At 51.6% G+C, this 65,338-nt stretch overlaps 1 protein-coding gene across 3 annotated transcripts; it reads left to right on the top strand.

Moving 5' to 3' along the window:
• The first annotated feature begins 5,824 nt into the window (after positions 1-5,824).
• On the top strand, positions 5,825-61,601 carry MAP2K6 (mitogen-activated protein kinase kinase 6). Of its 3 annotated transcripts, none has more exons than XM_080561290.1 (13): positions 5,825-6,232; positions 27,795-27,861; positions 29,196-29,244; positions 31,637-31,750; positions 33,273-33,392; positions 34,136-34,252; positions 34,700-34,751; positions 36,794-36,921; positions 37,598-37,675; positions 38,534-38,673; positions 41,417-41,462; positions 44,819-44,934; positions 60,740-61,601. In XM_080561290.1, exons 1-12 carry the CDS (start codon positions 6,217-6,219, stop codon positions 44,894-44,896), a joined length of 1,005 nt encoding a protein of 334 aa, XP_080417416.1. In that variant the 5' UTR covers positions 5,825-6,216; the 3' UTR covers positions 44,897-44,934; positions 60,740-61,601. The 3 variants fall into 3 exon arrangements, with proteins under 3 accessions (XP_080417416.1, XP_080417415.1, XP_080417414.1); XM_080561289.1 differs by lacking the exon at positions 60,740-61,601 and adding an exon at positions 55,891-56,248 and having other exon boundaries at positions 5,826-6,232; XM_080561288.1 differs by lacking the exon at positions 60,740-61,601 and having other exon boundaries at positions 5,826-6,232; positions 44,819-45,365.
• Positions 61,602-65,338: the final 3,737 nt, after the last annotated feature.

The raw sequence follows: 65,338 nt of genomic DNA, 5'->3' as shown, positions 1-65,338 counted from the left end.
ACTTCTGTTTGGAGCCAGCACGTCCCGTGTGCCCGGTGTTGCTGGGGAGGACAAAGCCTCTGTGCTCCACGCATGGTTTTTGGGGACTGCAGGACAGCATGCAGAAGCTGCGGCTGCCTCCCAGCTCTGCTCACTGCTGTAGCTTCATCCGGATAGAAACAAAGCAAAGCTGTTAAAAAAGCAGGCTGGCTGGAATTTTGGGGGTTTAATTAATCAGACAAGTTGCTGTAAACGGCTAAACTCAGAGCGCATCCTCAGCTACAGGGTAGTTTTGTCTATAAACTCTTGTTCCATCCCCCAGAGCAGAAGCAATGGCTTGTAAGACAGAAAATACACTCCGTATTTACTGGAAATGATGTGCTTGCATCAATAAGCCTGCATATAAGCATAAAGATGATGCAAATGCATCATCTAGTGCTAGAGCCCAGATTGCCTGCCTGGGAAGCCCTTCAGCAGTAAATCAGAGCACCTAATTTAGTGGCCTGCCTCGTTCTGTGAGCTATAAGGAGACTAAAATTGAACTGTGCAAACACCGACCTCCGTCAGCGGTGCTGGCCTAAACCTTACCAAAAGGCTTGGATATTCATGCCGGGGCAGAATTTAGGAAAGTCTGGATTTGCTTCTTGCTCCTGTCCCACCCGCACTGCCGGGTCTCCGAATGATGCCTGCAAAATCTTACCACCACCGAGCCTGAAGGTGCTGTGCATGACCCCAAAAGACATTTAAACGCCCCTGGCACAGCTGGCAGTGCCCAGCATGTCCACAGGAGCAACGCCAGCCCTGTAAATCCAGCAAGGCACGGGCTGCAGGCTGCCCTGAGTGCTCCTGAGGTGCCCAAAGGATGTGTTTTGGTCAACTGCTTCACCAAAGTAATCAGAGAAGCTATTTTACATACGTATATATGTATATTTTACATAGATATAAATTGTACACATGTAAAATATGCATACAAATGGAGTGCAGATAGGAGGGAGTCCAAACAGGAAACAAACAAGCAATATTCGCAGCATCCAAACCCACACCAGCATGCAAAGGAAACGCGGCTCCCAGGTGAGTGATTTCCAGCGGTATGAGGCTGCTTAATTTGTCATCAGCCGCATGTTTTTCAAAAATAATGGTACAACATCCTACCTGGCTTACATGGCATGGCTCTTAGCAGTCTGAGATAGAGCACCTTCATCTCTACCCCTCTTCTTTAGCCTAAAAGAGACCAGCACCGCCCTCGTTTTGCCTGGAAAAGCGTGCTAGCCCATGCTCTTATCCAGCTGGGGTTGTAGCTCTAACACTTTATTATTTCTTCAGTTCCTAAGCTGTAAGCAGGTTTTGTATATCGGCCTCCACCACGTTTAAGAGCTGTGAAGCCCTCAGCCCCTGGTCAATGCCCCTCTGGTCAGTGTCCCCCCGAGCTCCCCACCTGCCCGGGGGCAGCGCGCTGCTGGCTGCGGTGTCCCCCGGCACTTCTACCCATCCGAGGTGGGACAACACGTGGCATGCAAGCGGCTGCAAGGGAAAATGCCGGGGAAAAAAGTGGCAGAGGCAAGGCAGAACAAAAGCCACGGCGGAGCTGAACCCTCAGGAACTCTGCTGGGCTTTCACAGCGCTCCCAGCCTGCAATCCCCTTTAAATCGGGGAACAAAAGAAGGGGGGCGATCGCCCGGCACCATTCAGGACGAGGAGCAGATGGTCTCTGCTCCCAGAAGCGGCCGTGCTTAGGAGGGCTCATTGTTTCTCACCTCCTCACTCATAAAGCATTTTTCTCCTCCTCAGCATCTGCACCCGCTCTTCGCCTTGGCCCTTCCTCAAGCTCCGTCCCCAGCCATCCCCGCGGAGCCCCCCTCTGCCCAGCTGGTCCCTCTCGTCCTGGAGAAACTCCTGGGGCAAATTCACCTGCTGGAGCTGAGCCCAGCCCCATCTGCCTGCCCCACGGCCAGCAGAGCACTCATCCTGCTCAGCACCGACACTTTTCATGCTCTGGAGGAGAGGTGAGGTGTGCGCACTGCGCCCCAGCAGCAGGAGGGAACCAGCTGGTGTCCACCCGTCCTCGTGCAATCACCTCCGCTGGGGCCGACCTCAGCTAAAAAATGATGGCAAATTCCCCAAGATCCTGCCCAGGGGATAGGATCGCCTTGGATAGGATAGCTCGACGTCTCCCTGCCGTGGATGCTGCCCTGCCACGCTCCTTCTGCCTGAATCCTTCATGCACGAAGTGTATTGGTTTTGGAAGGTCCCACTTCCCAGGCACCGTGACTGCTGTCCTGCCATGCACAGGGTCATCACCCAAAATACACACCGGTTTTAGGGTAATAGTGGCAGTGCCTCTGCACCCCGGGGTGCTGGGCAGAGCGTGATTTGGAGCCCAAAAGCCCCGGCACAAGGAGCTCAGCGGGGCTGCAGGCACCCCGTCGCTCCTCTCCATTCTGCACTGTCTGCGCCTCGGTGGTTACAAAGCACGCACAGCGCCGGGGGCTGCACCTGCTAAACTCAGTGCAGCAGCCTGCAGTGAAGGATTGTGGCACAGGGAGGAACATATCCCGAACACCCAGGTGGCTGAGATGGAAACACAGCGGTAAAGAAATCCCGGTGATGGTCATGGAGGAGCAAAGCAGGAGGGCTCCAAGAAGCGGCGCTCCTCGAGCCGGCATTGTTTGTGGACGCAGCACCGGGATTAATTTTTGGCCTGTAGATTATTTACAAGCAATCATTGATGCAAACACCGAAAGCGAAGCCTCTAATTGTATTTTTACTGGACAAAACCGCCCCATGGCACAGCGTGCCTTCCAAGCGCCCTGATCAAAGTGCGGGCCGGGAAGTGCCGAGCCTAAAACAAATCCGTACCTCAGTGCAAAGCAGCTCTTTACAAATGCACAGATGAGATTTTTTCAGTTGTGTCCTGAAACCATGGCATGTTTATCTTTTTTTTTTTCTTTTTCTGCAGCAAATTCATCTCTTAGCAATGAGGGAGCAAGCTGAGGGGAGGAATAAACAAACCATAAACATGCATAAAATTGAAAGGACGACATAGAGACAGTCGGTGCTAGAGGAAAAGTTATGGCCAGGCTTGGAAATCAGATCTCTTCGTGCAGCCTCGTGGATCCATCATCCAACGAACTTTCTTCCCTGCGAGCTGATCTGTCTCCGGGAGCTTTGATTTCGTGCCTTTTTGTTACCACTGCTTTGATGCGTGAGCATCCCAGGGAGGATCCGGACCGACTCCTGCAAGCGCTGGAGCTGCACAGGCACACGAGGCATCGCAGGGAGCACGGTGGGGTGCTGCAGGGGCTCCGTCACCCTGCTAAATGCAACTACCCACCTCCTGTACGCGTCCTGCAGCCCAGCTCGCGAGCTGCTCTCCAAAAAGTCACTGCCCAGGTATGCAGGCGGCAGGACACCGCTTATTGCCACAACAGGATGATTAAAGCGATGCTCCTGGGGAAGGTAATTAGGTGCATTGGGAGGCACAGCCTTGCACAAGGCTTCTCCGGCCGCCTCCCCGCAGCTCCCAGGTCTGCAGCCGCTGGAGAACAGATCGCTCCGCTCTGCTTCGGCGTCTGCTCCGGCGAACTAATTGCTACGCGGCAAATCGAGGCGTCTTGCTGGAAACAAAACCTGCAGCCAGCAGCTCCCGCGGTGTTTAAAAAATGACTTAACAAGTCCTCAGAAGGCAAAAGGCCTTCGTTCCTTCCCCCAGCTCGGAAGCGCCGCACGCCGGAGGAGGAGACAGTGTGAACAGAAGGGCTGGGGGCCTGAGCCTGCTGCTGGGGAGGAGCAGGGTGAATCCTGCCTGGAACAAAGCGAAGTCGGGCACAGCCTCCAGGATCTAGAGCTTGAAAAGCTCTACAGAGCTCTACGACCATTCCCATTGCCCAGCCCAAGGGAAACCCACCGGAGAAGGGGCAGCGCTGCTTCCCACCTCGGGTGCCCCTCCGGCAGCCTCTGCGCAGGATTTCGCACCTCTGGCACCTGCATTTCGCCGGGTATAAACGAGCATCTTTGCCACTAATTCAGCTGGAAATATTTTTAATGCGCACGTTTCTTATCACTTAGGTGTTGTTTATTGTTGTTGTTGTTGTTCCAGCGTTCCCCTAATGAAATATTTATTGTAAAGGGCTGCTTTAGGAAGGCCAAGAGCTTTTATTTCCCTAGCGACTCTCCAAGCGGCCCACGTGGCTCAGGGCCCTGCAGAAAACCCGCCGCAGGCTTGGGACACGCTCGCTGCATCTGCTCTGCCCGCAAGGGGAGAAGACAAAAAGGCTGCAAATCCTTAATGCTGCCTGATGTGCCTAAGAGCAGCCGCGAGGCCGCTGCCGTGCTGCGCACAACGGTGCGGTGCCCCCGGCACCGTACGAACACAAGGACGAGAGGGTTGTCTCCGGTGGTGCCTTAAAATCTAAAAGCAATGGGGACAAAACGGCATGCATTTTTTTTTGCTCTTTCCAGCATGTTTTTACACCCCCATTTCTCATGTTCACTGCAGAGAGCAGGACACCCCGTCCTGCAGGGGGTCAGCAGCACCTGCCTGACCCCACCACGTTGAGGGGGCAATGGGGCTGCCTGCAAGGGCCCTGCTGGTGCCACCTCCTCACCCCCCCGTTGCCTGCATCCTGGCCATGCCATCCCACTGCGTTCACCTCCGCCCGCAGCCAACCCCCTGATCATTTCCCCAGTCCCACAGCAGCCCCGGAATCCACCCGGGAAGTGCCCACGCTAAGCAGCCACCGCCTTTCTCCCCGCACCCGGTAACTTCCAGAGCAGGATTGTGCCAGCAGCAACCGCGTCCTGCCGCCAGCACCGGGCTGGGAGCACCGAATAATGGCAGGGCATGAAGGCAGGGTGCAGGCCGGGATCCAGGCAGGGGTGCAGGCAGGGAGACAAGCAGGGTGCAGACAGGGATGAAAGCAGGGATGCATGCAATGGGTGAAGTCAGGGAAGCATGCAAGGGGCAAGCAGGGATGCAAGCAGGAATGCAATCAGGGATGCACGCCGGGGGGAGGCAAGCGTGCACACATGGATACGGGCAGGGATAAAAGCAGGGACGCACGCAGGGGTGCACGCAGGGATGAAAGCAGAGATTTAGGCAGGGATGCAGAAAGGTGCAGAGAGATGCAAGCAGGGATGCAAGCAGGGATGCATGCAGGGATGCAGACAGGTGCAGCTAGGGATGCACGCAGGGGTGCAGGCGGGGATGCACACAGGGATGAGAGCAGGGATGCAGGCAGGCGCAGGCAGGGTTGCACGCAAGGGGGGCATGCAGGGATGTATGCAGGGATCCATGCAGGGATGCAGACAGGTGCAGACGGACGCAGGAAGGGATGCAAGCAGGGATGCACCCAGGGGTGCAGGCAGGGGTGCGTGCAGGGATGCATGCAGGGATGCACGCGGGGATGCAGACAGGGGTGCAGGGAAGGCTGCATAGAGGTGCACGCAGGTACGCCCGCAGGGCTGCATGCAGGCAAGCGCACACAACCCCCTCCCCGCTCCCACCGCAATTTGGGTAAAACCCACCCCCGGCACAGCCCTGCCAGCACACGCACCGCACCGCCCTACCCCCGTGCACCTCCCCCAACCCCCCTCCCCCCCCCCCCCCAGCAGCACACCCCCCCTCCCCTTTCCCCTTTCCCCCTTCCCCCCCCCCCCCCCCCCCCCTCCCCGCGCAGCCTCCGCGGGCGCGCAGCAGCGCAGCGCCGCCCCCTGCAGGCAGCGCGGCGCCGCGAGGCGGGGGGGGGGGGAGTCCCAAGAACTACAACTCCCATCAGGCCGCGCGGCGGCCGCCGGCGGCGCGCGTGCGCAGTGCGGCCCCCACTTCCCCCCCCCCCCCAGCTCCCAAGTTTGGAGCTGCGAGCTGCCAGCCCTGGCCCATCATGTAGGTGCAGCGCAGCCTGCCCTCGGCGTGCAAGCAGCGGGGGGAGGCCGCCCCCCCCGCCCCCAAAGCTGCCCTGCAAAGCGTGCAATTGCACGGCCCCCCCCCCGAGCTGCAAGGAGAGCTGCTGCTGCTGCTGCTGCTGCTGCAGCAGGCGGGCGGGAGAAGTCCCCCCCCCCCACCTCCCACCGTTGCACGAAGATTTTTTTTATTATTATTTTTATTTTTTATTTTATTTTATTTTATTTTATTTTTTTGGGCGCTTGCAGTCCGCATCTTTGTTGCAAAACTAGCTCCAGAGGAGAGGCAAGGCAAAGTCTTTTGTGCTTCCCCTCCCCCCCAGCAAAGCAAAGGGGAAAATGTCTCAGGCGAGAGGTAAGGCTCCTGCTTCCGTTTCGTTGCAAAACGTGCAAGAAGGCGTGCATGCATTTCGCAGTGCATGCATGCATTTTGTCGGGATGCAATTGCATTTTGAAGTTTGAGGCTTTTTCAGTGGCTCTCAGTTGCATTTCCTGTTTAGCGTGTGCCTTTTTGCAGCCACACACGCACTCACACACACAGTTCCTGTAAGGCAGGGCTCGCAGTTCAGCTGTGCATTGACGTTATTTGAATTCTTCTGCGGGGATTGCTGAGCCCTTTTTTTTTTTGCCTTTTGCACAGTCAGGACAGATAAAGGGTGTTGAAGAGCAGCTGCGTTTGCTGCTGGATGTGTGCATGCAAAATGGGCACGGTGCATGAGAATTAGAGCTAATTGCAAGTGCAAAATTAAATGAAACTTTTAAAGGAGTCCGTGGACGAGATGAAAGGTGAAACTTGAGTGGAGTTACCAGGAATTAAATATATACCTATGTTTCCATGGGAAAGTATTGTTCTTGTGCCAGGACTGAGATCATTTTCCAGCGATCTCCCCCCCCCCTCCTCACCCCCCCGTTAATATTTTGTAACTTTTGGTCGGAGGCAGCAGTGTGCTTTGCAGCACCGGGTCGCTGAGAGCGTGCAGGGGGGGCTTTATTCGGCATTTCGGAGCAGGGGCTCGGTGCTTGGGATGCAGCGGGAGGGGCAGGGCTGGGTAGGGGACAGCAGTGATTTTTGCCAGCAGCGTGGGAAAGGCTTGAGCTTGCTTTTTAACTCGGTGGCTATTCCGGACTCGCTCTGCCTTGTGTCCTGCAAGGGCTTGCGTGTCGGGGGGGGGGTGGGAGCTGGGGAATTGAATATTGCAAAAAATGCTGTGGGAATGCAACAGTCCCTGCAGGAGCAGGCGGAGATGTTTCAGGAGTTGCTGCTCCGGCCATTCATTGTGAAAATAGCTGCACATATGTCAGCGCCCGGCCACACAGATGCAGCTTTCCGAGCTCCTCTGAACACGGGGATTTGCTCTTGCAGCTGCCTGCTCGTGCATTTTGCAGCCGTCACGCGGAGTGGGGAGCAGGGGGGCGAGGGAATGCACGCCCCGGGGGGGACAGCAGCCCCCAGCCTGGGACTGGGGCTGGCTTTGGGCTTGTTTTGCGTTGTTTTCCCGAGACGTCTGCGAAGTCGGTGGCCATCCACTGCGAGCCTTGCTGGGAGGACATAGGAAGGAGGTGCTTTCGCAGCTCTTGCCACACAGTTTTCCTTTGTAAGAAAAATGTAAAGTTGTTGTATAATTTATTCCTAATTTGGGTTTGCTGCAGTCATCTTTTCCAGCCAAGCAGAGAATTGTAAAAGTTTCCGATAGGAAGAGCCAAGGAAGTTTGATAATGCAAAATTTGAACAAAATGATACCCGGAGCTCGCTGCTGCTCGCAGTAGGGTCCCTGCAGGACCCACGGGGGCAGGAGCTGCGTGGGGAGCAGCCGCTTGCTGGGGGTCCCTGCAAAGCCTGGGGTGGGAGAGCGTGGCCTCGGGGAGCCGGGGACGGGCAGGGACCCGTGGGTGTCCCCGCAGCCCACCCCCGGAGCACCACGCAGCCCCCACGCACGCCGGCGCCGGCCTTGTCCATCCTCAGTACCAGGAAAATGGGAAAACGCGAGTAGCCAACCCACAAAACATGATCCCAATGAATGGCATCATTCTTGAATCCGTTTTCCGTCCATCTCCTGCTCTGCAACGCGAGCGCCGAAGCCGGAATTCCTGGCGCAGATAACTCACCGAGCTCAGCTGTCCGGGCTCAGGTCCTGCTTGGGAAGGGGCTGCAGCTCAGGGGCTCGCACCCGAGGTATCGCTCTCTGGGATGAATTAGATGAGCCACAATCTGCATTTCGGGATCAGCTTTCACGCGTGTTGCAGGGGAGGTTGCTCGGCAGCTTTCTAAAATACAGCGCAGGGCTCCAGCCAGCTGCCGAGCTGCGGAGCCCTCTCCCTGCTTTGAACTGGTTCCAAAGTTGTTCTGAGAATTTGGCAGAGGTTAATTTTTTTAGTGCTGCCTGTCAGGGGGGACGGTAATCGAGAGGGCCGCTCTCTGATAAGACTTCTTCCCCGCAAAGAGCCTCGCCGGGCTGAGCGCAGCCCCGCTCCGCAGCCGCTACCTGTGCCGCGCGGAGATCGGCTTCTGCACGGCCACGGCGCTGCTGGAGGAGGCAAAACTCTGCCTGGAGCGTGGAAACTGCACTTCCCTTCGGCCCTGGCCGCAGCAGAAAGCAGAAGATGCTTGCAGCATCGTGCTTGCAATATTCAGCCGTGCCACCTGCGCTCTGATGGACTTCGAGGCTTCGCGGGCAACAAAACATGGATCAGATCCGCAGGATGCAACCGGGCGCAGGCGCCTGCGTTTTGCTGCCTGCTCTTTTCCGCTTCCAGTCCTCTTCTCAGTTGCAAAATGGTGCTTTTAGTTGGATGGAACAGCCCACGGAAAACAAGGCTTCCCCGAGCACCGAGGGTCCCTCAGCCCGCTCCGGAGCATGGGGCTGGGCTGTGGCGGTGGCTCGGGGGCTGAATCCTCACCCAAACGTGGAGCATTTGGCTGTCATGACTAATAGCATATTATTCTGGAAGAAAAGAAAAAAAAAGCGGAAGTCCATATTAATTACAAGCTAAACGCAGTTTGAGGCTATAAATCTGAACTCTCGTGACAGCAGATACGTTCGGGAGCCTCCCAAATTTGTCGTAACGGGGGAATTATTCACCTGCGAAGCCCACATCAGAGGAGCAACCTGCAAATATGCAAACTTCTCCGCTAAAGTAAGAGAAAGGAAGGGGAAACAGTGGCCATTAGAGCAGTAATTCATAAATAGTTCATGGAAATGAGGTACGTCTAACTACTGAGTGTTGCTGCTCATTGATCTCATTCCGAATTCTCACAATTTGTTGCTCCAAACGCAATTTTTTGTGCTCTGGCTGCAAAGGGATCCTGCACTCATGAGAACCACATCCCACGTGATGCTGGCTGAGCGTGTACCCTATGGACTTTGACCAAAGGCCCTGCACCTATGCAGAATAACACATTTCGTGCAAAATGCTCTTTTTTTTTCTTTTTTCTTTTTTTTTTTTCCAGCTAGAAATTGCCACGGAACAAAACGCAAATCCGAAATGGTAGCTTTTTAAAAAAAACAACCACCACCATTGCTGCCATCCCGGGTAGGTGGCAGGTCTTTGCTGGTATAAAATTAACCCGTGAGCACTGGGAGGCTGCTGGAGGTTGTGCAACGTGCCTCGTCAGCACCAGCTCAGCGCCTCGCCATTACCGCGCTGAGCGGCGCTTGGCAAGGGGAGGCTCCGCCGCGGCACGGCCAGGGAGGTGCCAGCTTAGCAAGGCTTGGCCTAGCAGCAAACGCAACCCATTTCAGTGCAAATTGTATGCTTTTTTTATTTTTATTGTTTTTGAAAAGAGACCCCGCTGAGTCGCTCTCTCACCCTGTTGCACGTCCTGTCTGCTTCGGTGGTGGAGTCTGCCCGTGTTCAGAGCGGGCAGATGCACACAAAGGAGTTTAAAAGTCTCGTGCAATGCAGTGCTGGAGGAATTGAGTAGCACGGGGTGAAAGCAAAGCAGATGGCCGGGGTGGAAATTGCTAGGCTAGAAACGATGTCTGACACGAGCCAAATTGCTGCACGGTGCAGCTGAGCGAGGGGGAGCCGAGGCACCCAGCTGAGCGCCTCCGGCCGCTGGCTTGCTTCTTGCTCCCTGCATTGCACCGGGGAAGGATTTGATTGCAGTGCTGCTGGAGGTGCTGCCAACCCTCTGCTGCAGGCAGCAGTGCTGGGGTGCCGAAACCAAATGTATTTTGGGGTGCCCTGTCCCGCGTCCTGGCACCGAGGTGGCCCAAGAGCCAGCAGCGTGGTCAGGGCAGCAGCTCCCCGGAGCTGAGCACGCTGCTCAGCAGGGGCAGGAAAATATACGCCTTTAAAAGCTCAAGCTACAGAAGTAATTATAGCAATAAAAGTGATAAGTCGCAGAGGAAAAGGAGTAAAGAAGTGCTTTCTCCTCCCAGCTGAAAAAAGTTTGGGTTTCTCACCGCCACACTACGCGGTGCTCGTTCGTTTCGTTTAGTCGCCAAAAAAAAAAAAGGATCTTCCTCTGGGGTGAATTCCCTCCCGTGACACATACGCAAGCTGCTAAGGTGAAGCAAATGATACTCAATTAAAACCACAGGCGTAATTTAGAGGGATGAGACACTTCATTCTTCCAGGAGCATTGGCATTAATGGAACACAATTACCTTGCAAGTCACAAGGCAGACTTGTCAGTTGTGTGCTGTGGTTGCAAATACATAAGATGACTACAGAGTTGTTTTCGTTTGCTTGTTTAGCTTCTTTTTTTTTTATTATTATTTTTTAAACACGTGCATTTGGGGTCACTCGTCTATTTTCTCTTGCTGAAAAGAACTGTAACATCATCTGTAGAAGGCTCTCGGAGAGGGATCACATCTAAAACGAGCTCCTGTTGCTTTTTAAAGGTGGAAAATGAGGAAAGGCGTAGAGTTAAACAGCGCAGGAGCATGCCTGCAGACCTCTGTGGGTGCACTTGGAGGACAGGACCCATTACCCCAAAGGCTGGGCACCGTGCTCCCAAACCCTTTCCAGGGCTGCCTGCTGTCACCCCACGAGCCTGCAGCCCGGTGCTCGTCCTGGTGCGGGCTGTGGGCTGCTCCGTGTCCTTGCTCCCAGCCTGGGGAGCCGCAGGGGACACGGCAGCACCGGCGGGTGCCGTGGGACATGGTGCGACCGCGTGGGGTCACTGGTGGCTGGAGAACCCCCAGCGCCGCTCTTTTCATTTTAGCCACAGCCGGAGCTATAAATAATAGAGGTTTAATTACCTGTAGGGTTGCTTAGCTCCCTTCCTTAGGGCCCGACTGGGACTAGTGTAAGAAATTACCATTATCAGCTGGAGCAATGCTAGCACTAAAGCAGGTCGAGGACCCGGAGCTGCGCCGCGCCAGGTATTATGGTCTGTGGGGGCAGAGCGGTGAAGGCCATTCGGTAGGATTTCCAGACCTGCTCATTGTGCAAAAAGGTTTTTTTGTTTGTTTGTTTGTTTTTGTCTTCCAAATCCGCGTTATTTTGCATGTTGACAAGTACAAATGGAAAAGCGTCCTTGCACAGTAACCCTGGCTCAGTAAAAAGCCATTTGGAGGGGGGAAGCCCGACACTCTTGTTTGTAGGGCTTTTTTTTTTTTTTTTTTTTTTGCCTCAAAGCCAAAATTAAAGCTATCCTTCCCTTCAAGCAGGAAATCCCAAACACTTGGTTGACGTTTCAGAGAGTTCATCCCATCATTAAAGTCTCTGGGGTGCTAAAGCACTTCTGAGTCATCTTGACTTTGGAGATGTTGCAAACAGATGCTCAACATCCTTCGTCAAAGCTCCAGGCAGCCGCTCGCGCATCTCGGTCTGCTGGTGCTGGCAAAGCCTTGGCTCGGCGCCGCTCAGGATCTGCACCCTGTAGCCACGCAGAGGCTGAGCACGGCGAGAGCAGCATCCGACCGCATCGGGAGAGCAGCTTGGGGTGGGAGCTGCTCGGGCTGCTCTTGCTCCCCATTAATCACCCCAGGAGCGATGGCCGTTGCTTATTAGGCTGCTGCAAAAAGCCGAGTGCAGCGAAGCCCAAGGAGCATTGTGCAAGCAGCCGGAGGGAGCAGCCTCTACGGCTGAGGCGGTTTCATATTTGTAAGAAAGATTTCAGAGAAAAAGCATTTTTTTTTTTCTTCCCCCTGTTCAAGCAGGAAAACTCCACTGAGCAGAGCTGATCCAGTTTCTTGCTGTTGCTGTTTTGTTAGCCTACTTAGCTTGCAATTTTATAATCACGGCTAGATTTTCCTAGCCTGCACCGAGCAGATCAAAAATCATTAGCAGAATTGAAGCCCAAAAAACATCCACTTTTACTGCACTCTGATGAAACCAGTGGAAAAAAACAGTAAAAGTTGCAGATGAGATGCCAAAGATAAGGCAGCAATAGAAAATAAGTACAGGAGTCAACACTTGACTGTGTCTGCAGCGAGAGGCTTTTTATGAAGGCTGAATAAGCAAAGGCTTCGTAGCTGCTTTTGAAGGAGAATCTTTTTCTAAACAAAAATATGTAATTGCACTCAATAAAACAACGCTCGCCGGTGCCAAATGGCCTCAGAGCATCGTGTGCCGGCTCTGCCACGGACGTCTCAAGCAACATGTTTTTGTGCTCATTTTCCTCCTGCGGTGGGGTCCGAGCCTGACACTTCTCATTCGCGCGATGTCACCGGGGCTCGTCTGACACTCGAGCAGCAAGTTGCTTTATGAAAATCACAGCTTCGCTCCGCGTTATTATCCTTCCTCTTACGGACGTTTATTGCTTCTCCAGGAGTTCAAGGTCAGATGGAGAATGACTCAAAAAAAAAAAAATAATAAAAATAAAGTCATTACTTTGGAGCTATCGGAGCAACAAAAAGTCCCCATCCGGCCCTGCCCCGAGCACCAGCACCGAGCAGAAAGGGTGAGAAGGGTTCGATCGGCGTCGATGGCTGCCTCTCCCCAGCCTCGATCCCTCGCAGGCTCCCAGCAGATCCCATCCCGTTTCTTCCCCAGGAGCACGGGAGCCCCACGAGCAGCCCTGCGTGCCCACGCAGGTACCTGCGTGCAGGAGACGAAGCCTTCCCTGCAGAAGGGTGCACGGGACGAGAAGGTCCTGCTGGCAGCGGCTCCGGGCAGGGTCTGTGCAGCACCTAGCGCTGCCCTTGGCACCGGCCCCTTGCTCCCCAGGCACTTTTCCAGTGCCCGCAACTGGAAGCCATTTCGAGGCACGCTTTCCAGCTTTGATTTCAACACAGCCCTTTCTTTCTAGTGCTGCTTTAATTGCCTACAATTAGGGTCTCCGGCGCTGCAGAAACACCGAGAAATGAAGCCAAGTTTGGCTTCGCGAGGACTGGGATTGATTTCTCCTTTCAGGCAGCCGAGGCTGTGGCCTCTTGTAAAGGAGGTGCCAGGCTGTGATCGTAGCACTCCTGCACGCTGCTGCCCGCGGATTGAAGCAGATGCCCGACATTTATTGCGGCTTTATTCAAGGAGCTGAACACCTGTAGGACCCGAGAGCAGCTGTCCCCCTTCTTCCAGCTGGGTGCACCGTGAAGGAAAAAAGCAGGGACTTGACGTGCTGTCATCGGGATGCCAAAACCCCTTTGGGCAAAACCACGTCTTGAGTCGATTTGTTTGAGCAGGGAGCCCCAGCACTTGGCAGGAACGGCTCTGAAGGAGCACAGGGCTTCGGGCAGCCCCGGTGGGTCCCTGGAGGAGCGACGGGGGCACCCAGCTCCTGCACAGGCAGGATCTGAGCTGGATTTCCAAACCGCATGCGGATTTTGGAGCTAGAAGCAGGACAGAGACACCGTGACAGCTTTCATTGCAAGCTGGGCCACCACTGAGGTTTTGGGGATGGACGCAGACCTGACCTGCGGCCCCTCCTGCAGGTTTGTGCCTCTGCTCAGCGACGTGCTGGTGGTTAACGCAGAAGCTCGCTCCCAGGAGGACCTCGGTACTTAGCCGTACTAATTAAATGTTTTCAAAAACCACAAGATTGACCTTCACTGCATGCCCGCAGATTTTTCTCTTATTTAACAAGCACGGGGTTGACAGAGTAACCTATTAAAGGAGAAGAAAGGCAGTGCTCTAGATACTGTTGTTTTCCAACCCCTTCTGAAGTGTTTTTTTGCTTTTTCGGCTCTGGCTTGGAAGCCATAATCCCCTAATAACCTACCAGGAGAAACCAGGCTGGAGATGACGAGTGCTTAGCTCAGAGCACAAAGCCTGATAAAGCAGTTAGCACACCTAAACCCGAAGTTTCCTCACGTACCTGTGCAAGAAGCCCCAGCAGCCAGTACCTGTATGGGCACTTGTGTAACCAGAGAGCTCCTCTGGGTGGCGTGGAGCCGTCCTTTGGGAGATACCCTCTAGAAAAAAAACAATAAAGGCAATTAACAGACTGACTTCCTTACCTTTCCCAAGGACGCCAGTAATTTGCTCAATGCTAATAAAACCTGGAACGTCTCTACGGAGGACTTGAGCTCCTGCCAAGGAATCGGTTTTACAAATTAACTCAACGAGCAGCTCGGGGCCGTGCCCGGCATGGGGGGACGTCGCACAGCAGCCCCTGGCACCAGCATCTGAGCTGCAGGAAGAGCCCAAAATAACCCCCTGGCAGCTGGGGAGGACGACACAGATGCTGCGTTCAAAGATTGTCGGTAGTAAATCGCTCGCTGAAGATAAGAGCACCTAAATTCACAGCGGGTCCCTTCTCGGCAGCCAGCGGGACCCGTGGGCTCGCAGGATGCGGTGGCACGGGCACCTGGGCAAGCACTTCCACCTAGCCCGGCTTCAGCTTCATTCATGCCATCAGGCAGCTTCCTTTAGAGCTAACCACGTGATTTTTTTTTTTTTTGATTTTTTTTTTTTCCCCCTCAAAAAACATTTGGTACTTCCCCCGCATGAAATCAGAAGCTTTCTGTCAGATAAGAGGCTGGAACAGCTTCCTGCAATCGGCGAGCATTCCTCCTCTCACTCTTCCTGTGCGTCCCTCAGAACAATGCCAGCGCTCCCAGCACCAGCGAGCGCTCACTTCGCCTCCCGGCGCGGCGTTTCGGGCCCATCCTGTGCGAGCATCTCCCCAGGCAGCACCTCCTTTTGCTTTCAAAAGGCCTCGCTGCAGCTGAACGCAGGCAGCGGTCTGGGAGGTTGGATGGGAGACGGGTCTGGAGATTTTTTTTTTTTCCCCTTACGATAGAAGCTGGTATTTTTTTTAATTTATTTATTTTTTCTCATGTTCTGATCTTGAAACTCCTTATGCATGCGTTAAACTCGGAGCGGATGAGCCTATTTTTTTGCAGGAGTCAGCGGGACTGGGTGTGCTCGCAGTTGAGCACACGCGTAAGGATTTACGAGGCTGGGGGTGTATTCTGACCTGGTGCCAAGTGGGGTGGACATCAGGGATCTGCCTGGATGATTTACACCACCCTCCTCTCCCTTGGCTCCTTTTTTTCCCTTTCTGCTTGTCCGTTCTCGCAAGTTAGAAAGCGGTATCGGATTCGAGAGCGTTTATGTGTATAAGTGAAACTGCAGCCTGGAACCTCGCACAGGGACTTGTGTAGAGGCTTTGACAGAAGGGCTTATAAAGGGAGGTTTGTACTTACAGCTCCTGATTTAGAAGGCTGGGTGGAGAGATGTAGCCTAACAGGGTTTGATCCACGTGGACGTATGTGGGTAGAGAAAAATCTGCCCGGTTGTGTCAGGGACACTTGACTGGAAAAAAAAAAAAAAAAACCAGGGCAAGAAGTGCCGTCTTCTGCCACGGTGCTGCTCCATCAGGAGGTTCGTAATGCTTTCCGAACTGAAATAAAACTGCACGACCAGAGCTGAGGAAAGGCTTTTGTTCTTCGCATACCCCTCGCTTTGCTTTATTACGTGAGGTGCGAGCACGTGTGTGCTCTCAGCAGGTTGCTGGAGGACGAGCTACATGTTCGTGCCCTCTGACTGCTGGCACAAACCCCTCCGAGGCTCCGAGCTCCCCTGGGAGCTGCTCCGCGCCCTGCACACCTCCGCCAGCACTGCTCGGGGCTTCCTGAGGCTTTTTGCACACTCAGGCACATCGCTGAAGGACAGCGAGGCCGAGACTTCGTGGTCGTGGTTGCACGGAGCTGCTCCGGTGCTGGGCAGCACCCAAAGGTGCTGCAGGGTTTGCCCGCGGTCGCCCCGAGCCCCCCGCGTGTTTGCAGGCAGTCGGGGGAAGCATTGGGTGCCTGGAGGCATTGCCAGCAGAGGGAGCATGAGTGAGGTCCTGCCAGCTGCGCTGTCCAGAGCTGTCGAGTCTCACCGTCGGTTATTTTGGTACAAAATAAGCAAACAAGCTCGTAAGTGGAAAAAAAGAAAAGAATAGCAAAAGAGGGCTGCCTAGCGGGGGAGCACAAAGGCAGGTTGGTGGCAATCCCGACTGCGTCGACAACTGCATTTGTCTGAACCCTCACAAAATCTCCCTCCGCTAAAGGTTGCTCGGGGAGGGGAGACCCTGGGCACGGGGCACAGTGGGTGCCCCCTGTCCCCGCAGGACAGCCCCTGAGCCACGCTGCCACCCAGGCTGCGGGCAGCTCACCTGCTCAGTAATTCAGATTACCGAATTATTAAGCACACCTGAAAAAGACCTCGCAGCACCCAGTGCTGTGCCAGTGTGTTAAAAAGCCTGAAATCTAAAACTGGAACTGGAGTGAGACCTGAGGCAAAGTGGTGTTCATGGGCTGATGGGGAGCGGACCCGTGCCGGACTTAAGAAAACTGTTTTTTTTGGGGGCTGTGCAGAGTAATGGGGAAAGTTTTGTTCCTCTGCTGAGTTTTCCAGGGTTAGGAAGAGCAGAGGTGTTTGTGGCTGGGCTGGGGCAGGTGGTTTAATGCATCCTGCTCCCGCCCTGGCCGTGAGGACACCTGCTTTTATGCTGCGTGTAAGAGGATTGCTGCTAAATGATGGGGAGGGGGTCAGAGCCCGGGGCTGCGCGTGGTCACACGTAGTGGGGTTTTGGGGCGAAACCTCAGTAAATTAGGGGAAATGCAGGAGTGCAGCCAAGGGTTTGCAGGCGTGGGTGAGGCCACCCAGCTCCCGTATGCGATTGCACGCCACGATGCATTTTTGGAGAGCGCTTTGCCGCACGCAGCGCTCTGCCCTGCTGCTGGCCGCAGCGGGAGGCGTCTGTCTGCGTGTCCGTGTGTCCCCGGCGTGCGCTGCAGCCCGTGCCCCCTGCTCCGCCGGCAGGTGCTCCCCGGCAGGGAGAAAAGAGAAGCGAAGGTAGCAGCACTGAAAGCCGCCCTGTCCTCCAGACCCTCCTGCACAAAAGGCCTTTTGTTCCGCGGGCGGATTCCAAGAGCTTTTCTCCAGTTCTGATTCCAGCAAACTCCCACTGGAAGCAGGCAGCCGAGGTTTTGAAAACAAAGCAGCAACTAAACCAAAAGTCCCTCGGCAAAATCCCAGCGAGGGCTGGAGGCTCTTGACAAACGGCCTCCCCGGCCGGCAGTTCCTGTGGATTTCCTAGCTGGAGATAAGCAGCAGAGCACGCGGGCTCTGCGATGGGAAGGCAGCGAAGCCAGCGGCCCTTGGCAGGGGGAAGATACCGGTGTGATTTACGGCGTATCGGTGACTCGAGGGAGTGACTCCCTCTGCTGCTCGGCTCCCTGGAGCTCCACGCTGTGATTTCTCGTGATAACCGGGTGAGAGGAGAGGCCCCGAGGCTCCCAGGCGGGCTCCCGATGGCCTCTGCCGCTCCCTGGGCTCTCCACCACCACCGCATCCTTCCCAGGGCAATACAAGGATGCAGCGGGGACGTGGGAAGCAAAATCCCCTTGGCCACCGCTTGGACACTAATAAGGTTTCCACAAGCTGTTACCGCTTGTGCAGCACGGGGGGCTTGATGCCCACCCAGGGCCAAGCTGGTGCTGGGGCAGCCGCAAGTGATTTGTGGGGTTTGAGGCCATTTGGGGCGGGAGCAGGCTGGTGGTAGAGGATTTCTGCTGCGCGGGGGCTGCGTGCGGAGCCGGAGCACTGCATCAGCACCTGCGCAGCCACCAAAGCAAATCAAATCGGTGGGTAAAAAAATAGTTAGGCGGAACAAGGTGAGAAGAAGAGGCTTTGGCCCCTGTGGGATTTCCATCAGACTGCTGGAGATGGGGTGTGTGCAGGCACGCCGTCAAATTTTGCATTTTGGGCTTTTTACGCAGCGATTTTCTGCAGGCGCCTCCCCAGCCCTTGCAGGGAGGCTCAGGCTGGTGCTCACCGGCACCAGGGGGAACGGGCCTGCCGCGTGCGCCCCTGCTGCCTCGTGCCCCTCTGCCACGCGGGCAGCCTCCTCCGCCGGCTGCCAGCCTCCTGGTCCCGGAGGTGACTCAGAGCCCCGAGCACCCGGCGTTTTTTTTGCCTCCGTTCGTTATTGCGGCACAGCCGAGCGCCAGGCGGGGAGGCACACGCGCACAAACAAGGCTTGTGCAACCTGCCCACGGCCACGGACGGGGTCATCGGGGACGCAACCGGAGCGTGCACATCGCGGTGCCGGGTGCCTGCCGCCCACCACCTCCTCTCCTCTTTCCGTGGTGGGTCAGGAGGCTGCGGGAGGGCATCGTTGGAGCACCTCGTGCTTCCTCCTTGCACCCCCCTGGGCCATCTCTGCTCCGAGCAGAGCTGGGCAGGGGCAAGGCTCGTGCTGGGGGCAGCTCGGGGCAGTCAGGGTGCAATTGCCCACCAGGGGATGTGCCCAGCTGTGCTCCCGGCGTGTCTCTCTCCTGCTCGGTGACGTTGCCACCGCCTGCACAGAGGTTGCAAGGAGCCGTGCCCTTTCCCCCAGGCCACTGAAGTTCATGCAGCTGGATGCACACGTGGGATAGGTTCAGCCAAAGTGTTGTAACCGCTTTGTTTTTTTGTTTGGTTTTTTTTTTTTTTTTATATATATATTAAAGCCTCTTGTGCCCTACGCTGAAAGCCGCAGGCAAGCAAAACTCTCCTATCTCCCATCTCCTACTTGCACTAGCACCTAAAGTATGATGAATTTCAGTCTGGTTTGCGTCGCATCTGTTTTCTAAAGAAAAGCAGGACGTCAGGGGAGGACTCTGTCTTGCCTCATCATGCCTGCAGGTCCCAGCCCAGCCCTGGCAGCAGCTTGGCAGGAAGGTCGGGGTGGCCCCGCGCTGCGCCCGGCGCTGCCTGCAGCTCCCTGGCTGCGGCTGGTACAGCTGGCAGAGCTGTCTGCTGTCACCACCCGATTTCCTCTGAATTGTCAGCCTCAGCAAAGAGCACGTGGCTGCTCTCTGACGGTCTGCGAGCCTGACAGCGGGTGCTGCAGCTCTCCTTTCCTCCCACGGGGGTATTCCTGCAAGCAGACGCTGCAGCGAGGTGCAAGGAACGCGTCGAGGCAGAGACAGGTTGGGAAGGGAAGTCCAAGGTCCCGGCAATGGAGAGTCCAGGATGGTGCCGAAGCCCATAAAACAGCTCAGCGAGGTTGCAGCACCTGCGATGGGGCAGGAAAGACCGTCCTAAAGCATCGCAGCCTCTCCCGTGCGGCCTGGTCCCGATCAAAGCGTCTCTTCCCCGCCGCACTCAGAAGGTCTGAACGCCTCTAAAATGCAGAGGTGCTCTTATCGGAGGGACCAACAGCCTCTCGTAACCAGAATAAGCTGGCAGATAAGGAGAAATTGCATCCCTCTGGTTTCTACATCGGCCCAGATAAAGGCAGCAGACTGCAGCCCGTTTGCAGGGTGCATTAAGAGAAAAATGGGCAGAGTGGGGGAGATCAGCCTGAGTCAGGAAATTACCCTCAAAATTGAATTACCGAAACGCAGAGCTTATTGAATGGCAAGCAAATGGGTTCTGCTATTGGCACAGCTGGGCGACGTTTCTGTATGTTTCGGCGCTGCGGGACACGCAGATTACCCTGCTGGAGCCCTCGTTGCCGGCCTTTCTGCTTCGCCTTCTTCCAGCGCTTTGCTCCCGTGCTGCTCACCGCAAACCGTCCCCTGCTGGAGGCAGGCTCAGAGGGCTGACCTGGCGGTGAATTCACCTCGCAGCAGAACCGAAGATCTTTGTCTCCATTGCTCGGCAGAGCTGACGTCCGTCGGCGGCTGCGAATCGGGAACGCAGCTCTTTTGCAGCGGGGACGGGCCCCGAGCCGCAGCTAACCCCGGCGCGAGCAGGGCACAGCCTTGCGCAACCTCCGCCGCCCGGTTCACGCGGTGCACCTCCTCGCAACAGCCCTGCTATTTTGGTTTGGGGCCTCTCCTGCGCTGGGTTCATTGCAGGTTGCGGGGCTGAGTCACGGGAGCGAGCGGAGCCTTGCGACAAGGCGGCCCCGGGGCTGGGCGCAGCAAGACGGGATGGGACGGGACGGGACGGGACGGGGCGGCTGCTGCGCTCCGGTCCCAGCGGCGCCGTGCAGTGCTAACAGTGTCCTGGCACGGGGCTGGGGGGACGGCTGTGCCCGGCCCATGGCATGGTGTGTCCTTCTGGGCTTTGGAAGCCTCAGGAATTAACCCAGGAGGTGACTGCACCATCCTCTGCTCGCTTCCAGGTTTTCAGCTGTTGCTTTTCCCCATGGGGACGCAGGGTGCAGGGCTCCCTGTCTCCGTATTTTTACTGCTCGGGCTGACCTTGGGAAGAGGGAATTAACCACTTCTAGGCTGCGGTTCTGAGGTTATCTCCTCGCCAAGGGGAATTTGGGTGATGGGCTGGCTGCGGCTGGGTGCCCGGGGTGTCTGTAGGAGCCGGACACCCCGCTCAGTCAGAGCCAGAAAGGAGAGGAAAAGAGCAAGGGAAAAGGACTCAAGCACTCCCTTCAGCCTGCTGGCATTTCCAGCTTCGTTATTAGACAGGACTAATTGATTGATTGGTTTTGTTTTGGAGGAAAGCACAAGAGGAAAAGCAGAGGGCTGGGAGGTCAGAGGAAGCCGGGGCTGTCCCGTGGTATCTCTGCGCCGTGTTTCGGGCATATCCTGGTGCCGGATCTTGCCATATCCATGACAGCTGTAAAAGCGCCCCTGCTTTTCCTGCTTCCTGTCCCAAAATGCAGTTTGTGGGGAAAAAAACAAAACAAAAAAAAAAAAAAGGAAAAGAAGAATGCTTCAGTGGTGGGGCTGGCCGTGGTGATGGTGTGTCCAGTCCTGGATGTGCTGATGGCCACCAAAGGAGCTGGAAGCTCCACGGCACCAAATGCAAGGAAGAGGACGGAGCTGGGACCTGGGATCTGGCACCTGGGATCTGGGATCTGTGAGCCAGGAGCTGCTGCAGCCCCATGAGCTCGGCCCCTTCCCCCAGCAGCCCCGTGCCGAGTTGTTAAGGAAACGGATCCCAAGTTTGCCGTTTCCAAGGCGTCACTGCAAGCGGCCGTGAGGGAAGGTGCAGATGGGAGAGGTGCAGGAGCCGTCCCCGCCGGGCACGGAGCGGCACCACGCTCCACATCGCGCCGTCTGGCTGCCTCCAGCCCGTCCAGGTGCTGATGGAGCGATGGGGGAGCAGCCAGTGGCACTTGGCCGAGCCTGTTTATTGCCAGGGCTAAGGAGAGAGAAGCTGAATTATGTTTTGAGGAGGCAAAGAAAGCACAGCATCCGCTTCAGCCCTTCCCTTGGCTTTTGATTGAAACTTTAACAGCCTTTAAGAGCCTCTTGCATGCTAAATTCCTTTTTTGTGGCTCAGTGAGGGGTTGGAAAACATTTCCAGGCCCGCTTCCATGTCACCAGTGCTTACATGAACACCTAGCTTTTGTTTTTCTCCAGAAACCGGGGCTTGGCTAAAGCCGTGCACTTACAAACCGGGGGTGGGTGCCCCTCAGCCGCTTGCCCACCCTGCCCCTGGCTCCCTGCTCCCAGCGTCTCGCCGTGGCTTTGTGCGGCTCCCCAGGGGTGAGCAGGGGTGTGCAGCCCACCAGCAGCCTCCCTGCCACCTGCGGAGCTGTGCCAAAACCCCTGAACCCAAAAGGCACGCCAGGATCCCTATCTCCCCTGTTTTGGTATCCCGCGTGCCGTAGTTTCGAGGCACTCCTGCAGCCCACGGAGGGCCGTGGCGATGCAGGAGCCCGTGGCTGGGGCTGTGGATGTGCTCCCATGGCCGGTGGGAAGGCTGCTGGGGGGCTGCTGGCAGGTGCCCCCCCTGGGAAGAACCGTTCCTGCCAATAACCCCCCGGTGCGCTCCTGTGCGTGAAGCTCGTGTCGGCTCTGACCACTGAATAATTGACCTTGAGTAATTTGCAAGCATAAATAATCAACCTGCGAGATGGTCTTTAATCATTGTTAAAAAAAATAATAAATCAGACTTGGTTCCCTTCTCTGGTCATCTCGTGGGAGACTGGTGTTAAACACGAGGTTGGGACATCAGCTGCAGCAGGAGCTGCATCGCTCCCGGTGCCGTCAGCAGCTCTGGGACACCTTCGTGTTTATGTGCCCATGCTGATGGGTGAAGTCCTCAGAATTTGGGTGTTTTCACTCCTGGCCTGCAAGGCTGGAAATTCTCCTTCACAGCGCTGACCCTGTCATTTTTTGGCTGGCACTGGGGTACGAATAAGAGATGCCCGTTGCAGCTGAACACCAGGTCTCTGCACGAGGCGCATTTGCAGCACATCTGGGACAAAAAACAGTAAAAATCTTCACTTCTGGGTTGTTGCAAGACCCGTCTCAGTTTGAGGTTTTGCACCAAGCCATGGCCAGGGGTCCTCGCCCACTGAGTGCAGTGTCAGGCGAGCCGGGGGCGTGCAGCCATGGGGTACCGGGTGCTCCTTTTTGGCTTGTTTGGCTTTCAAAAACTTTCGGGAACGTCAGACCCCAAATCCTTAAGAAAGTCAGGAATAGTAATGAGCCACTTTTATCTCTCAGAAAAGGGGCAGAAAGAGGCATTTCCCTCCTGTGAAATTTCACCAGCAGACTGCATGCTAAGGAGTGTTATTTGAAAGAAAGTGTTGCTGCATGGCTGTTAAACACGGCTTTAATAATAAATTGTGGTGAAGACAGAACTGGTTAATATCCTTTCAAGGAAATAGGAGCTTTTTGTGGCAAGGAACCATTTACTTTGGATTATATCATAAAAAGTTTTTGACTGCCATGAGAAGTCCGGAGACTGGGGAAAGGGATTTTCCTTCAGAAGAGAAGGTTTATTTTCTGTTACAGTGTATGCGGGCAGTGAATTCCTCTGTCTTCCCTTTCTTTGTTATTTTCTGTTATGTTTCCTACCCTTCTGCCGTGAAACTTTGAGGTCTCACTTTCCGGTATTGCTATTTAACATCGCTCTAATTGGAAGGGGGCAGCGACACTAATTCCGCGCGCTCGGGCGGCGGCGGTGGGAAGAGGTTAACAGGCCTCCTGGAAGCTGTATTTTCCTCCCCTCCCTCAGGAACTGGGTTTAAGACCTTCACAGGGAAGTATTTAATGTGGTTTCATTAAGTCACTTCTTCTTTTTCCTGCTGCAGGTTTGTTCTCGGACCTCGCTCCCGTGGGTGCTGGGGCAGGGGGCTCGCTCTGCGCCCTCCGGGGCAGCACCGAGGGCTCCCAAAGGGGGCGAGGGCAGCATTTAGCAAGTGCTTTGCTAAAGAAGGTGGATGTAAGTTTGCGCTTAGCATCGCTGAGACCCCGGATGTTTCACTGAATCAGAACTCGGGGCTGGGAGATCTCCGTGCCCTGCTCAAAACCAGTCTATTTATTTTTTTTTTTCGCGTTTATTCTTAAAACCTGGCTTTTGAGTCAAGTGTTTGTGAAAGTCTCCGCGTGGAAAATTGCAGGGAAGAGCTTTCAAATGAGCTTTAGCATGCAGGCTCCGAGACCAGCAAGCTACCTGGGGCTGTTTACACGGCACGCGACTCCCGATTTCTGGGTGCCGGGGGGCAGACGCGTGATCCCATCTGCCCGCCAGCTGAGACCGCGAACCTTCTGCACAAGGAGCCACGTTTAGGCTTCGTGCTTTGTACGATGCGTCGCTGGGGCTTTCTACACTGCAGATCCCGGGGAGAGGCAGCAAACCGCCCGCACCCACGCTCAGGAACAGCTGGTTTGTGCCCGGGGCTGAGCCTTGTGCCAATATTTTGGGGCCTGAGGCATCTGGGCTGCAGCTGGGTGGCTGGTGTCCCCACGGGCTTTGGTGCTTCAGCCTTCCTCTGAGTTGGGGACTTCCTCAGTCACCTGCTTCTACTGGATTTGCAGTCTCCAAGAGCTCAGTTTCTCTGTTAGACACAGCTGAAGTCAGCCAGTGGACTTACACTTAACCACGAGGGACACAGACAGTCGGATATATACACGTGCGGTGATTTTCTTCAGGAAACAAAGCTAAAAATAACAATGATTCACAAAAACGCTACGAAAAACACCATCCTTCTAGTGGCTGGAGCAGGTAACATCCCATTCTGCGTGCTGTTAAGCTGCCTCCACGTTTTGAGCTCCTGCACAGATGACTTTCTGCAGACTGCAGTTCCGCACAGCGTCGTCTTTCGAAAGCGACGTCTGCTGTGGTGAAGTGGAGGCTGTTATTTTGACAGCGAGATGCTTGCTTGGCAGCTGTTGTTGCAGAGTACTGATCTTGGAACTACCATTTTTTATTTTTTTATTTTTTTTTTAAAAAAAAGAGCCCTCCGAGCGTCAGTGCCTGCCTCTGGGGACAAACTCCCCCAAGCAAGCGTGACCTGGATGCTGCCCCTGGCACGGGCGCTGGAGCCGCGCGGCCGCGGGTGCGCTGGGTACCCGGTGCTGCCCCCCTTCCCTGGGTCCCTTGCTGTGACTTTCCCACGTATTGTTTGCTTGGGAGCAGGTCTTGCCTAGGCCACGCTGCTTGCTTGCACCCTCCCCGATGTGCGTGCTCAGAGGGATCGGGGTTAGTTTAAATAGGATTTTTTTTCTTTTCTTTTGCAAACCCGCACGCAAGGAGCGGCTTGGGCACCGGGTGTTTTATTCTTATCCCCGCTGCTCGCCTGCCGGGGTCCCTCCCTGTCTTTGCGGGACATTTTATTTAGTAGGGCTTGTGTCTTGGAGCAGCTGCAGAGCCTCAGCTGAGATCCCCCATGCAGCTGGGAGCTGGGAAGGGGGGAGCCCGCTTCATGCTCGGGGTGGCTGATGCTTTGTGGCCAGGGTGGCTCACTCTTCATGGTCAGGATGGCTACTGCTTTGTGGCCAGGATGGCTAGTACTTAACGCTCAAATGCTCAGGATGGCTAACGCTTCATGCTCAGGGTGGCTAATGCTACCTGGCTTTGTGGCCAGGATGGCTGATGCTACCCGTGAGGCACTTTCAGCCCCCAACCCCAGGAGGCTTGGAGGGACGAGCAGTTTGCACCCCTCAAAACAAAAGGAGCCGAGACCCTTTGATCTGGTGGAGAGGCATGAAAACTTGCGCTTGCAGCCCGAGACATTCATTACACGAGCAGCAGGGGGGTAGCAGTGCGGAGGTGACCCGTCACACCCTGGCATGGGGAGCGGGTCCGCAGGAGGTGCGGGCGCATCCCCCCCGTGGTGATTCCCACTCGCGGTCCTTCCCCGTGCTCTCCCGAGCCGTGTGCGCTCCGTGCCGCTGCTGTTGCTTTCTTCTGTCTCGAAAAGAAAACCCCAAAGAACGTTAAACTGCGTCTGTGTCTTGGCAGCTCGAATATGCGAGCAGATTGTGCTTCAGAAAAATGGCAAAGTTTCAAAATATTGTATTCTGCGAAGAAGAGACAAGGAAAATAAACTCCCCAAAGTGCAGATTTTATTTCACCAGGAGGCGGAAGGCTTTTAATATTTATTTGGGTTTGGCGTTTTGCTACCTAGTTCTGCTGCTGACACCACTTGTGAACCACGGGAAGATTAAATGCTTCATAATCCAACCTGGTCCGTGTTCAAGGCAGGGTCATTTCCAGTTGGTTCCTCTACACCCTCACAGAGCTACCTGAGAGCAGGTTCCTGAGGTGCAGGTACAGCACCTGGGACTGTGCAAGCAAATCCACAAAGGAAAAAAATAGAATGGAAAAAAAAAAAAAAAGAGAGTAAATATCCACTTGTTTCCCTTTTATGTTGGTGGTTGCGTGCGTATCGTTGCAGCAGTGTGGCTGGCTGGATGCTCAATGTGCAGAAGCAGCAGCATGCCAAGGGATGGCTGGTGAGTGTTAGTAGGAAAAGTTCAGCTCTAGAGTTAAAGAGGCAGGTTCTGCCTCCGTGGGCAGTTGAGCGAATTTCTGTCTTCATTCCCATGTGCAAAATCAGGATGAAAATGCAGATTTTTCACATGCCCGTGATTGCCTTGTTTGCTTAAACTGCGAGAGGATGCAGACAGGTTTTTGGAGGCAGAGAGGCCACGGGGATGGCAGACTTAGAGGCTGCCAGGGAAACAGGGGGTTGTTTGCTCGCGCTGCAGGACCTGTGTTTTGGAGATTCTTTTTTTAGCTAAAAGATGACAACATCGAGAACACCGCTACCGATTTAGCATCCTGTTGGATATGAAATGCATTTGAGGCAGTTTGGGCAAGACATGGTACAGCAGGGGCTGCTTCTCAGCTGGGCCTTCTGGAGACCTCTGTGTGCAAGAAAAGTAGCAAAAGGGTCAAAGAACAGCTCCGCTAGCTGTAGAAATTCCTGCACTTGTTTTTACAATTATTTGTACTTCCTTACAGACCAGCTTCTACCTCTTGGAAAATCTGAGAGCTGTTCCTCATGCTTCTGAGTGGCCCCACATCTTTTATTTTGTCTCTTCTGTGTTAGACTGGAAGCTCTTTGGAGCAGAGAACTTTTTGTTTTGTTTTGTTTTTGTTTTTTTTTGCTTTGTAAGTTTGCAGCTCTGCAGATTTCTAACGACAATAGCGAGCGTGCACAGTGGTTTCCAGTAAATGCTTTTCCCACGAGGTGTCATCAGCTGGGTTGTAGCAGCCTGTCCCATCCTGGAATTGCTCTTTGCCAAACGGAGCGAGCACGATCTTGTCTTTTGGAGCAAATGTTAAAGGAAAAAAAAAAAAAAAAGAAGGTTGGCAATCTGAATTGACTAATTACTTCAAAAAGGTCATTTTCAGTTCTGGGTGCTTGCGCTTTGATCTAGCACCCCTCCGGCACTGGGATGCGCAGACATCTATCGACCTGGGTTTGTGTCAAGGGGAAAAACAAACCCAAACATGTATAGGTGAAGTTTGAAGGAGAGCGTTGGGAATAAAGAGTAGAGCTCAGGCTTAAAAGAAAGACAGTAATTGATATAAATTGTTAGGCTGAAAATGTTTAAAGCCTAAATTAGCCGCCTGTGCCTTTTTTGGGGGACCAGGGATTTTATTACACGCTCAACCAGCCAGATGTTTACCTTGGGGTTTTGGTGACATGACTTATGTTTTCAGGTTATTTTATCCATGAATCCAAAACCCCGTGCTGAAATGTGGCTGTATATGTTTAGTCATAAAAAGGTTCTTGTATTTCTCTAGTCTGCCTGGCTCTTATGTCTGCCGGCTTGGACCCCCTTTACAGGAGAGCCTGCATTTGAACTGCTTCAGAGCTTGAGCTGCATCCAGCTCAGCAAGGCTTGGCTGGTCAGTGTGAACAGAAACAAATGGCTTTGAAGCCTGCAGACTTCATTCTGCTGTATTTTTTGCTGGGTTTGCACAACTTTAATGGCCAGGAGGTGAAACGTCAGTTTAAACAGAATCAGAATCTAGTTCGGGACTTTCGGATTCAATCTGAGAAGGATTTTTAATCCTGCCAGGGTTTGCAGTAATATATCTGGAATGGTTAAAATCTGTCTAAGAAACATTTTAAGGGATCCTACATGGGTAGGGCTGACGAAGGAGAAATACCTTTCTTTTTGCATTTTCACATGGCCTTTTCGCATGCTAGGACTCTTGCCTGTTTTCTGTACCAAGCTGGCAGCCAGACCTTGCAGGTCTAAATGAAGCGTTACTGAACAAAGGCACTTTATGTTTTGAACTCTGTGCCCTGAGTCTACACCACCAGCCTGGCCTGGCGTTTATGTTAAGTAAGGTCAACAAATATAGACAAGCTGCATTTTGCAAATTAAAACCAAAAAAAAAAAAAAAAAGGCCTTTCTTTAATTCTGCCTCTTTCTTGTTTCGCAGGCAAGAAGAGAAACCCTGGGCTGAAAATTCCTAAAGAGGCATTTGAGCAACCACAGACAAGCTCCACGTAAGTCGCCAAACACTGAGGGAGAATAAAAAGAAAACCACGAGCCCCGGCTGCCTTCCAGTGCCTGCGCTGCTGGGGCCGGGCCGGTCACAGCCAGCAGCCGGGGCTCGTCCTTGCAGGGCTGGGATAACGGGAACCCTTCGCGAGGAAAATGCCTAGGTTCATTGTGGCACCATTGGGGAGGATCAGAATCAACAGCCCTTGGATTTCTTCCCCAGCTGCACCTCAGGGGTCTCCGTCCATCACGCTCTACCCTTGGTCCATGTCTTTGCTGCTTTGTGATGTGCCGAGGAAAAGGAAAAAAAAAACAGGGTGGGCACCTGGTTTTAACCCACGTGGCACTTCTGCCACCCAGATCGAGTCTGAGAAGCAGCTGGTCAAGGCAAAAAAAGGAACCCCTTGCCTACATATTCAGCCCTGCAAAAGAAAACCTTGTGTTTTTAGGGCATTTTTTTTTCAACTGTGAAGGCTGCAGGTATCAGAGCTCACCTCCATGAAGAAGCTCTGTAGCTGTGTACTTTCCACCTGCCCTCACATGGGAATAATTTCAGGCTGATCACCCCATTCCAGAAATAAAATAGCAAAACCCCAGGTGTTCTCCTCCCTCCCTCCTGCCCCTCACAGCCCCAGCCCCATCCCGCTGCCCCTGGGTGCTTCGGAGCAGCAGCTGTTGGGTGCACACCGTGCTGATGCCCAAGCCTCCCTTTTGGGGTTTAGTGGGGCAGGTCAGCATGGACCCCATACCTCGTGTCCAGCAGAGGAGCGTGGTACGGGCAATGTTTTTGGTAAAAACAACCAATTCTGCAGTGCTGGAAATGAGGGGCTCCCCGAGAGCCCCATCCATGGGCAGCCCCGAGCTGACACCTTCCCTGCCCGGGGAGAAGGGGGAGGATGTGGCGAGAGGCTGAGCCCTCCCCATCTTGTCTTAGCTATTTCTGGAAAGGATTAACGGAAACCAGGTTTTGCTTTTGACCTTTATGCCCACTTAGTCCATATTTCATGCAGGCTGACAGAGATTTGGTGCTTGTCACCTCGCTTGCCTTGCCCAAGTGCAGGCTGCTGAAGGAACAGATCTCTGGGTTCCTGCACAGGGGATTGGATGTGAGAAATGCCAGCTCCAGCAGCTGCCTTCGTGATCCCTTTTTGGGGTGACTTTGTGGATCTTGGTTGTATTTATTAATCCTGCAAAGCTAGGAGACCATTAGGCTGCAAGGGCTGCCAGCTTGCACCAGCAAGGGGATGGACAGGGGTCTTTGGGGGTTGTAAATACTTGTTGAGGGAAAAATTCACCTTTTAAGGAACATTTCACATCTCTTCCCTTTTCTCTCCTGCAGGCCACCCAGGGATCTAGACTCCAAAGCCTGCATCTCTATTGGTGAGGAGGTAAGACTGGGAGTGACGATGAGAAGAAGACCTTTGGGGACAGGCGCCCGTCCAGGGCTGGCTGCTTCTCCACGCAGGCTGCTCTTGGGATTGCTTCCTTCTTAACTGCAGCCAGAACTGGGGAGGTTGACAAACACCGGCTATTTACAAAATGTGGCCCATTTTGCTTGAAGCAGGGGGGTAGATGCTGGATGCATGGAAGCTGAGAAGAGCCAGGCTGGGATTTTGCTCCTCCTGGTTTTTGTGAGCCCCGCGAGCCACCTCCAGCCCTGGAGAGCCAACTGCTGGCTGCTGGTGGTGCTCCTCCAGCAAGGGCTGTCCCCAGAGCAACCGGTGGGCAGCTGGCTCTGACCTGCTGCTTGTCCCCACCCTCTCCGATGTGCCCCCAGGGGCTTGCCCTTTGCTTCCCATCACACCGGGGGCTCCTTCAAGTGTTCCACTTCGGAGATCCCTGCCCTGCCTGAGGTGCAACTAATCCCCTGGAAATATCCGTTGCAAAGCAAGGGGATTACTAGCATGAGATCTTACTCTCCTTTGCAGTTGCTCTGCTGATTTAAAGCCTTCGTCCAAAGTATTTCCCTTCGCTAATACTGAAGGCCTTCTCAAGAGCCTGACTCAGGGTAGATCTTCCTGTCCTGGAAGCAAATCCTTCTGACAGCATGGAAAGCGGTCCACCTGATGCTATAAAAACATAGCAGGAAAAAAACAAAACCGAGGGCAGCTATTTTGATAGGAGAAAACGGCACAGCAGAATTTAAAAAACACTTTAAAGCCGGGTAATAAATTTATTAGGTGCAAAAGATAGACCTCGGTGTCAGCAAGTTAATTTATGAAGTGGAATACTAACGCAGTGGCGTTTTATGCTGTCTATCTTTGGATGCTTTTCTTTCATTTTGGACTTTGTATTTTCCCTGGCATGGAGCAGGGGCTGGAAGGTGGAAAGAGTGCGAGATGCCTCTGGAGCAAAATGGTGCAGCACCAAGGCAGAACAACTGCCTGCTGCTAGAGCAAATCCAAGAAAATCATTTCTCCCCTGCAGTCCCAGGGGCGAGGAAAGTCCAGGAGCTCCAAAACGGCTCCGTGCATGGAGGCAGAGAGCCCGTGTTGGACGGTGCGGAGAGGCAGTCTTCTAAAACACAGAGCTTGGTCTTTTTTATGGATGTGGCTATCTCGGAGAGACTGATGTGTCAGGGCTTGAATGTCCTGTGGGCTCAGTGCTTACTTGTCCAGTCTAGTTCCTTTAGGATGCGCTCCCCTCTTCCACCAGCCTTCCTCCACTCACCCCAATCCCTGGAGAACGCCACTTTCCCCTTCTCCCTTTAAACTTTGCTGCTAATTTTATGGGTTGCCCTGAGAGAGTCGAAGTGCCTTCATGGAGAGGGTCCCGTGGAACAGTAGCAGCAGTGTCAGAGATGCTCAAATCAAGCAGAAAATGTTCGTGAGGGCTCCTTCAGCAGGCAGCGGAGCCTGAGCGCACAGTAACGCAGTGTATGGGCCCCGTGCGCTGCAGCCCCCCCGGCCGGCACGGGCCAGGCTGCAGGATTTTTCTGCTGTGCAGGCAAAAAAACGGTGTGGGATTATGCGCCGTGAATCAGTTCATTATAAGCCGCTTCTTTCTGGAGGATGATTGACTGATGTGGTTGCGCGTTCAGCAAACAGAATGGCCGGTTTTAGTAGCAAAGGCATGTTTTAAAGATCCAAAAATAATAGTAAGCAAAAAATAGAGCTGCTGCACAATATCGCGGCGTGAAGGGAGAAGGGGCAGGTTAAAATGCAGGGCTGCAAACAAAGTAATCCTTTGTGTAAGGCCGGGAGAAAGAGATCTCCAGTGCTAGACGAAATAAATCCTTCGTGGCTTAAAAATGGGGCGCACTCAGTATTTGGCCGATCTGCAGGGATGCAGAAATAAGAATTTACGGGCCTTAAGAAAAATTGGAGATACTTCCATGATTGTTTGGGGGAGGAGAAGGATGGAAGGAAACAAACAAAAAAAAAAGAGAAAGAAGGGAAACTGAAGGTGATTCCCAGGGGAGAGGCTGCCGGGGCGCTCTCCATCCCATCTCGTGGCGAGGCTGAGGGGTGGCTGGGTGCGGGTGGCTGCAGCACCCTGCCGAGGAGCACCCTCCCTGCACTCATCCTGCTCAGGGTGCTGTCCGTGCAGGCTCCCCACTCATGCACCAGCCCTTTTCAGAGCTCTGCTAATTATTTCAGAGTAGTTAATCCTCCCGTCAGCTCCTGAGGGCCATGGGTTTGTTTCCAGCCTCGTGGAGCAGGCTGGGAGGGGGATGCAGGGGGATGAATTCACGTGCTCAGTGGGGTTGGATTTGGGTTAGATTTGGGGTGTGTTTTGCTCCTTGCGTCTGCCTTCTTGCTGACCGGTTCCTCCCTGCAGAACTTTGAGGTGAAAGCCGATGACCTGGAGCCCATCTCCGAGCTGGGACGAGGTGCGTACGGGGTGGTGGAGAAGATGCGGCACATGCCTAGCGGGCAGATCATGGCCGTGAAGGTAGAGTGAGCCTCCCAAGCTGCTTTCTGTGTGTTCGTTGTGTGTGGACGCCCTCTGCGCCCTCGTCCCTGCGCATCTCTAATCTTGCTTGTTCTGACGCATGCCTTTACCGGGATCCACTTCTTTCCAAGTGGAATCCTCTTTCTACACAGGGGCAAGGAATGCCGAGGTGGATTTGGGCCCTGCTGACCAAAGAAAAGGGATGTGTTCAAAAAGTGGGTTGCTCAGTGTGTTTCCTGCATTGTGGTGTATACAAACATATTATTCTTCTGTGTCTGCATATGCCTGATTTTGCCAGGATTTTAGAGGCTATATGCCATCATTTTTTAATCATGCATATTTTTTCTAGCATGGATATATCCTCAATTCAGGGTTCTGCACAGTAACTGTAATTGTAAAGAGGACTGTACTGTAAATTCAGTTGCATAAGATCATTTTCTTCAACTGGGACTTTTTTTAATCTCCTTGGAACACAGAATTATTTTTTTTTTCACATTTTGTCTGCTGCAGTGGGGTCTTGATTCATGACAGGTTTGTAGATGCTATTATGAAAAGTTTTCATAACAGCAGCTTTGACTCATAAGCTTGCAGCTTAAGGAAATAGTCATGGGAAAATTTGTACCTTGGGAAAGGCCAGTTTTCACAGGGCTGAATTTTAGCTCAAATTTCCTTTCAGAATAAGAAAAAGGCAAAAAAAAGATGCAGAGCTGGAAGCCAAGAGCAAACTGAAGGGAAATTCTTAGCTCCTCTGTTATGGCTGGACCTTGCTGTGGATGCTGGGATGTGTCTCAGGGCCTCCATGTTCTGCATTTTGTCTTCTCGTTCACCAAACTGCAAAAGACCTCTCTGAGCATGACGTGAAGGGGGTGCGGCAGGCACATTCGGGCTTTTACTTGCATCTGCAGTGCTAAACAGTGTAACTCCATCACTTACCGACCTCAAGTGTGTTTGGCCAAAGAGCCTGGATATGTGCGTGCCCCATATTGAGTTGTGCTGTGCCTGTTTGTTGTGCTTCCCAGCTGAGGGGCTGCAGGTATGTCACATAAATGACATCTCTTCCCCAGGAGACTGGGAAACGTCCACTTTCCAAAGCCATGAGGCACACATGGTGTTGGGCTGCAGGGATGGAGCCTTCTCTCCTGACCAAAGCTGCTGATGTACACAGATGGATGCTGCAGCTCCAGGAGCCGTGGGTTCCCACCAGCCTAGAATTCGATTCCCTACTCCTTTCTGCTCTCCCAAGCCCCAGCGACTTTTGGCTGTTGTAAAAAAAAGTGGCATTTGCCACGCAAAATCCCCTTCGGTTTGGGCTGAGGTCAAAAGACCTCTTCATCCTCCGTGGCCTTCTGTGGCACCGCGGTGCCTGTGCTTGGGATGCGCCCATGGCAAATAGGGATGATAAAAGATAAAGGCACGATGTCAGGACATGCTGGGCAGCACGGCACCGCTGCGGTGGGTCCCTGCAGCAGCAGCGTGCTGACAGCCGTGCTGACAGCCAACGCTAAACTGCTTTGTGTTCCAGCGCATCCGAGCCACGGTGAACAGCCAGGAGCAGAAGAGGTTACTGATGGACCTGGATATCTCCATGAGGACGGTAGATTGCCCCTTCACTGTCACCTTTTACGGGGCACTTTTCCGAGAGGTACGGCATCCCGGAGACCGGCTGCGCTGCCCTGGGGGGCTGGATCCCCTCCCAGGCTCTGAATTCCCCTGCCTTCCTCTGAATCCAAGGGTTTGATCTGGATATGAGACATGGTAGAATTTGAATTTGCTCAATCCTGGCCTAAGGGCTGTCGTGTGCAGTTATTTCGTGGTGAGCGAGGAGTGGCACGCTGCCATGTGAGGAAGAGCTGAGAGCATTCGAGCCCCTGTGCTGGGACGCTGGGGCTTGGTGGTGATGGGGGTGGCTGGGTGCTGAGGACACCAACTCACAGCCTGGTCCGTTTGTGTTAATATTGTCCTGACTTGCGATGAGAAAGCCACATGGAGAAAAAATGTGGAAAGGTCTGGAGAGCACGATTTATTGAAGAGGTTTAAGCCCAGCCCTGCAGAGCTGAACTTTTCCTGGCTGAGCATTTGCTGAGGGACCTGAGCACGTAGGAACCTCAGTCCTGATAACTTTCAGGACTCCGAAATCACCAGGACTCTGCTTTGGGATGAGACAGCAGAAGATGCACTCTAAGTGGTAGGGAAGGTGGACAGCACTTAATTCCAGCTGGGGAGGAGGGAAAGAGAAAGCCCAGTAGAGTTTTGCTGAATAACTTTTACAAGACAGGGAAGAAGCAAACAGGCCAGCAAAGGGCAAGTGCCAAAGCAGACGTTTGTACACGAAAGGCAAGGATGGTCCATTCCAGTGGGCAGATGTTTGCTTTCTTTATCCTCCAGGGAGACGTGTGGATCTGCATGGAGCTGATGGATACCTCACTGGACAAGTTCTACAAACACGTCATTGACAAAGGCCTGACGATTCCTGAGGACATCTTAGGGAAAATAGCTGTCTCTGTGAGTATTAGCGGGGCGAGGGGGGAAGAAAAAGGGTGTTTCTTTTCTAAGCCAGGTCCTGCATGACCCAGCCTCCCAGCAGTATTTGTGCTAGGAGGAGCATGGTCCACAGGCCAGCCCACGTGGACATTCCTAGGTGGCTTCTAGTTTTTGGTTTGGGGTGATGCTATTTATAAGCCATAAATACCCCCAAATGTGCCTGTACACCCTGTAATTGAGAGGCAGCACTGTGTGAGATGTGGGGAGGTCCCTGCAGCTCCTTTGCCTTCTCAGTCGGGTCCTGGTGCCCTTGGAGATCCCTGGGGACCCGCTGTCATCTCGGGGTGCAGGACGCACGTAGTTCCTTCCCTCTGAGCAGGTCCATGAGGATGGGGGGTGAAGCCAGCGAGTGTTCCCTCCCCGCTGTGGTGCTGCCAGCTGTGATTCACTCTAGGTTTGTTCTTTCAGATCGTAAAAGCACTAGAACATCTACACAGTAAGCTCTCCGTCATCCACAGAGGTAAGAGCCAGGCACGCAGCCGTGGCCGTGCCGGTGTCTGTCCGTCCCATGCTCCGTGGTGTCAGTCTCACAAAGGCTGACCTTGCAGCCAGGCACAGGGCTCCCATATAAAATCCGCCCATATAGAATCAGCCTTGGACAGCAAAAATATTCCCCAGTGTCCCACGACCAGCAAAAGCCATGGCAGAAGGCTGCTGACTCCATGCTGGAGCTGGAGTGGAGGAGAAGTGGGCTCCAGCCTGATGGTGTTGGCAGAAAAGGGCAGTTTCCCGTGCATTACATTTCCCTAATCCATGGTCTAAATCCATGGTGTGCTTCAACACCTCTGCAAAATTAAAACAGACTTTTCCTTCTGACTTCGGTGCGCTCAGGCTTTGTGCAGGCTTCTCCTGGAGCTCAGCAGCTCCATGCTGGTGTGCAGTGGGAGGCAATTCCTTGCTGGCAGGGATCTAACCATCCCCAGCCCCTTCTGTGGGCTTCCCCAAATGCCGGCGGGGCAGAATGGTTCAATACCGAAAACAGCTTCAAACGTAGTCTTGAATACCCTCCTTAAACTCTTCTGACATTTTTCCCATTTTGGATCTCAAATACGCCATGAACACGCTCAGAAAAACACATTGCAGTGTTGCTGCTTGGTACCTTTATTTCTAAAGGATTATTTTCAATTTGTTACGAGGAGGAAAAAGCCCTCTCCGGAGTGTGGCTGTGGGGGGAAGGAGTGTCCGAAGTGAACAGAGGTCAGCTCCAGCAGGCTGTCATGTGCTGTAGGTCCTGCACGTGGCTGGGGACTGAGTTCCTGCCTTCTGTGTCATTTGCAGTGGGTGGAAAATGCTGCTCAGCTTCTGAATTTCTGTTTGCTTCTTTGATTTCCACTGAAAATTGTCTTATTTCAGGATAATAACAGATGGGTGAGGATCTCAGATACCTGAAGCACTTGATTGCAAAGCGCTGATTAAAGAGTAGATGTTAATGAACTGTAAACCACCCAGTGCTAAAGAGCAGGACTCAAAAACAGCTTCTGGTCTCCCTCAGATGGTGTTTCAGCACTTATAATTAATCCTTTATCACATGTAGGTAGATGGCCTTCTTGCAGAAGTGACCTCTTATTTCTGGGTGTCAACAGGGGAAGGATTGCTCCCTTTTGAGGCTCAGTCCTCAGATGAGAGAAGGGTAGCCTGTGTCGGGCATTTAAATAGCTCAGCAAATGGGCTTTGTGCTGACATTTCATCTGGGAGTAGCCTAGCCAGGAAGCCCCTGTGTGCTCTGGCAGATATCACTTTTGACTTCTTTCTGTACCATAATTTCCCTTGCTGATGGTGATTATAACCGCCTTCATGAGAATGATGCAAATGCGAATGCACCAGGGATTATAAGGCCGTGATGGGAAGCAGATAAATCTGGCAGTAATAAATAGATGAGACACTGGACTGATTTCCATAAGGTGTGGAGCACCCACACGCCTGCTGCTGTTCTCATTGCCTTCAAGCTTGGTATCCTTAAAATTAGAGGCCACTTCTGAAATCTTGATCCTTGTCTCAGTTTCCTGCTCCCTTCTTCCACTGCAATCCTCACGGCTCTTCGCCCTTTCCTGCCCATCTTTTATCCTTTTCCCCATGTTTTTTTTTCCTTGTGCTGGCAAGAGAGCAGCTTCAGCTGGGGACTCACCGGTGCTTCAGGCTTTCAGATGTCCCCAGGAGATGGCCCCAGCTCTGCCAAGCTGTTCCTTGTGAGCACTCTGATGGCCATGGCCATCCCCAGCTCGCCAGGACATGGTGGCTACACGCAGGGTTACCTCCCACCCCCCAAATCAACGAGGGGAGCCTACAAGTGAAAGGACAATTGCAGGACATATGACAGGCCCACGAGGCAGTCACCTGAACTTGCAATAGCCACAACCGGCCGAGTTTCTGTCCTATATGGAGCGCCGGGGTTTGCATGGGCACCTTTGGTGCCCTCTGCTGATAGGAAGCTCTTTGGCTTTTTTTGGCTTGGCGCAGCCGCCCATGCATGACAGTGACTGTGGTATGTGTTCCTTCTTGCAGATGTAAAGCCCTCTAACGTGTTGATCAATACACAGGGGCAGGTGAAAATGTGCGATTTTGGAATTAGCGGTTACCTCGTTGACTCGGTTGCTAAAACCATGGATGCGGGATGCAAACCCTACATGGCTGTAAGTTGAGCCGCGGAGAAGCCGCTTGTGAAAGCTGCTGCAGGGCAGCCAGAGGAACATGAGCCTGGGTGTCGGGTCATCCTAAAGGGGGAAGGATCAGCCACCAGCATGTCCCGGGGCCTCATTTTGTAAGACGTATCCCTGAAGTTACTTGTAAAGGGGTAGAGGGAGGAGAAGGATCTCACGGGTCAAATCAGGTCTCCTGGGCACGGCTTTCTGCTGCCTTATCTCCTCCCTGTGACCTTGGGAAAGGCTTTGTAATTACTCCGTGTTGAACTTTTGCTGTTTGCCTTGTGGGGACAACAGGGTTTTCTTTCTGGGAGAAAAACACTCCTTTGGACTTGCTCTCTGTGAAGTAGTCGCACGGGGTGAACACGGTCCTGGAGAGTCAAGGCTTGTCCCCTCCTTCTTGCCTGATGTGCTGGGTCAGCTGCACCACCACAAACCCGGTGCGGGTGCCATCTCCTTCTGGTGACCCATTTCACTGTCTGCCCTTACTGGCAAGGATGTAGGCTCGATCTGATGCCAAGATGGCCAAGGGAAGGAGCTGGCAGCATGGGCTAAGCGGCCCTGGCCTGACACCCATGAAAGACCCCTCTGAGGCTGGTGAGCCCTGGGTGCAGGCATCACACTGGGTCCATCCCTGGTCCTTAACTGTCCTTGTGTCTCTTCACAGCCTGAAAGAATTAACCCGGAGCTGAACCAGAAGGGGTACAGCGTCAAATCTGATATCTGGAGCCTGGGGATCACAATGGTAGGGCAGTCTGGGGGCTGGCAGTGTTGTTGGGGTGTTGGGTGTGGTTTGTGGATTCGTTTTCCTCCCCGTAGCACCCTGGCACCGGTGGTACTGGTTTCCTGGGAAGGTGTCAGGGTTGGAAGGGGCACACAGCTCTGCAGCTACCAGCGAGCTTATTGCGGGGTTGAGGGGAAGGCGGACGGAGCTGCCTTGCTGGCTTTGATGTGTCGGCGTGGCAGGACTGGTCTCCAAGGATGTCCCACCCTTGGGACACCCCCGAGGCTCTGTCTGCGGCTGTCCCTGGGGCTGCCACCCTGCTGGCGACAGCCCCGCTGTGGTGGCCACAGGCTGCCGGGAGATGGCAGCATGGGCTAAGGCGAGGGCATCCGGCACCGCGCGTCTGTCTGTGGAGCAGGTTGGATTTCAAACCTGAAAAAACATCCCAACAAGTCGCACTTAGCACAGTCCCTGTCAGAGGAGGGGGCATCGGTGGCATGTCCCACACACCGGTAGAAGCAGTGTTTAGGGGGAATCCATCTGCTTGCCATTTTATAGCACAGTGACCCTTTGCCAGTATTTTTTTAAACTTCTAACCCCTCCCCAGTGATATCCAACAGGAGGGCAGCAGGGAGGATTGGACATGGAGGCTGCTGGGCATCCTCAGGCCTGCCCTGTTTGCTGGGGGAGGTTAAACACAAAAGGTTTCCTGCAAGACACTGTGGCCTGGTGGGGTGAGGAAATGCCACGTGTTTGTGCAGGGCCCAAAAATACCACACACGTGGGTGGGTAAACAGGCTGCCAAAATCCCGTGGAGTGGCAAGGTGAGCCCTGGGGTGTCTGTCCCCCGGGACTGAAGCATGGGTGCTGTCTCCCCAGATCGAGCTGGCCATCCTGCGCTTTCCCTACGACTCCTGGGGGACGCCCTTCCAGCAGCTCAAGCAGGTGGTGGAGGAGCCATCGCCGCAGCTCCCGGCAGACAAGTTTTCGTCGGAGTTCGTCGATTTTACCTCGCAATGGTAAACCTCCCCCGACCCTGCTGCCCTGGCCCAGCTGGACCTGGCCCTTCTGGCCCTGGCCATCTGATGATGAGGAGGGCAGGTGCCAGTGGCCTCCCACAACAATGTCCCTATCCCCACAGTTGTCCCTCAGGGGGACAGCCTGATATTTGTGAAGCAACCACCCCTCTTAGGGCAACGGCTGGGCCTTCGTGTGGTGGCCAGCAATGGCTGGCCTTCTCTGCTTGAGGCCCAGACTCGGTGATTTGGGGGACGTACAGGAAGAAGGGATTAAGAAGGATATCTCAGCCAGTCGTCCCCATATGAATATCACGGCCTGTTTGTGGCAGGGTGGGGAAGCTGAGCAAGGCTCAGGAATGGCCACATCCTCCAGCACCCGGGCCCTGAGCAGCCTCTTGTGCCACCCCGCTCCTGGGGGACGCAGCTCTGAGGGCAGGCCCCGTACAGAGCTCGCCCCGCGATGGCCCCGACTGCGGCTGTCCCGCTGCCGGGCCCTCCGGCTGCTGCTCCGCTCTCTCTGGGACTCGGAGCTGGAAGCAGCGGGAGAATTTGGCTGCGTCGTAGGAAAAGGGTTGGAGCAGATGCGCGCTGTCTGGAGGCTGGGAGTGCTGCATGAAAGCGCAGGCTCTCCCAGCACCCGAGGAGACTCGCAGCTGCCCTCATCATATGGTTCAAAGAGAGCTGGCAGCAGCCCCGCGGCTCCTGACTGCTTCTCCCTCCAGCTTCCCTGGAAACCGCCTGGGAGGCGTTTTTATTTTCCAGGCGCTGCAGTGCCATCTGCGGCTTGCCAAGTTGGCAGGTGGATGGTGGTTTGCAGGGTAGCCAAGAAAGGACGGCAGATCGACAAATACAGAAATGTGAGACTGTTCCCGAGCTGCCAGTGTCAGGGCCTGGAGTCCGGCCGGCTCTGCTGTGACCCAGGAAGGGGATTATCAGCCACTCCTGCCCAGGGACTTTAAGTACCGACGCTCAGATTCTTTGGAGTCTTGTCCAAACATGTTTTCGAGGTCCCTGGATTTAGCTGCACGCCTCTCTACCGCTTCGTGCTGGGGAATACCTGCACATGCCCACACTGCTCTGTGTCTGTCAGAGGTGGGAGCTGGCTTGGAAAAACCATCTCACATAATGCCCACCATTTTTGCAAGGCCCACGCTGAGATTTTGGACCAGCTGCCTTTCTCCTGTGCTGCTGGCTCACTGCTTGTTATTGCAGACTTGCCTGTTTGTGCCAGGCACTCTGTTGTTCCCCACTGAACAGAGGCATAGTTTGCTTTTGCAGACGCAGTGTCTTGCAGCTATTGCCTTGGGTTGATTTAGGATTAAGATAGCCACAGCTGTTCGTGGTGGTTGCAGTGAGAAGCATGACCCTACTGAGCAGCACTCGTATCTTGAAAACTCATGCTTTGGAGGGTACATGGCAAATTCTCTCTGTGCAAACTCTGTCATCTAGGATTACTGAAGACCCCTAAATACCAATGGAGTTGCATGGAATCAGAGGAGCGAGCTTTGGCTGCATGTTGCACTGGTTTTGTGGTGTCAGAGTCCGAGAATTTCTTCTGACACCAAACCAGGTCACGTCAAGTCAGTGTATCAAGGCTAGCTGCAATTCAAGAGGTCGCAGGGTGAACACACCATCTGCTGTCTGGGGCAGTGAAGCTGCAGTGACCTGTCTGAGCTAGCATCAGATCTAATATGGCGCTTTGTTCCGGAAAATTTACATGAATTTCAGTAATTTGTCACCAAATTTCCTGGTATTAATAACCTCGGAAAAAAGGTTTTGTTTGTAGAGGTTCTAAATTAAGAGGATTATATCCAAATCCTGCTTCTGGACATGCCCAAGCTTAAAATTCACCTTAGCATCTCAGCTTGGGCTACTTTTGAGCTCAGAGGATGTGACACATCCCGTACCTCCAGTTCGGCAATATTGGCACGTATCGTTACTAGGTTCCTCTGTTCATTCACAACATGACACTAAACACGAGCCCGCTACACACAGCAAGCAGGAAATATCTATTCAGTGTGTGTCCTCCGCTTCCTCTGGGCTCCGGCAAATCCCAGCAGAGGAGCGACTTATCATCACCGAGGTTCTCACTTTTGTTTTGCTCAGTGTGACACCTTTTCCCCGCCACCGACGTGTACGTGTGTGAAGATCTTTTCAAGTTGCTCCAAGTGTCTTTCCCCTAAATACACTGTCAGGAAGTGAGTAGAGATTACGTCCTGTCTTTTAAAAACTATTTTCTGCTGGAGGGAAACCAAAATAACTTCCAGCTACAACCCTCCAGAGCCATCTGTTGTAGGAGAGGAGAAAAAAAGGATGTCCCATGAAACCGTCCCCACTGATAACAGCACGGTGATAAACAAATCGTTGTACACATGCTTCGGAGCCGCTTGGTCAACTCTCCCAGTCAGAAACTGGAGTCTGTATCCATTCCTTTAGTCGTTGACCTACCAGATAGTACCCAAAAGACCGATTGTGCCCGGTCCTCAGCAATAGGCAGTGGTATATAGGGTATATACACTGGTATATAGGGTGTCCCTGGATCTGTGGCCTTGTGCTCACTGCACTGGTGTACCCAGCGCTGTGTGCCAGCTGGGGCCTGTGTGCAGGCTGTGGTGGCTGGGGGTGTCCTCAAGACCTAAGCTGTTTGCTTAACGTGGATGAGTAATTTAACTCACTCTACAAGGACTTGAAACCTTGCTTAAATTTTATAAAGAATGTAACTTTTTTTTTTTTTTCATTAAAGCTTGAAGAAGAATTCCAAAGAACGGCCAACATACCCAGAGCTTATGGTGAGTGTGCCTGGATTAAACAGTGTTTTAATGTATTGGTTCAGAACACGAGATGCTGAAGACAGGGTTTCCAATAGGGAGTGGTGATTTGGGATACTCAACATCTGAATTTTCATAACAGATACGAGAATCCTGGCACTTCAGTGTCTTGGGAAGGTGCTGCAAAACAGAGATGCTCTTGGAGATCAAGTCAATCAAATGCTATTCCAGTCAGATCAAGGGAAAAGAAACTGTAAAAACAGTGAACGTATTTGCTAAGGGATAAGAATGAGGCTGCAGAGAATCACTTAGCAAGGGTAAAATCCTCCTCTGGAGTTTGTGTGATGGCTTCAAACACTGAAGCCAAATGCTTGCAGCACGGATGCTCCACATGGGCTGCAGGAGCTGAGTGGTCTGCTAAGCTTCATTGCCACGGAGGAGACTTTTTGGACAGGGTGATTCCTGGATGTTAGGGACAGAGACAAGTTTGTGACTAATAATTCCGGTTATTGAATTTTGTCTGCTGCTTAGAGACTGTTTGCTGTGAGCACGCCTAGGACAGAGGAATAACTGAGGAAGAAAATGCTGATAAAGACTCATGACTGGGGAAATGCAAAGCACTGCAGGGGGTCGAGGTCAGATGCACTTAACTGCTGATGAACTTCCAGCAATGCAGACACTGGCATAAACTCAGGCACAGCTCTAGGCTGGAGCTGGCAAGAAGAGGGTCTAAGATGAGATTTTTCTGCCAGATATCCACGGCTTCGTGGCTAGTCTCCTGACTTTCTGGTGTTGATCCTGATGCTCCTAACAGCTGGTGCTCCTAACAATCTGGTCCGTTTTTTACTGTCATCTGGTTGACAGCTTGCTAAAGGGAGTCTTCTGGTTAAGGGGTGGAAACTGCTGCAGAATATCCTCAGGCATCGGTGTCTTCTGCCCCATAATTGTAGGATGTGTGTGATGCCATCCATGGGGTCAGCTTCATCGCTGCCTCAGTCTGTGTGCTTGGAGGTGTTGGGACCTCCGTGGTGTGAAAGCACCAGGGTTTAAGGTGTTCTCTGGCTGCAAGATGTGCTAGAAATCCACACACCTTTCAAAAGTGAGTTGTAAGCAATAAATGATTCCTGTGGCATTTCTTGCTGGGCCCTGTCATACAATTAGTCTATATATAGATCTGATTTACACACAGTTTGCCCAAATACTGGTTTCAGACAAAGGGAGGCCCGAGGTTTATGGCTTTTTTTTTTTGCCTTTTTTTTTTTTATTATTATTGAATAAATACGTATATATTTTAAGCATATTTCTGAAGTTTGCCAAATGGCCTTTTATCAAAAAGGTTCACCGGAGCAGCTCCGTCTGTTGCAGCATTAATACCCATTGGCAAGCGAGTGCATTTCTATTGAATTAGGTTCTTGGATCACCTCTCCAGAGTATCTCAATGCTGTGGTATTTTATGGCTGACATGAATGTTGTGAGGTCCTGTGGTTGAGGGTTGCTGTTTTGTTGTGTTTTTTTTTTTTTCTTTTCTCCCCCTCTCTCTCTTATGGCATTAAGTTGCGGTACTGGATTGGACTTGTCATTTAGACCAAGGCTGCTCCCTTGCTTTCCTGTGGAATTGAGGTTTCTCATGGAAAATATGACGCTATGCTATCTTGAGCATCAGGAAAACTGATACCGGTGCTTAATTTCATTTAAAAACCCACTTCCCCAGGTGAAGTGGAGCATGAAACTACTGCAGGGCTTCTCTCCGGTGGTCTGCACGTTGCAGGAGCAAGCAGTGCCCACCCAGCACGGGGCATTTTGTGCCATAACCAGCCTCAGCCATTGCGAAGGGGTTGGGTTCACTGAGAGGCAGGGCTGGAGGCCACCACTGCCACTCATGTCACGCTTGTGGGTGCATCCAGGCTGTGGTAGCTCTGCTTTGGGTGTGAATTCGCTGGGAGTGAAGGCGGTGGCATCTCGCTGGGGTAATGATACAGCAGGCCGCTTGGGCCGCTTCTCTGAGAGTTATTCAGGACACTCCAATTCCCGTGACTGTTTGACCCAGGGAGACCTTAAATTATGTCTGGATCCTTGCCTCAACCCATTTCAACTCTATTTCCCACATAATTGTGCTTCCTTTTCCTTGCTGCTGTGTCTTTGGGTTGCTTCCCGGCTGCTCAGAGCTGCCTCTCTCTTCACCGGATAACTTTCCACTCGAGCCCACCTTGGGAAGTCTCTTTTCTTTGCCCCTCTCCTCCCTCCATGTGGCCACTGCTATAAATGACCTTTGAGATAGCCAACCCTCAGCGACGGGGGGTGGCAGCTGTGAAAAACCCTGTAAACTACAACATATCTTTAAAAATCTGGCTTGAATTGAGAGGGTCAGGAACTAAACTGAGCTTTCCCGGCCCGTGTATGGGAAGTACAACAGCATTTTACACACAGCAGAGCTTTGCCTGTGAGCCCCACAGAGCCCCAGCTGCCATTTGGCCCTTTCCGACACCCTCAATACAAATAAATGTAATTAACTTCCAAAACAGTGTGTGGGAAAGTGTGTTTTGGTGATTTCAGGTGGAAGCTGGCTGATCTCAGCTGATACGTTGCAGCCCCCGGGAGCAAACGGAGCCACCGGTGCCGGCAGAGAGGAGTTTTTTTTTTTTTTTTGGGGGGGGGGCATTCGGCTGTGGGCTTTTTTCTCCTTCCACATATTTTTCCATTTGCGCTGAAATGTAGGCAAGATTTTCTGGCAGGATGTCTTCCCATGTTGGTCACGATTAAGTAGTTAAACATACAGCTGCGGATGGCTTTCCAGCCGGGATGGCTTTCCTCTCTGCGGCGGTTAGGGGTAAAGTAGCCATCTCCTGCTGCGAGCATGAGCAATTGCAGGGAAGAAATGAGACTCAGAAGTCACCAGAGGGTAAATACACAGATAAAGCAGGAAGCTGAGGGAAAACCCACTGCAGTCAGCCTTCCTGCAAGGTTTTTTCCCTTGCTCCTGTTGGAGCTGGTGCGTGGTGGGGTGGGTAACCGCCGTCTCAGGAGCCGCGCTTCTCATCCCAGGGTACCGCAATGCTGCGAGCCAGCTTGGGCTGAAGGGCATGACATAGCAGAGAAAGATGCAGTGTTTTTAATACCTTGTGTTGCTTCAAGAGCAGCCCAGGTCAGCCCTCACAGCCAGGGCAGGATTTAGAGGGAATCCGCAGCCTCCATGAAGTGGCCCCTTGGGCTTCCTAGACTCCCTGCAGCTGCAAAACATGGAAAGCCCAATATTATGATGCTAGCGACAAAGTGTTTTTCACTGTCTGGAAGACCGGCTGAAAAGGGGTTAGGTTTGGTCCTCGGTGTCGTGAATAATAAACTTTTTTTTTTTCTTTCTCTCTTCTCTTCTTTCCTAGCAACATCCTTTCTTCACCCTGCACGAATCCAAAGAGACAGACGTCGCCTCTTTTGTCAAACTCATCCTGGGAGACTGAGAACTGGACTTGTATATGAATTGCCCTTCTGTGGACTGGTGGGTGCAGGGGAGGGGCGCGTGGCAGGACTTGTCATGAAAGCACCAACAGAAAGTCGCCGTGTTTTGTTTTGTTTTGTTTTTATTCTGAGAAACCCCCGCCTCGCCGAAGTTTTTAAAAGGGTTCTTTGGTATCCATAGTGACATAGAACGAGCTGGTTAGTGAAATGAATTTTAATAAGGTTGGTAACCTTAAAACAAAAACAAAACAACAAAAAAAATTTAAAGAGTGATTTACATATTTAATGACAGTCAAAATCCCTCTTCCTAACTTTCTCCTTATTCCCCTTCCCTTCCTCCCGAACCAGAATTTGCTTTGTCATGGTAATAGGTGCTATGGTAGTCATGAAGTTGTATGTAGATTTATATTTTGTCCCTTCCATTATTTTAATATTTATGTTAAGTGCTTGATGGAATAGATTTCTGTTTTATATGAGGATGAATGTGTGGTGACGATGATGATGCTAAATGAGGCCACAGCAAGCGATAGTTCTAGGGCTTTGCTGGGGTAAAGGTGTCAAAGGAGAAGAGAAAGACGAGAAGTGTCTGTGTCGTGGAAAATATTTAACATGCATCTTAAAAAGAATTTATAAACAAGGATCTCAGCTCAGCTACTCGAGCTGCCTTCACGGGGTGCGAGGCAGCGTCACTGTAAGGCAGGGAGGGCCCGGCGTCCCGCGAGGTCTCCTCTCCTCCGGAGACCATGCTCCGAGCCCGGGCAGCACGGCCCGGCTAGCCTGGTGCCTGCGGTGTTCTGCCAGCCTCCTGCCCGGGGAAAGCCCCTGCCCTGTGTCCCAGCCACTTATTCTGCTATAGCAGGCAGGTGATGAGGTCTGGGGTGGGAAGATGTTGTGGGAGACTGGCTGGGATCGAAGCCCCGGGGGGAAAAGGCTTGTCCAGTAAGTTGCACAGAGATCAGGAGGAGGCTGCGGCGGCTGGTCCCCACCTGCCCTTGTGCCCAGCAGCGTTGCAGTGTCTGGGGTCACCTGGGCTGGGGATGTGCTGCTTTGGGTCTAAAAGGGTGTTCCTCTCTCCTTCTCCAGATGGGAAAGGCCAACAGTCTGCATAGCAGGGATATCTCGGCGCGAGTTTCCAGGGCTCTCAGCGCTGCCTCGGCAGCAATCCCTCTGTGCTTGCCCGTAGACTTTGGGAGTGCTAGCGAGCTCCCCTGGAGCCTGTGCCGGTGTGCGGTTTGGGCCGTGTCCAGCGCTGGTCGGGATGCTGAAGGCAGCTGGGAGTGCTGGGCTCCGGCACAGGCTGCAGGTGTCCCCCGTGAGAGCGGCAGCCGGGAAAACCACGCAGGGAAACCACAGCCCACCCGTACCAGGAGCTTGTTGCTGTTGGCCAGGTCCTCAGAGAAAAGCTGCGAGCCAAGGGCAGGAGCACGGGGGCTGCCTGGGTGGTTGGGGAAGACAGTGTATCACGCTGCTTTTAGGTAAGGCGGTTACTTGCTAGAAAAGGGGGGAACTGTGCGCTGCAAGACGTTGCCGTGAGTCTGGAGCAAGGCCACTTGCTCCAGATTGATGCTGGTTTGACTGAGCCAAACCTGCACAGCTGCCTTGCTCGGCTCTGAGGCCTTTGCCTTTGCCTGTGGCTTCTTCCCACAGCCCTGCAAAGGAGAGTGCCTGCATGTGGCTGAGCTGCAGCGTGCGTGCGTGCCTTGTGCCCCTCTGCGTGCTTCCCTTCCCCACCCATCACTTCTGCACAGGCTCTTGGAGCCAAATCCCAACTGGAAGCATGCCTTGCCCTGCAACATTTCAGTTGCACGGGGTGTAATTCAGCCTGGGATCCTGCCCTTTCTCTCCCAGTTTAGCGGCTTTGGTCTCCGTTGGAGTAGGTTGGGCTTCTGGACTAGCCTGAGCACCCACCTGGGAAGCGACCCCTTGGAAAGGCCAATGAGGAGGGCAGTGTTTGGAGCAGGGATCCCCGAGCGGCAGTACCACTAGCACTAGGGCCATGCCGACCACTTCAAAGAGGTGCAGACACCGCCAGTGCCTGGGCTGCCGCCGTCACCGCCACGGCCGTGGCTGGTGGTGCCCACAGAGGTGACTGCGAACCCTAAACCCGTGCTGCTCTGCCCTGGGGCCAGCATCAAAGGGGACAGGGCTGCATCGCTCCCGAGGATTCATTGATCCTTGTGCCCCTCCTCTGTGGAGCGGGGTGGATTGAGGCGGGCTCGCAGGGGTCAAGGTGCAGGAGTTTCCTTGCTGCAAAGAGCTCACGGGTCGTGCAGGCTTTGGGGTGGAGGTTCCCCTTCCTCAGCCCGTGCTTCACGAGCCTGCCCGAGCCTCAGTAACGATGAGCTCCGTATTCCACTTCGTGTCGAGGAGAACCTTTCAGGTCACATTTTGTTGCGGATGAAACACAAAAGATGTTTTACTTCACAGTGTAATTTTAAAAGGCCTCGCATGGCTCATAATCTGCCCTCTCATATTCCATGGTGTGTGTGTGTGTGTTTTCTCTCTCTCACTTTCTCAGAGTCACAGAGCTGTTTTGATTGATTGTCCTCAGCTGCAGCTGAAAGTCCGGCCAGCCAGTTTATAGAGTTGGTTCCAGCATCAATTCTCGCTTTGAAAAACATGACATTTAAAACCACCCTTTGGTTTTCCTACATATGGATCTGATGCTTTTGTTAAAGATTGTTTTTGCTGCTTTTCTCCTGGAATATAAGTCTCATTTGGACACCGCATCTCCTTGACCTCACAGCACCTTTATTTCAGTGCCATTGTAATTGACAGGTTGAATTTATGAGATACTGTCAAAGTTCAGTATTAATAGCAGATATTAATGTCACCAGCGTTTTCCAATAGAAAATTAATGTCAGTGTTGTCTGCAGCTAGTAACCCTCTAAAACGATTCCTGCATGCCTCAACACTACATGCTGAGTGCTTTCTTTTATGCTTTTTGCTCTTGCAGTGCTTGGGCCGTCTAATCCCTTTGTTTTAATGACATTACAATAGAACATGCAACAAATCACTTCACTTCCCTCTTGATTCCCCATGACTTTGTTCCTTTAAAAGTCATTTACGTCAGCCCAGAGCAAGTGTGAACCCTTATGACCAGTGTGAGTAAAAGCAGCGATCCGCGTGATCACCGCTGCGGAAGGTACTCACGGCAGGAGAGCCACGCGGAGGCTCTGCCTCTGCCTCTCTTGTAGCATGTGTGGACACAAAGCTTGGCCTGATCCAGGATTTTCTTAGAGAGAAGCCTGAGCTGGTGGCCTCAGTGCAGGGAGGAGAGCCAGGGACTCCTGCGTGCTTAAAAGCTGAAAACATGCTGGGTTGCAAGACAAAAATCAGGCTCTTTTCTCTTTCCTTTGATTGTGAGCTCTGTAAAGATGAAAAGGCTTTGGTCAATGCTCAAAATCTTGTTAGACTATAACATGAGCACAGGTTGGCCTGCGGCAGGCATGAACTGTGGGACATCAAGCCCTTCCTAACCACCATGCCCCCCGACCAGTCCTGGTGCTGAGCTGAAGCTGTTTTCCGAAAGGCTTTTTTGTTTCCGACAGCGCTGCGGGCAGCACGCAGGGTGTTAGATTGTCCTGAGTCAGGATATTTAAAGTGTGAAAGAAGCAGGTCTTATGCCATGGACCTGAAACAAACCAAAACACACCAGGGAGCAAAGAGGAGAGGAAAGCTGCCCGGAGCTCAGCACCGAGCCGTGGCCTGGACCAGCAGTGGGAATTAATTCCAGCACAGCGAGGCGTTCGCAGGGCAGCGAGGGCCTCTCTGCTCCTCTCTGCTCCTCTCTGCTCCTCTCTGCTCCTCTCTGCTCCTCTCTGCTCAGCCACAGCAGCAGCTGAGGGGCTGCAGGAGACATGCACGGCCCATCCTCATGGCAGGAAGAGGGAGACCACAGGGGCATGATGTTCCGCTTTTTTCCCCTGACATGCAAATTCCTTACAGCTCCTGATGTGCCTGGAGCCTCCTGCATGTTTGAGGCCTTGCCTTGAACTGTGGCAAGCCTGAAAGCTACTTTTTGGGGCCCTGCTGGTCCCTAAACTTGATGGAGGTATCGGAGGGCATTTGCTGGTTACTGTTTTTAAATGCCAGGTTCTTGCTGCTGCGGTGGGTGGAAGGCCCATCCTCTCTGGAGATTTTCCGGGTGTACAAAACTACACAGATATCCACGTACTGTATTTCTGCATTTTTCCTGCCGTTTGTTGGGCTTATTGGCAAGGAAGGAGGCATCTCTGACTTGTTGCGGAGGTGGGACCATCAGTTCTGGAGGCAGCTGGCCTCCCCTGTGCGGCGGGGAAGGCAGTTGATGGGTCAGAAGCGGATCTTAAAATATAAAGTTGAGCTCCCGCTTCTTTAGCAGCTGTGGAGGGAGGTGGTTGCGTGCCTGCTGGGTCAGCGTTAGGTGCACCTTGTGGCAGTGCCGTGCCCGGTTCCAAGGGCAGGAACACCAGCACTCCCAGCCTTAGCCAGGACTTCTCCGTGTTTGCAGGAAGCTAAGTATGTACCTGCACGTTTCCCTTCTTTCCTAGACATTTTGGAAGAGGAAATCCTGCTCGGCCAATGCAGCATTGCTTTAGTGGCTGGTCTGATGTAGTTCAGACAAGGTTCCCACCAGCTCCCTTGTTTAATAGACCTCTTTTTTATTAAAAACAAAACCCAAACTCCTCTCTCAGAAAAGCCAGCCAAGATGCTCTTTTTTTTTTCTCTCTTCCATCTTGTTCCTCTTAGAGGAACTCTGGGAGCCTGTCTTGGTGCTTTCACTCTTTCACATGCCAAAGATTGCTACATCCCTCTTAGTTATGCTCCTGCCAAACCAGATCTTATAGTCTTGCCTCAGAAATCATCCACTTCCCTGCTCCTTGGGGTTCCTTTTGTTGCTGTTGCTTTTTCATTGAATTTCCTCATGTTTATTGACATGTCTATTGTTGAGCTTCCTGGACTCATGCGGCTCTCTTTTTCAGATACAGAGAAAGACAAATAGTTGCCTTCACTGGTCTGCTCCCGCTGTTGGGGAAATACTGCTAGCGATATGATTCCTGCAGATGGGGATGGGTCTCATTTAGAGCTAGGGTCATGGAGGGTGTAAACTGGCATTGCTCCATTGGCTTTGCTGGAAAAAGGCCAGTTTTGTCCAGCTGAGAATCTGTCCTTACTGTCTAAACAGTTATTACACACTAATAAAGATTAATGATTGTAAATCCCTGCGGATTATACATAAAATGGCAAGTTTTACTCATTAATCTTTATTGCCATATTATAGCTGTTTATGTTAGAGGACTCATCTCTCTCTGTTCTGAACATGCACTTAGGAGGAGGGGGCTGAGCTTGGGGCAGACGAAGGGTGGACATAACAGACCAGATGTCCATGTGTTTGACAGTCTGTGTCCTCTCCCCCAAGTTGGTTGTTTCCTTGAAAGCCTTTAACCAGCAGCAAAGGATGTATCACAGAGCTTTGTCTGTTTCTCTGGCCTCTGGCTGAGCTATAAAATCCAGATTGTTTCTGGTGAGAAGGGATCAGATCTCCTAATTAATATTTCAGCTCAGCCTTTACTGGAGCAGATGGATACTATGAAATTTGACGTGTGCTCTGGCAGGCCAGAGCTCTGCAGCACACTGACATTCACTCTCTGGACCGTGGCTGGAGGAGATGCTTTCTGTGCTGTATGCAGCTCTGTTGCAGGTTGAAAGAATGCAGCTCCTTCATGTAACCCCACGCCACAAAAGCAGATGATTTTGTTGTTAAGGAGGGCAAGAAAAAAAAGCTCATTTTAGTCTCAGCCTTTATGTATTTGTAGGTGAGCATAGGCACAGCTAGGAGGTGGTGGCGCCGGTGGTCTGGACACAAAGGTTTGTGTGCTGTAGAAATGAAGAGGACTCTAAAGAGAGTGTAGTAAACTGCAAGGGTGGTTTTAATGGCATAGGGACAAAATAAGTCCTCTGCTAGGCAGCTGGTCTCAGTCCCCTCTGCCAAGGAAGGTCTGGAGGTGGTGGAGAAGAGTGAAGCAGACAGAGAGGAATGGATTTAGGGCATGGGTTTTGTCACCTGTCCCAGATTGCCACTGCATCCCCACTTCTTGCAAGAAAAACAAAATTTAAAACTCAAAAGAAAATGGCTGGGAAAAACTGCAAGTGAATCAGTGCTTGTTGCCTGCTGCACGGCTTTGTGCACTGCTGCTTCCCCTACCAAGCTCGTCAGTGAGCTTCCTTGGACATAGATGATGGAAAAAGCTTGGGAAATGCCTCTGTAGCTGAGAAAGAAGAGGGTAAACATCCTAAGGTGGCTTGTAACTAACTGAAAAATGGGAACATCTAATTTACTGACCACAGGGGCAAGTGAATTCTGCAGGGAGCTATGCTGCGGGCAGCGCTGTTCCCAGGAACGACTGTGGCTCATGACATTTATTATACGGCCTCCTTTAGTGCACTCCTGGGTTGCTAGAAAGCTCTTAGCCTCCATCGACCCCTTACATCTCAGTCACCGTTATTTTTATCACTAAAATTTTGCATTTTAGTGTCTGGGATTTTACTAGCAGCCTTTTTTCTAGGCGGTTGGGCAGAGTGAAGGCAAGGGAAAGGGGCCTCCGGCCAGCTCTCGGCGGAGCGCTTTGGGAGAGGACGGCGCTGCCTGCCTCTTATCCAGCGCCTGCCTGCGGGAAGCCGCAGCCAGGGCCTAGCTACCCTGCGGGTATCCAGCCCAAGCGAGAGCTTCCCCGGGCTGTCGGATTGCTCTCTGACACGCTCTCATGCTTCGCTGCCATCCCATTAAAAATCCCTTCCTGGAAGCAGAGCAGCTCCGGGGTTGCAGCAGCCTCGCGGCACGGCGGCTCGCCCTTGCCGGCAGCCAGGCTGCGGGCCGGGCGGCGTTTCCTTCCTCGAAAGGCTCTTGGGTTTCTCTAAACGATGGGGCACGACTCCAGTGGCTGCGAAGTGCCGCGAGGATAAGCTGGGAAATGCTTGGAAGCGTCTTAAGTGCGCTGGAAATAGAGATGGAAATCTCGAAAGATCAGACGGCTTTCGGCAATTTCCAAAGCTGTGTGGTTTTAGCCAGACCTGAAAACCCTTCCTAGAAGTTTATTTCAGGGTATTTTGGTATGTTACTTTCGCTTTTGGGCCCAGCTAAATCCAGGAAGCTCAGAATAGTGTAATTTTAAAATAAAGGATAAACACACCCGCCCCAAGTATTGCTGAACCGATCAGGAAGGTTCGTGTTTGGTTTTTCATGCAGGGAGAATTGAGGCCAGCTCAGGGTTTATCCTAATTCATTTTCATTTTGCCCCAGATTTTTATTCTTTTTGAGCAAATAGGAGATCAGTCCGTGGTGTTTCTGAAACGCCTTGACCCGTCACGCAAGGGTGCGAACCACTTTGTGCCAGAACGTGGATGGAGATAAGTGCTACGGCAAGAGGTGGCCAACTCTGAGAGATGGAAAGCAGTCTGGCAGCAAGTGTGCCCACAGCCTCCAAAAATGTAGAGAGAGAGAGATTTTCCCCAGGGTTGCGTGTGATGGAGGTATTGGGCTCTGTCACGTCTCCTTTTGCTGTCTGTTTCTCTAGTTAAGAGCTTTCAGCCGTCTCGGGGTGTCCAGGAACAATAGCTGAAAGTCTTCGGTATTTCTCAGCCCAGTTGTATGCTGTTTTTTTTTTTCTTTTTTTTTTTTTTTTTTTTTTCCAGGAAGGGTACGGTGTGAAGAGTCAGAAAGGACCAGGTGTCCTTGATTTAGGCAGCCAGAGGGAAGAGATGTAGATTAAGTGCCTTGTAAGAGCCAAAAAGGTGTGTTTAAAGATAAATTACAGCCTGCACTGTAGCTGTTAAGTCAGGATCGAATTTTCACGTCTACAGGTGCAGCTGCAGAGCTCCCCATCCACATTTTGCCCAGAGTTAGTCATGAGTCTTCCATAAATATCTGATAACACAGCCCATGCTGCGCGGTGGTCTTAACTGAAATCGGGGCTCTACAGGCAGAAAAAAGCCCGGTACAAAGTACAGTATCACCAAACCCAGGATGTGGCTCCGAAATACCCCATAAATCTAGGTATGTAGTGCATTTCCAGAGCTCTGCCACCATTTCTCTTTCTCCATAATGGTGAATCAAGTGACTTGTGTTTGGTGACGGCTGTCACCGTGCCAGCGGGGCTGCTGGAAATCGGCACAACATGCAAAACGGTGGGAATTTGGCATTTGTTTTTCAATAGCAATACACTGGGGGGAAGCTGCTACATGTAGCGTCTTGCAAACTGGGGATATGCTGGAGTAAAACTTGTCATTTCTCACAGAAAAAAAAAAAAAGCTGCCTAAAAATGTCCAAAATCTTCAATTTAAGGAATGACAGTTTTATTCGTGAAGATCCATGTTTGGCATCAAAATATATGAAATTTCTAGAGTTTCTGTCTCTCTGCGTGTGAAATGTGCTTTCTTGCAATGGTGAGAAATATGTAACAAGGATATTTCTATGTACTTCCACTAAAAAAATAAAAAATAACTGAGCTGAATGGAAAAGCAACCACTTCCCAGTGGTCTGCTGGTGTTGAAGAGGACAAAGGCAAAGCAGCTGTGTTTTGAACACATTAAAAAGAGAAAAATTCCAACCTACTGTAATGCAAGTCTATTTTGTTTTATTTTATTTTATTTTATTTTATTTTATTTTATTTTATTTTATTTTATTTTATTTTATTTTATTTTATTTTATTTTATTCTATTTTTTGGGGGTGTTTCTTTTTCTTCTTCTTTTTTTTTTTTTTCAGTACCATCATTTATTTCATAACTGTGAAAGTCTCTGCTTTTCCTTACATGTGGAAAGCTGATTATTCTTTCTCATGTTCTTATTATTTATTATTTATCCATTCCTGGTACTGCCCAAGATGTGCTGAAGGTATCTCTCAGCCTGCCCTCGAGCTATATTGAATCACTCTCGTGTCTTCTGACAGCTGGGATAGTAAGTGTCAGTAGGTGGCTAATTATTATTGTAAATTATATATAGAGCAGTTCAGATTTTCTTTTAGTGACCCGGTTTGCTCTGGAATTGGAGATGGAGATAATGAAGCTTTTTTTTTTTTTTTTAAATATTTTTTCCACTTATTCTTTAAATGTCTTGGGGTATTCTGAATAAGCCTACTCACTTTTTTGGTGTTGTTTTTAATAAGAAAAGCACCAGTCGGGTTGTAGTTGTTCCTTCAGGAGGGCATTGACTAGCATCAGGGTCAGTTTAGCTGCCATGCACGCTCAGTGCCGCGGCTTCGTTAACCAGCAGCGCACTGGAATTCCAGGAAAAGGATTGCTTTCCACCTGAGGAATAACACCTGGCTCGTGATGGCCTGGGTTTGTCCGAGCCTCATCAGAAAAAAGCCTGGAGTTTTGTGTTAGCCCTCGGGGCAGCGAGGCGCTGAGGCCTGCCTCTGGCCAAACACCTGCCCTGGTGAGGAGGCCGCGAGGCCTGCCCATGAGAGGCTGTGCTTGCTCTGTAGGAGACAAAATCCCGTATGTATGCCCTGCGTGAGTCTGTAAGGACTGGCATCTCGCAAATACGTGCTTTTTGTTCTTTTCCTCCCGTCCCCCTCTTCGCAAAGGTGCCTTGCTGCTCTGCTGCTTCCAAAGCCTCCCCAGCCTTGCTGTGGTGCATCTGTTTTCTAACAGCTTGCATTGGTTTTCTGGTTTGTTTTTTCTTCCCCCTATGTATAAGAAACGTTGGGTAGCAGAATGTGGAATTCATTAGAAGTTCATAAAGCAGGGACCTCAGAAGGATGTGGGTATAAATGCTTTTCAGGCATCTGAGGTGAACTTTAAATGGAGCTTTGGCCCTCATTTGCTTTCTGCTTTTCAAATACCATTTATGAGAAAGTGGAGCTGTCAAAGCCACGCATGAACTTTGCCTTCTTGCGAATAACTTGTCTCAAAGTAAATTGTCAAAATGCACCAGGAACTCGTCTCGAAGTAAATCCGGTAGCTCTCCAAGGCTGGAAGCGTGCGTGCGCTGGGGGTGTGTGTGTGTGCAGGGGTGGGTGCCGCGAGCAGCTGCCATTTTGGAGATTTAAAAAACACAATGCGAGTGTTTTCAAAAAGGGCAATGTAAAATATTTATTTCTTGGCAAAAGCGCATCAGACCACATCTCCCATCCTTCTTTTAATTGCTTCATGTTTGTTTTTGTTGTCTAAGTCTTTGCTGGCCTGCTTCCTCCGCAGCGCTCGCTGCTGCTCGGCAGCCTGTCACCTCACACAACCCCTCTGGCTGCGGAGGAGTGCGTGGCACGGGGCAGCTCGCCGGAGCTCATGAGAATCAAAAGTGTCCCCATCCCAATGCCAGACCCCAAATCGTAGCTGTGGGTGAGGGTGGATGGGGATAGGAAGCTTTGAGTCCCCACACTTCTTGCCCTGGCTTGGCCAGCGCTGGCGAACACATGCTGGGGGTTTACTGAGCAGAAAGCAGGTGCTGTCGTCTTCGTGAGATCCCACCTGGGTTCTCCCCAGTGCTGAATGAGGTTTGCAGTCAGGCAAAACTGCACGTTGGAGGCAGGCAAAACTTCCCATGGGAGGCAGGCAGGCACTGCAGAGCCCCCGGGTGCCCCCATGCTCCAGAGCGCATCGGTGGTCCCCCGGCTGCTGGCCCCTACGGCTTCACGTCCGTGCTCTCTGAAGCACTTCTCCTAACCTGTGTTGTCTTCATTCATCTCAAAGCTGTTCCTCGTACTATGAAGATGATAAATAGTAGGAAACTGACAGTAGGACCATGTGCGTAACATTAGATAGGCTTTTATTTAATGTTGTTGTTTTAATGAGATGCTTTTAAGATCCGTGTTGTACTGGATTAAGGACATTGGTGGAACAATTGAACTGGTATTCTTTAACCCTGGCTGCCCCAGGACCTTTCCCTCTGCCCTCTTCATTTGAAAAAAAAAAAAAATAAAGATTGGGAGAATATATTTAACTTGAAAAAAAAAAAAAGTACCCTGCTGGTGGAATAAGTTAATCTTCTTTACTACGCTTCAATTTTATTTCTCAGGATATCCAAAGGTTTATCACTGCTGCTGAGAGAAGGGGACAGTACACCTTTTGAAACTTCAACCACTGTAACCGTTTTCCAGATGTGTGTGCGCGCGTGTGTGTGTTAAACTCAGCACTGTGTGTGCGTGTGTTCTGCTGAATATTGTGTGCATCTAAGAAATGCTTCAAACAACTGCCTGGAAGTCAAAACCAACCACCTCTTTCCAGTCATATGTTTGCCGTGACTTTTCATAACCACACTTGAACTAGTGGTCTTGGATTAAATATTCAAAGAGCAGGGCATCTTTATAGCAATGCTATGTCAGTCAAATTAAGAAAAATGTACACAAAAATAAATAAATGAAATTTAAAAATAACATGCTGTCAGTCTACCTGCATTTACCACATGGAAGCACGACCCGGGACTGTGAAATAGTTGCTGGGAACACATTTTGTACAGCTTTTGCTATTCATATGGAAGATTTTTAAGGATCTTGTAACAGCTTATCGTACATTATTGAGAACTGAGGAATGCTCAAGCTGCTCTACAGAAACGATCGCCTTTCTGCCGTCGGTTTTTCTTTCTGCGCTTCGGCTAGCGCGGCTGGCGCGAGCAGACGCATCCACATCCCGTCCAGCCCACATCAAAGGCGTGAGCCCCGGCCCCCGCCGCGGCTCTGGCAGGGCGCTGGTGGGACCAGAGGAGCCGGCTTCCTGCCCCCCCAAAAAGCCTCTTTCCAGCCTGGACGGGGGGTGCAGTGGGTTGTGAGCGGACACGGCCTCTGCGGGTGCAGGTCTCGGGGCTGGGCTGACACCAGCGTGAGCTGCTGGGGCTGGGGACCTGGGGGCTCGCTCGTGCCCGTGGGCAGCGCCTTGCACCAGTGCTGGAGTGGGTGGGGGGGGCTCAGCAAAATCAGCCCTGGCGCTTTGCTCTGTCTTCACCATGTCCTGCATCCAGCCCTGTTATCTACAATTAAGCCTCTTGTTTCTTTAAAGGTTAACTATGCATTTGTCATGATGCAGAGCCAATTTTCACCCTTAATTTATTAGTCGAAGTCAAATAGCATTTTGCTTGATTAAAGCATGCTGGTCTGGATCGTACTGAAATATGAACAGCTATTTCCCTCTTTTTCATGTAAATAAAATGATGCTTCCATTTATATAAGAATTGCTGAAAACAATATATCAGCTCCCTCTGCTGATCCTGCAGTCCCAGCTAAGGCAAAAGCACTGGTTGCAGAGCTGGTGCGCTAAGGAACGAACTAAATAAAAATAGCCTACTTAATATGATCACCCTTAAGGGCACAGGAAAGGGATCGATGTTTATTGCATAGCAGAAAGCACAGTGTCCTGGGTTGAACATGTTCAGATTGCAGGGGAACGTTACCCAGCATCGGGGATGAGAATGCCAGTGACATGGAGATTGCCATAAAAACGTCTGAAGAGAAGAGCTACAAGAGGCACATAACCATTTCTGGGAATCCTAAGTAAAACAGCTGCTGAAGTTTCATCCATGCTGTGGTATGTGTGTGTGGATGCTTGTTCCATTTAAAAGAAATTAAGAGCCCTACTTCTATTTTATCAAATCAAATTACCCTTGTATGTTCAGAATATTTATGCATCAGTACTTTTTTTTTTTTTTATTAGAACTTTATCTCACTGTAATCAATTCCAAATACAAAACTATTTTTATCGCTGAAATGCAGCGGTAATTTATAAGATGTAGACGGAACGCACACGAGATGCCAAAAGCAATTTTATGGAGCCTCTTTTGTTGTCATCTACAATGCATCAGCTCTTGCCTTCAGCTTCCCATCAATTTTAAAAGCCCCAAGATGAAAAAATAAAAAAATAAAAAAGAGTAAGTGTACTGAAGCAGCTGCCAGCCCCTAAAATAGTCTGGAGATACGTGTGCACCTTTGGGATAGCGTTTGATTGAGCACGGCACAGTAATGTAAGCCGGACTGAGCTTTGTAATACAATTATTTTAGTTGGCAAAATGGCATATCTTGTTCCCTCTGCGTCCCTTTCTACTACACGGTATCTCATGCATGTTCAGAAAAAGAAATTGTGAAATAAGGTCCTGCATTGTCACAGCTAACGTCACACTGAAATGAGGAGGAGTGAAAGCTGAGGGTCCGCAGCTGAACAGGAGCTCCAGCCCTGGACAAGACAGTACTTAATCGTGTGTCTATGCTGAAACATGCCTTGAAATGGTCTCTCTTTGGTCTGCTTTCCTGAAGGGAGGAATCTGAGTTGCTCACGCTGTACATGACTGGTAGGTCAACTGTGAGCCCTTGTAGGGATGGCACTGGGTTCTCAGCAGTTGCTGGCAAATATCTGTACAGTTTCGTGGATACATTTCTCTTCATGTGGCACAAGAGTGATCAATCATCTGGCACAGCAAGTGGCACTTGGGGAGACACATCCCTGTCCCTGTGGAAAGTACCTCGGCCCCTGGATGCTCCCTCATTTTGGTTGTACTCAGTGCTTGCTGGAAGTGGACAGAGACGATAAGAAAAAAACAAATGTTGAGGTATAAACAGTTTGTAGTCATGAGAGATGGCAAAATTGAAGAGACATGTTTCACAACTCCGCTTGCTAAAGATAGCCTTGAGTATGTAGAATCCAGTTGTGAATCCTGACTTTTGCTGGGAAACACTTTGGCCTGACAAATGGCATCTCCCTAACATTCCTCCACAGTGACCATCATGCAGAACTGTGGACCAAAGATCCAAAGATCAGGAGAACCCGCAGGATTTTTTCTGTTCACGGTGCTCTTCAAACACAGGTCTTGCTCTGCAGGTTGGCTCCTCTGCCGCTTCATTTCCTTGGGGCTGTGACAAGGCATGGGAAATTTGGCGACTGGGTTTAATAAAAGGGGCATGGAAAAAAGAGTATTTGAGGTGACACACACTTGTTCTTGGCATGAGCTGCTCTGCCATCTTCTCTGTATCATGAAAAACGTGCTCATAGCTGGCACAGGCAGAGCAGCGCAGTGTTCCCGCCTCCTCCGTCTTCTCTTTTCTCCCCACATTTGGGATCCCTTCTGGGCATGCAGCAGTATTTACTTCCAAAATGCAAATACGATGAATGAAGCCCTTTGCTTCGAGTCCCCCAGGAGCGCCCGCAGCAGCAGCAGTGTCCGTTCTTGGCCGTGAGCCGTCTCTGAGCTGGCCGATGCAGCCATCTGCTCTCTGGAACTGCCCTGGCGTTCCCTGCTATAAAGCCAGTATTTTACCACTCCAGCACACTTCTGGTTACAGGTCTGGTGCTCAGGCCCTCTGGTGCTGGAGTGTGTGTGGGATGATGCTGAAAACAAAAGTATGGCAGAGTTTCATGAGAGTATCTTGCATCTAGAGGTGGTGCTGCTTACTGATGTTAAAGATATGGACATAGCAGTCCAGGTTTGATCTGCTTGCCAAATCCTAGTAATGTTATGAGAGGAATAGACAAATTGGAAGTATTTCTAGTCATAAAAAGCATGCCATTTTAATACCCAATGACTGGGTATTATATATTTATAATATAATATATTCATGTTAGTACATCTATTTCAATATACTCCTAATAGCTATAGATGTTAAAAATGAATGTAAGAACATTACAGAGTGCTTACAAATTACTAACAGCAAACCTTACTAAGACACCTTTCTTGTTTGCATACCACTTTCACATTAGAGTGCTTTTGGGAAATAATAATAATGATAATAATAATAAATCCCTCTTGAAGGTATCATTACTAAAGCAGTTTGCACGCAGATCACTTCAGGCTTCAGCACTGGGACTCTGCTAGGTTAGGAAACGAAGGCCAAGATTTGTTGATTGAGATCAGATGGCTGGTGGCGAGAAGGAATCTAGATGACTTAACTGGAGGGATTAAACTCGAGTCTTTTGGCTTCCATTTGGCTGTTTTATAAACTCCACCGCTGGGCCAGCTAGCTGGGCCGCGTTCCCCTCGTCGCGTATGTGTGATGTTAGCGCGGCGGTTTGGAGCATCAGCCAGTCAATCGGTGTCAGCAGTCCAGACGTCCTGGGTGAGAAAGGGAAAGGCAGGACAACGGAAAGCTAAAATTAGTCCCTGAAGCGCCCGTCCATGCACCTCCGGCCTGCCCTCCCACTGCTGCTGGCTGCAGGGAGCGGGGCCAGCGCTCGCCAGGCCAGGGGGTGGCGGCTGCCAGGGGCACCCCCGCTGCCAGGGCTTCTCCGTGCCGAGGGCCGAGGGCTGAGGGCCCTGGGCTGCGGGCTGAGGGCTATGGGCCATGGGCTGAGGGCCCTGGGCTGTGGGCCGAGGGCTGTGGGCTGAGGCCTGAGGGCTGTGGGCCATGGGCCTGGTGAGCACAGCCCCTGGGGAGCCTCCCTCATGAGGCACAGCCCCGCGGGGGCAGACGCCGCTCGCTTTCTCCGTTCCTTCTGGGCCCTAACCTTTCGCTTTACAATGCTGATTGAAACCAAGAGTGGAAAGAAAAAGTCAGCCCCGCTCTCTGTTTTCCTTCCCCTCCCTTCCATTATCTTCTTGCTTTTCCATCCATCCTCATTTCACATGCCTCTCAGATTGCGTCCCCCTGGTTTTCCAGTTATTTATTGACCCAGACCTAATTCCTTATTTCCAGAAATGTGTCATGAAGCCTGCCTTTGAGTCATTTGCTTTTTGCTTTCCAGGCTCACCTCTTTGACCACGTTTTCCTGTAAGAGATAAGGATATGGGGTTTGTGGAGTAATCGCAGCAGGATGCCTGGGTTTCATTCATAGATCTGTTGCCACCGGCCCGTTATGGAAAATTAGGAGAGTTATTTCACCTTTCAGTGCCTCACCTCGGTGTCACCATCTGTAAAACAAGGCTAATAATTGTTATCTCTTCCTTGCAGGAGAACTGGGGAGCTTCGCTAATGACCATCTGCTAAATGTTCTCAGAGCCTCACATGAACATTTCTACTGAAGTGCAAATTATTATTAGAAACCAGGGATTGTTACTGGATTGATATCAAATCATTGTCGACAGCTTCTCTGCAGGGAAAACTTAGGCGCAGCCAACAAGAACAAGCTGCATGTTTTGAAGTTGTGCAGTTGATTATATTGGCTTTCATCTTCTGGTAAGAGGATCCTCTGCCATCTGAACTCTCTGATCTCTGGGAACACAATTCATCCAATCAAGCTGGAGGAAAATAAACCTCCTCAGACAAAAAATAAAGTATCCACCTGAGATCATATGAAGATGGAAGATGTCAATTAATTCCCTGCCCCCCCTCCTTAACTCTTGTAAACCCAGGATTCTTCTGGCCCACCAGGCAATGCTTAAGAGAACGACCTAATGCATCCATTGTACAGGCTCGGCATTGCGAAGAGCCTCGCGGGTCTGCCTGGCCTACACTGTAATTGAAAACATGCAAATATTTTATAGTGAAATTGGTGCCACTGAAGACTTGTATGGACTGTCGGAGGGATACTTGTTGGTCTCAGGGTAGCACACAGAGACCTGAGGTGCCAGGACGGTTTTTGGCCATGGTTCCTTCCTGGGGGGAGCTAGCCAGGCTGACCCAATGCAATTCCTCCCCAGGTCAACCTCAAGCTGCCCCCCAGCACTGAAACCTGGTGGATTTGGCTGCAGACTGAACCTTGTTTAGCACCACACATATAGACAGAAGCCACCACTGGGCCATCGGTGGTGTGTGTCCCCTGCGCCCAGGACCTGAGCAAGTGCCACTGATGGCCTCACAGAGAACCACAGCCTTGCCTCCCCTCCTTTTCAAGTATGGGCTCATCTGTTGTATTTCCCCTGAGCTGGAAAATGAGAGGGAGGATTGCTGGAGGCTGCAACCCATTACTGGGTATTCAATAGCAGCACTGTCAATAGGGACAAACAGTGGAGATGGGGCTGGAAATGGGGATAATTACTAAGGCTGTGTTGTGAGGTCCAGAGAGCTCAGACCTCCTACGGCACTAAAGCCAATAATATTTAACAGGTGAGGTGTAGCAAGGCCTGAGACTTCCCCTCCGATACCATCACATGCCATTATTGTCACTGTATTAGTTTGCTGGGCTTAAGTAAAACAAAAGTGTTTTAGTGATGCTGTTACTATCCAACATCAGCAGTTCTGTATGCACAAAACTTTTCCGAAATGATGCTGTGAGGGCTTGCGGTGAAGAAAATCAGCAAGATGGAGCTTTTGGGAGCTGCAAGGTGACAATAAATAGCATTGGTGCCAACATCTGTAGTGCATGGAGGACTCTGGGGCCAAGACGCGGTTCTCCTGCGCACTGCTGAGGTGCAGCGCAGAGCATGTTAAAAATGGAAAAATACCGCAGTAATTTTTTAATTAAAAAAGGATAACAACATCTTGTGTTAAACTTTTAAAAAGCAATCCTCTACAGTTAAAAATATACCTGTAAAATAATATGTGCCTTTTGGCTATTTCCTATAATGTGTAACTTTGGTCACATGGCTCTCATTAAGACACCAGAAAATGTCATAAACTAGCATTTATAAGCTCAGCATAGGAAATTTCTGTATTTTTATTTTGAATTTATAATCCCGGTCCAAGATTTGCTGAAAGATATGAAACTTTATTTGAGGTTTTGGAAATGGAATGAATTCTGTGCAAAACAGTCTTCTTTTCGTAAAAACTCCCATCTGCTCGAATTTTGACATTTTCTTCAAGCAAATATAATTTATTTATTTATTTATTTTATTCCTACAAAAATGCAAATATTAAAAAAAAAATCTGGCTGAGAGCTCAGTCGCTAATACATAAAAAATGCAACGTTATGAAATATTAACGGTTTAAGATAAAACGACTTCAGCCGCCTGGTAGCAGAAACTCGCGCTCTCCGCCTGGCTCTGCAGAGCAGAGTTCCCCTGGCTTTCACACTGCTGTGTGTGAGAAGAGAGGAAGTTTCGCTCTGAAAATTGACGAGAAAATTAGGGAAGACGTTAACCACATCTTTTTAACGCCGAGGTCTGAACAACAGTGCCCACGGAAGTTAATAATTCATCCTGCCCAAGCAGACGGGAGCTCCCCTGTTTCCTCTGAGAGCTCCCATCTCTTTCCAGCTCTCGGCAGGACGATGGTCGAGCTCTAAAATTCGAAAACAAGTGGACTAATTATACAGTGATGAGGCCAGACAAGCTGATGCCCTTCACTCCGAGACATCTGGGTGACCTGAGGCAAGCACAGAAGCGAGCTCCGGGGCTCGGTGCCGAGCGCGGCTCTTTCCCAAGCAGGCTGCAGGTGGCAATGCACGGATGTGCGAGCCCCGGAGCTCGCCCACAGCTCGGAGTGGAGGCTGTCGCTCTCGAAGAAGAAATACATCAGGAGGGAAATACGATAAGCATAATTGCAGGGAAGGGTTTAGAAGATCAGACAGGTTTCCTTTCGGTGGGAAGGGCTCATTTCTGAAGGCGGCTGCTGCGAGTTCTTTGCTTCCCCCCCCAGCCCATGCGCTGCTGCTCTTCATGGTGCAGCATCCCCCGAGGTGGGCGAAGCTCAGCGGCACGTCGGGGAACATCATAGGGGTAGAAAGGATGAAATGAGGCGTCTGTAATTCTCCTTCCCTGGACTCGTTGTTGTGCCGTTCTCCTGGGAGCAAGAACGCAGACTTGCAGCTCTCCTTTCTTCCTTAAGGAAGATTAATTTCTGATTTATAGCATCCCTAAGTGCATTCCAGTGCCCTAGAAGAGTCACTGTAGGGAGTCGCTGTGGAGTCCCTGCAGTGTCCATCTAGCAATTCCCTTCTCTAGGTGTTGTGGCCAGGTTTGATCATAACTAAAAGCATTTTAAAGTTTCTTTTCTGTGTGGGTATTTAGTTTTTTTGCAGTGCATTTAATACAGGGAGATGGACGGTCACTGGAAGAGGCAGCCTGGCAGAACAGATATCATTGCTGGGACGGTGGCAGGGAGATCGCTGCCCTGAACCGCAGGGACTTGGGTTCACATCTCCAGGCTCAGGACCATGGGCTGCCCTCTCCATCAGCACCAGCCCTGCTGTGGGGTGCAGGATTCGTGCATCCTGGGCAGGAATCTTCGATCCCTGTTAAGTTCCTCCTCTGGAAAATGGCCCTTATTTGCTATGCTGCCTGAACAGGACTATTATGAAACGGTCACAGAGAGTGACTGCTTTAAAACTGTATCGCAGAGTGCTCGCTGTGCTCCTCTCAGCTCAGGTAAGAGCAGGGACTTCAGCCCTGAGTGATGCCACCGCTAACCCACTGAACGGAGCACATGCGAGAGCCAACCTGGCAAGGCACCTCCCGGCAGGAAAGAAATCCCTGTTTTAATGACAAAGCATCGGTGTTTTGATCCAACCACCCTTGACAAAGCTTTACCTGAATCAAAGGAGCTGCGCTGGGGCTGTTTGTGTCCCAGACTGCCTGGAGGTGCTATGGCACTGTGATTACCGTGCCACGTACGTGGCTGCTTGTGTTACCTCCCTGTCTCCTGCCCCATCCTGTCCCATCCATCCTGTCCCGTCCCCTTCCATCCCCTCCTGTCCCGTCCCAGCCAGCGGCTCCGCCACGAGCAGGGCAAAAGGGCAAATGCAGCAATACCTTTGGCTTATCAGTGACAGGACAAATTGATACCAGACTTTTAGGAGGGTGGGGAAACGTCTCTCCATAAAAAGAATCTAAATTTACCATCGTGTTAACAATTCTGTAAGACTTTTTGGCAACTCCTAATGGAAATTTCAGGAGCAGATGGAAATATTTGGAAACATATAGAACACATGAGCCTGCAACATCCATTTTTATTTTCTCATTGGGAGTGTGGAATGGTTTCATGTTGCCTTTAAATTTTTTTTTTTCTTTCTGTCTTCTGGATACTAAGAAAAGCAAGACGGGAAGAAGGCAATGGCTAAAGGCAGGAGGGGTTTTGGGGTATTGCTCACTTGATTCCCCTGTGTGGTCTGTGAGGGGATTCAGGAGAAAGAGGCACCGGTGTGAGGTTCCTGGCTCCCAGATATTTTGGAAGCTGGCAGGAATGGGAGGGCACCTGCCGGCCTGCCCAGGGAGCTCCAGTGGGTCAGTTAACCTTTTTTTGTGTAAATTAAAGTGGGTAACCTGTATCTATCTCCGTGTGAGGTTTAATAAATGAGTGGGGTTTCTTCGGTGGAAGATAATGTCAAAGGGTGCAAAATGGCTTCTGATCCTCCCAATGGCAAATGCCCAGCTCACAGCCTCCCGGAGAGGCGAAGGCAGGCTCCGTAGTAAGGCGCTGGCTGTGTGGCACAGAAGAGATGCTCAAATCCACAGAGGACACTGAAAAGGTGGGTCGGACATTTCCAACCCCCATTGTCCCCAGAACAAGGAAAGTTTTTGCTTTTTTAGGTCCTGTAAACTATTATGGAACGTGAAACTGTGCAGGAGGGCAAGAATCAAGAGCAGGAATAGACACTCATACACAAAAGCTGGGATTAAAAATAATAGCTATCAGTTACCAAGTTTCTGGACCACTGCTGATCAGTAATGATCA

This window comes from Anser brachyrhynchus (assembly GCF_964034855.1).
Source record: "Anser brachyrhynchus genome assembly, chromosome: 18".
Lineage (NCBI taxonomy): Eukaryota > Metazoa > Chordata > Aves > Anseriformes > Anatidae > Anser > Anser brachyrhynchus.
This window is presented reverse-complemented; position numbering and strand designations above follow the sequence as displayed.

Excerpts from the sequence above, each read along its gene's own strand:
- MAP2K6 (XM_080561290.1), top strand. Across the intron at positions 33,393-34,135 it reads ACGGGGCACTTTTCCGAGAG|GGAGACGTGTGGATCTGCAT; the intron begins GTACGGCATCCC and ends TTTATCCTCCAG. Across the intron at positions 34,253-34,699 it reads TAGGGAAAATAGCTGTCTCT|ATCGTAAAAGCACTAGAACA; the intron begins GTGAGTATTAGC and ends TTGTTCTTTCAG.